The 68,428-nt window shown below is 53.4% G+C and overlaps 3 protein-coding genes across 4 annotated transcripts in view; 1 reads left to right on the forward strand and 2 right to left on the reverse strand.

Annotated features, from left to right (window-relative positions):
• Positions 1-48: 48 nt before the first annotated feature.
• On the reverse strand, positions 49-24,941 carry KPNB1 (karyopherin subunit beta 1). 2 transcript variants are annotated; one of them, XM_038163390.1, is made up of 22 exons: positions 24,776-24,940; positions 24,459-24,517; positions 20,670-20,852; positions 18,415-18,615; positions 17,136-17,288; positions 16,179-16,238; positions 15,988-16,077; positions 15,256-15,366; positions 13,994-14,095; positions 12,942-13,166; positions 12,330-12,521; positions 11,861-11,991; positions 10,508-10,655; positions 10,170-10,241; positions 7,470-7,614; positions 6,740-6,822; positions 5,786-5,893; positions 4,976-5,119; positions 4,358-4,463; positions 3,432-3,546; positions 2,501-2,662; positions 49-1,667 (listed from the first exon to the last, which is right to left on the reverse strand). In XM_038163390.1, coding segments are annotated over exons 1-22 (2,631 nt in total). In that variant the 5' UTR covers positions 24,816-24,940; the 3' UTR covers positions 49-1,666. The 2 variants fall into 2 exon arrangements, with proteins under 2 accessions (XP_038019318.1, XP_038019317.1); XM_038163389.1 differs by lacking the exon at positions 49-1,667 and having other exon boundaries at positions 2,497-2,662; positions 24,776-24,941.
• A 5,009-nt stretch (positions 24,942-29,950) lies between these two features.
• Positions 29,951-59,700, reverse strand: NPEPPS (aminopeptidase puromycin sensitive). The gene is made up of 23 exons (XM_038163391.1): positions 59,578-59,700; positions 51,782-51,866; positions 47,787-47,864; positions 46,320-46,441; positions 45,413-45,520; positions 44,452-44,652; positions 42,976-43,072; positions 42,826-42,859; positions 41,506-41,620; positions 40,911-41,075; positions 39,989-40,093; positions 39,670-39,730; positions 38,873-38,982; positions 37,891-37,954; positions 37,038-37,177; positions 35,892-36,026; positions 34,632-34,851; positions 33,868-34,010; positions 33,483-33,539; positions 33,109-33,216; positions 32,053-32,208; positions 31,903-31,950; positions 29,951-30,202 (listed from the first exon to the last, which is right to left on the reverse strand). The coding sequence occupies exons 1-23, from the start codon at positions 59,698-59,700 to the stop codon at positions 30,050-30,052; spliced, it is 2,628 nt and encodes an 875-aa protein (XP_038019319.1). The 3' UTR covers positions 29,951-30,049.
• A 5,028-nt stretch (positions 59,701-64,728) lies between these two features.
• MRPL45 (mitochondrial ribosomal protein L45) overlaps positions 64,729-68,428 on the forward strand; it is a 5,939-nt gene continuing 2,239 nt past the window's right edge. Inside the window, exons 1-5 of the mRNA XM_038163406.1 lie at positions 64,729-64,860; positions 65,045-65,240; positions 66,095-66,212; positions 67,261-67,359; positions 67,716-67,764. Of these exons, the coding sequence (XP_038019334.1) occupies positions 64,804-64,860; positions 65,045-65,240; positions 66,095-66,212; positions 67,261-67,359; positions 67,716-67,764 (519 nt within the window). The 5' untranslated portion in view covers positions 64,729-64,803. The remainder of the gene's footprint in view (positions 64,861-65,044; positions 65,241-66,094; positions 66,213-67,260; positions 67,360-67,715; positions 67,765-68,428) is intronic.

Genomic DNA, 68,428 nt, shown 5'->3' on the forward strand with positions numbered 1-68,428 from the left:
TCCCTGGGAAGAGCCAAAAGTGCCCCAACAAAACAAAAAAGGGAAATGTTGGGGAATGTTTGACACCATTTTATTCATCTTCAACTGCAGTGGAAAAATAGAAACCTTTTACAAGCGCCGGCGTTGTCAGCTCAACTCAAGTTATATATTTATATATTTCATAGAAATTTCTTTTTTTTTCCTTTTTTTTTTTCCTGTTTTTTATTTTTTCCTGGTGTTTTTCCAAGTGCAGCAAGAGACCGAAAACCACATCGAGCCTGATTCGAATCGAGCCCCGAGAAAGCAAAAAAAAATCCCAAAGAATTCCAAATGAACAGCTTTGAATCCCAGTTTTGGGGGTTTTTCTTCACATCCGATTTCCTCTCCAAACATCACCTGAATTTTAAAAAATTTTCCTTCTTTTTGTGCATATTTTTATTTATTTCATGTTTTTTTTTCACCTCTTTTTGAACTCTTTGGCACAATTTTGATTCTGCTACAGTCCGAGTCAGGAGATCTCTGTTCCCAATTTGCAGCACTTCAAAAAAAAAGAAAATCTGATTTTTGAATTCTTTTTCCTGACATGTTTGATTTTTTTTTGAATTTCTGAAGCCTGAAACTCGCTGGACAAACGGATTTTTCTATTCCCTGCAACCCAAAATTGTGTTTTTCCCCCATTTCTACATTCACAGTTGAATATTTAAGGAAGGAAAGGCGCTTTTGTTGCTGAGCAGGACAAGCCAAGAGCTCCAAACATTCAGCATTCCCTAAAAATAAAATCCCTAAAAAAAGCGACTTTCCTTAAAGTTTTTTTTTTCCCTCTTTTCTACTTTTTTCCCCATCTCTTACTGCCTGAACCTCAGTGAAATGCAACAGCTGAACCCTTAAATTTTGTAGATTTTAGATTTTTTTGTCTTTTTTTTTTTTTTCCCCCAGAAATTTATATTTTTGTGATTTTGGGAAAAAAAAAAAAAAAAGAGAAACTGCAATGAATTCTTCTTTTTTTTGTTGTTTTTTTGTCTTTTTTTTTTGGGAAGTTGAGAATGTGGAAATGACCTCACTCACACACACTCACTCCTCCTGGAACTCCTTCGCTCTCCTTTGGGATTTGCCTCATCCCAGAGATTCCCAAATCCCTGGGAGATCCCAAATCCCTGGGAGATCCCAAATCCCTTGGGAGATCCCAAATCCCTGGGAGATCCCAAATCTCTGGGAGATCTCTGGGAAATCCCAAATCCCTGGGCGATCCCAAATCCCTGGGAGATCCCTGGGCGATCCCAAATCCCTGGGCAATCCCAGTGTTCCCCCTCTCTCTCTCTCTCCCCAGCAGCGCCGCCTCAATCCCAATTTTCCCCGCTCTCCCCTCGCTCTCTCCTCCGAGCTCAGCCGCTCCTGGCCCGCCGGGAATTTTGCTTTTTTCCCCCCTTTTTTTAAATTTTCTTTTGGAATTTTTGGGGCACAGAATTCCCTCCTGGATGCCGGGGGTCACCAGAGGTTGGGATTTGTGCTCGAGCCTCACTCACTCATCCTCAGCATCCTCTCATTCCCAAACATCCGCACACGTCCTCACTCCCGGGGTTCTGGGGGGGTTTCTAGGAGATTGGAGATTTTTCCTTTTTTTTTCTTGGTGGTGTTGTTGGTTTTTTATCCAGTGGGGGTCCTCAGGTGTCGTCCCAATGGTAACAGATCTGGAAAAGGGGGAAAAAAGGAATTTAGGGGGAAAAAATGGAGATTTGGGGGGGGGGGGAATTAGGATTTGGGGAATTCGGGGGGGGAAAGGGAATTGAGGGGAAAATGGGGGGGAAAAGGAATTCAGGGGAAAAAGGGAATTCAGGGAATTCGGGGAAAAACAGGAATTCAGGGGGAAAAAAGGGAATTCAGGGGAAAAATGCAATTCAGGGGAAAAATGCAATTCAGGGAATTCAGGGGAAAAATGGGAATTCAGGGAATTTAGGAAAAAAGGGTAATTCAGGGGGAAAAAAGGGGATTAGGAGGAAAAAAGGGGATTCAAGGAATTGAGGGGGAAAAGAAGATTAAAGGGGGAAAAGGACATTAAAGGGAATCCAGGGGAGTTCAGATAATTAGGATGAAAAAAGGGAATTCGGGGGGAAGAGGGGGGAGAAGGGAATTTAAGGGGAAAAAGGGAACTGAGGGAATGAAAGCCCTGGGAGTGCTGAACCCTGGGGATGTGGCTCTGGGGCCGGGCTCCACTCTGCAGACTTTTCCAGATTTCAGAATTCCAGGATTACAACAAAAAAACCTCAAATCAGGAGGAAAAAAACATGGGGATAAAAATTGGGTTGGATTCAACCTTGGAGACTTTTCCAGCTTCAAAACTGGGGAAAAAATGACTTTGTAGGATTCAAGAGAGAAATAAAAAAACCCCAAATGGGGCTTCTTGCCCACCAAAAGCCAGGAACAGCCCCGTGGGAGACACAGCCTTGGGACTGAGACGCGTGCCAGGCTGAGCTGAGCCAGCCCCACGACTCTCCAGGGAAAACAAGACGGGGATGAGCCTCACCAAGCTTGGTTCTTGAGCTTCCTCAGCTCCTTCGTGGCCCAGGTCGCCAGGGTTTTCGTTTTGTTCGTCTTGGATCTCCTCCCTTCCGTTAGCAGTTCGTGGATCATGGGTCTGGCTTCTACTAATTTCAGGACATCCTTCCCAAAAGCTGTACACAAATCCCTGGAGGCAGAGGAGAATCGGGAAACGAACCACGTGAGTGGCACAAAGTGCTGCTCGGGGGGGCTGATTTTGGGGAAACTGGGATTAAAAATGCTCCAGTTCTTGTCCAAAGGTTGATTTCTCCAGAATTTTCCTTAAATTCAGCAGGAGAAATGAAAACATCTCAGCCTGCCTTTCTCTGCTCCCCAAGGATGAGGGGTTTTTTGGGTTCTTAACTCCTGGAAAAATCCTGAATCTGGGATTTTTGTGATGCCTTTCTCACCTGAGGAGCCGCTTCACACCTTGAGCCAAACCCCCAAAGCCCAACCCCAGAACTGACACAGAAACTTCAGACAGGCAGGAAAAAGGGGCAGATTCCAGAATTTTCACCGGGCTGCCTCTGTTCCCTAACGATGAGGGGTTTTTTTTGGCTTCCAAACTTCTGGGAAAATCCTAAATCTGGGATTTCTGCGATGCCTTTCTCACCTGTGGAGCCCCTTCACACCTTGAGCCAAACCCCCAAATTCCAACCCAGAACTGACACCAAACCTTCAGACAGGCAGGAAAAAGGGCAGATTTCAGGATTTCAACCCCTGTTCCCTAAGAATAAAGGTTTTCTGCGTTCCAAACTCCTGGAAAAACCCTGAATCCGGGACTTTCGTGATGATTCTCTCACCTGCCAAATCCCTTCATAAACTCCAACCCCAAAACTGACCCTAAAAGGCTCGGGTGGGCAGGAGCAAGGGGCAGGCCCAGGATGTCCTGCGGGAAGGGGACGGGGACGCCTCACCCTATGAGCCCGGCGGCGCAGGCCACCACCCCGTCCGTGTGATCCTCGTCCCCCGCGATGTGGTCGATGTAGGACAGGATGAATTCCACCCTGGGCTGCACCAGCATCACGTCGGCTGCGGGGAAAGGCCTGCTCAGAGCTCTGGGAAGGCTTGGGATGCTCCCAAAAAACAGCCGGGGTCCCGCCCGGAGCCCCCCTCCCGGGGGAAACGATCCCGGGGTGTTGGGATTTCTGCTGGGCCTGCTCTGAGCGCTCGCTGGGGCAGGGCAGGGATGGGAGAACTCCAAAAGGGGGCCTGGGGGAGCTCCTGGATCCCTGGGATGTCCCAGGAATGTGGGGATGTGGCACCGGGAATTCAGGAAAAAGGGGAATTCAGGGGATCAACAGGAGAAAAGGGAATTCAGGGGATTAAGGGGAAGAAAGGGAATTCAGGGGATCAACAGGAGAAAAGGGAATTCAGGGGATTAAGGGGAATTCAGGGAATCAACAGGAGAAAAGGGAATTCAGGGAAAGAACAGGGAAAAAAGGGAATTCAGGGAATCAACAGGAGAAAAGGGAATTCAGGGGAAGAATGGGGAAAAAAGGGAATTCAGGGAATCAACAGGAGAAAAGGGAATTCAGGGGATTAAGGGGAAGAAAGAGAATTCAGGGAAAGAATGGGGAAAAAAAGGGAATTCAGGGGATTAAGGGGAAAAAACGGAATTCATGGGGGAAAAGGGATTCAGGAGAGTAAGGGCAGAAAAGGAGATGTGGTTTGGGGGTGACACGGGATGACTTCACAGGAAGGGAAGGAGCAGGGACGTGACAACCCCACAGGGAGGCCTAGGGAGGCTCGTATGGGACACGTGGGAACAGCCAGGATTCCAGCTGGAGGTGGCTGACTTCCAGGATGGCTCCCGGCTCCATCCCACAGGGATCCCACTCACGGTGCACGTTCTCCTGGTCTCCCTTGAGCCCCTGGATGATGCCAGTGTAGGCCTCCAGGCAGCCCTCCCGCAGCTCGTTCAGGTAATCCACCATGTCGTAGTCGGACTGGGGACAGACACAGGGACAGACACAGGGACAGAGTGACGCCTGCAGCTTCAGCTCTCGCCTTGTCCAGACCCTGCACTGCCTCAGTGTGTGACTCTGAACTTCACAGAGAGCGTTAGCCAGCTCTCCTCACAGGTCAGTCCCAAAACAATCCCTTTCCAGCCCCAGAGTCAAGGACACCACTGCAGCTTCAGGCCCACAAAGTGTTAACAACAAAAAGGCCCAAAAAGTGCAAACAAAACAAATGGAGAGATCTGGGAGGATGGGACTGCACCCTGGAGCTGGACTGGACAATCAACCCCAATATGGAAATGGACCAAAACCCCCAAAAGTGTGAAAACTCGTGGCTCCGAGTCCCTCCGGGTGCAGCCTTGGCCAGGCTCTTGTGCTGCCCAAGCTGCATCCTTGAAGCCTTTTAATAAATCCCTACTCCACTCCTTTAACTCTGTCCAGCCTCTTCAGGCACCAAGGTGAGACCCTGGGAATGTCCCCTGGGACTGGGGAGGGCTCACCTTGTCCACCTGGGCCTGGGATGCCTGCTGGAGGGTGTTGAGCACCACGTCCAGGTACTTCTTGAACTCGCCCCCGATGGCCAGGGCGATGTCCCCGAACACCGAGAGGATCTGCGGCTTCACCGACCTGTGCACGTTCTCGTTCTGGGAAAAACATCCCAAAAAGGGCCTGGATCAGTGTGGGAAGGGGCAAAGAAAAGGAGGGAACGGCCTCAAGCTGCCCCAGGGGCCTTGCGTGGGGAGTTTCAGGATATTTCTCCAGTGGAAGGGGTGGGAAATGTTGGAGCAAGCGCAGCCAGGGGTTGGAAAATACCTGGAAATGTCCCAGGAACGTGGGAGAGGGAGGGAAAGGGAGGAAGGAATTCAGAAGGAAGAAAGGAATTTGGAAGGAAGGAACTCAGAATTCACAAGGAATTCAACAGGAAGGGAGGGAGGAATTTGGAAGGAAGGAATGAGTTCAGGAAGGAATGAGTTCAAGAACTCAGGAAGGGATTCAGAAGGAATTCAGGAAAGAATTCAGAAGGAATCAGGGAGAGAGAGTGGGAGAGAGGAAGGAATTTGGGAGGAATTCAGGAATTCAAGAAGCCATTTATTTAGGAATGCAGCGGGCTGATAAATGAGACATTCCCCCAGAACACAAAGCCCTTGCCCCCAACACCTCCTGGCCGCCGCTCAAACCGCGCGGCGCCGCCGAACACGAGACGTTCCCAGAGAATTCCTCCCACTTTTCCCAGGCTTCTCCCACCTCCCACTCCCCTGGGAAGAGTGAGCATCCAACTGTTACTCGGGAGCCGGGAATCTCCCACTCACCCCCAGGTTCTCCAGGAGCAGCTGCATCACCTCGTCGCAGAAGGGGAGGATGTTGGACTGCAGGGCTCGGCACAGGTCCCCCACCAGCCCCACCGCTGACAGGCAGACCTGCAACGGAGCAGGGATCAGCTCTGGGACTCGGGAGCATCCCCGGGGATTTGGGGTCGCCCCCCAGGGATTTGGGGTCGTCCCGGTGCTCCAGAGGGATGGGAGGTGATTAAATTCTGAGAGTAACGAGCTGGCTGACAGCACGGAGTTGGATCAGGGCTGGAAAAACATCTCCAAATTCCAGTTTCAAAGGGGAAATCCTAGCCAGGCTTTGGGCTGGAAAAACTACTCCAAAACTCCCGTGGAGGCCACCAGGATTGATATTCCAAGGGGAAATCCCAGCCAGGATTTGATATTCCAAGGGGAAATCCCAGCCAGGATTGATATTCCAAGGGGAAATCCCAGCCAGGATTGATATTCCAAGGGGAAATCCCAGCCAGGATTTGATATTCCAAGGGGAAATCCCAGCCAGGATTTGATATTCCAAGGGGAAATCCCAGCCAGGATTTGATATTCCAAGGGGAAATCCCAGCCAGGATTTGATATTCCAAGGGGAAATCCCAGCCAGGATTTGATATTCCAAGGGGAAATCCCAGCAGGGATCTGGGCTGGGGAAAAGCCTCTGAATTCCCCTGGTGGGCACCAGGATTTGACATTCCAAGGGGAACGTGCTGCCTTATCCACGCTTTTCCCTGGAAGTAACTAAGAAAACGTAAGAAACCAAAATTCCACGCTCCGAGGTGGTTTGGAGTTTAGACTCATGGGATTGTTTGGGTTGGAAGCCACCCCACTGGATGGGCAGGGACACCCTTCACTATCCCAAAACACATCCAAACCTGGCCCTGGAAAATTCCAGGTGTGGGGCAGCCACAATTTCCTTGGAAAAGGGAGAAAACTGGTCCATACCTGGTACTCAGCGTAGTTTTTCAGCCCAATCCCAAGGAAAGGTTTGAAGGCATCCATGTACTTCAGGAATTCTCCACCCAGGACTGTGCAGGGAAAACATTCCAGTGAGAAGGAAAATCCCAGCTCCTGGCATTTGCCATAAACAACAAATCAGATATCCCTCAAAAATTCCACCCGAACCCAGTGAAAACCAACTCTCCACTCGACAAGTGAGAGCAGCGAAATCATCCAGGTCCTCCTGGACTGGACAAATTCCCAAATTCTTATTGGAAGTAATAAGAAAATACACCAGACCACAACTCCATGCTCCAAGGTGGGTTGGTTTTAGGATCCCAGGATTTCTTGGGATTAAAAGAACCTTCAAGTGACATCTTCCACTACCCCAAGCTGCTCCAAGCCCTGTCCAGCCTGGCCTTGGACACTTCGGCCATGTGAGCACCCCCAGCTCTCCTTCACTGCCTTATCCTCATTTTAACTTGGGAATGTTAAGAAAACGCAAGAAACCAAAATTCCACACTCCAAGGTGGTTTGGATTTCAGAATCCCAGGGTTCCTTGGGTTGGAGGGGACCTTGAAGTGACACTTTCCACTACCCCAGGTTGCTCCAGCCTTGGACGCTTCCATGGACAGAGCACCCCCCCTTCCCTGCAGCACAAATTGCATTTTTCACCGCTTTGCCCAAAATTCCCGGATCCAACCCCACCCCTGGCTGCTCCCAGCCCGCTCCTGACCTTCCACCAGGGTGCTGACGGCCATCAGGGCGTCCTCCTGCACGCCCCCGGAGCCGGCCGTGCTCTGGAACATTCTGAGCAGCGACGCCATCACCACGTCCGAGATCTGCAGCGCGTCCTGGTGCTGCACCTTCCGCAGCACGTTCTGAGGGAAAAACCACGGAAAACGGGCAAAAATCACCACTCATCCCGCAGGTAAAGCACTCCCACAGCCCCGGACCTGCTCCTTCTGAGGGAAAAACCACGGAAAACGGGAAAAAAATCACTGCACATCTCAGCATTCCCACAGCCACGGGTGCTGCACCTTCCGCAGCACGTTCTGAGGGAAAAACCACAGAAAACGGGAAAAAAAATCACTGCACATCTCAGCATTCCCACAGCCACGGGTGCTGCACCTTCCGCAGCACGTTCTGGGGGAAAAACCATGGAAAACGGGAAAAAAAATCACTGCACATCCCAGCATTCCCACAGCCCTGGGTGCTGCACCTTCCGCAGCACGTTCTGAGGGAAAAACCACGGAAAACGGGCAAAAATCACTGCTCATCCCGCAGGTAAAGCACTCCCACAGCTGTGGGTCCGCTCCTTCTGAGGGAAAAACCATGGAAAATGGGAAAAAATCACCACTCGTCCCACAGACAGAGCATTCCCACAGCCCTGGGACCTGCACCTTCCACAGCACGTTCTGAGGGAAAAACCACGGAAAACAGGAAAAAATCACCACTCATCCTGCAGGTAAAGCACTCCCACAGCCCCGGACCTGCTCCTTCTGAGGGAAAAACCACGGAAAACAGGCAAAAATCACCGCTCATCACACAGACAGAGCATTCCCACAGCCACGGGACCTGCACCTTCCACAGCACGTTCTGAGGGAAAAACCATGGAAAACGGGGAACAAAAATCACTGCACATCTCAACGTTCCCACAGCCATGGGGGCTGCACCTTCTGAAGGAAAAATCATGGAAAATGGGAAAAAAATCACCGCTCATCCTGCAGGTAAAGCACTCCCACAGCCGTGGGTGCTGCTCCTTTTGAGGGAAAAACCACGGAAAATGGGCAAAAACCACTGCTCATCCCAGCATTCCCACACTGCTGGGAGCCGCACCTTCTGCAGCACGTTCTGAGGGAAAAACCATGGAAAACGGGCAAAAATCACCGCTCATCCCACAGATAAAGCATTCCCACAGCCCCAGGAGTTTTGATAAGGATGAAAGAGCTGCTGTTTGAACCCCTTTGCTGCCAAAAATCTGCTTTTGTGGCTGCAAAGTCCCGTTCATTTGGCTGCATTCAGATTTTCCAGCTGAATTTGCCTTTCCTGCTGCATGGGCTGTTCTCAAAGCTTTGCCATTTGTAAGCTGGAATTAAATGTGACCAGACCAAATTTAGCCTATTAAAAAACATAATAATGAAATCCTTTTTTTTTTTTCTGTAGCAGCTGAGCTTGTAAGGGTTGAACCTGAGTTTGGCTTCTGCATTCAAGTTTAGAAATGCTGGAAGTAATTAAAATACAACAGTTCCCAGGAAAAGAAAAAGAATGCCTAGTTTCCAGAAGAAAGTAATTATTTAAAGTTTAATTTTTCACTCCACAAAGATGGACTTTGGCTGTTTATATAATTAAGACTTGATTTAGGGAATTACAGGATGGTTTGGGGGGGATGGGAGCTTAAAAATCCCCAAAATCCATGGACAGGAACACATTCCACTAAATCAAGTTGTTCCTTCCAGGGATGGGATTTTCTCACTTAATTTTCAATATTAACAAATGTTTTTTCTTCTGCTGGATGTTTATAATTGCATTTCCAGCAAAACAACAAAAAAAATTGGGAAAAAACCTCATATCTTTTATTTTTTTAATACTGAAAAAGCCCTTCTGCTAAGTTTCACTCAGTGGTTTTTAAGCATTTGCCACAAGTGGGTAAAAAAATTCAGGTTCAGGTTCTTGGGATGGTAATAAAAAAACACATTTAGAAATTAAAATTGGCATCTCAATTCCACCTGGATTACACTCCCCAGGCAGAGATCAGTGCCCATCCTGTGAGATTCCAGGGTGAAAATTCCCCATTAAAACTCCTTCTAAGGACAGATTATTCCCATTTCTCATTATTTTCAAAAATCACAGTAAAATTGGAGAGTGGAAACAACCACAAAGCTTTTGAGGATGAAATGAAAGATTTCTCCAGTCATCCTGGAGACCACCTGGGTTGCTCTGAGCTGGTTTTGGGGAGAAAACCTCTTTTTTGAGCAGTGTTTGCAGCAACAAGCACTGCACTGGTGGCTCCTGCTCGTCAGCAGATGTTTAATTGGGAATTCTGAGGACACCCAGAACATTTTGATTTATTTGGATCAGGAGCACCAAGCACGAGAGGCAGATGAGGGAATCAAAGCCTTGAGGGAATTTTTTTTGTTGTTGTCTGTGAGATTGTTGAGGCTGTAGCCAACCCAAGAACCAATCTGACAGCACAGACAATCTTTTATAAAATCCCCAGCAGCTTCTTTGAGTCACATTGCCCTGAATTTTGTCACTAGAGCACAACTTAGAGACTCCTGAACCTTGCATCACCTCCCACGTGTCAGCTGGGACCCAAAATCCACTTCTTTTATTCAATTCTCAGCACCAGAAGCTGAGGGTGCAGCTCCAGGGGCACAAAACCACCTCAAAAATCACTTTATTCCCACAGCAAAGCCAGGAGAGAGGAACTTACCTGGAGAGTAGCACAGAGAAGGGACTGGAGGTCGTTGAACTGGATTCTGTCAGAGGTGCTCTGGATGTGAGACTGAAACAAGAACAAAACCCCACGTGTGAAGAGGCTGCCTGGGATCCTGGCAGCTCCAGGGAGAGCCAGGTTGTACTTTAAATATTTGTTCTTTCTGGATTTCAGAGCAGAGGGGCTGTGAAGAAGCTGAATATAGAATCCCTGAGTGGTTTGGGGCCTTAAATCCCAAATGGGCAGGGACACCTCCCACCATGCCTGGATTTGGACACTCCCAGGGACAGAGTTTTAAATTTAAATTTTAAATTTTAAACCAGGAATTTACCCACCTCCATCTGCAGCACTTGTTGGAGCCTCTCCATGATGACCAGGGTGGTTTTTTGGACAGCAGGGTAACAGTCCTTGGCACTGTTTTTCACTATTTCCATCAGGGATTCATAGGCAGAACTCCTCAAGTTATTCTGGTGTCCATCAGGTCTGCAACAGAAGGAGGAGGATTTGCAGCTCCAAGTGCTTGGAAACAGATTTTTTTTTAATTTTAGTAAACCAGCAACAGCTCCATTTGAGTGCTGTGACAAGCAGGAGCCACTTGAAAAGCCTTGAAATAAAGGGAATTTGTGAAGCCGCTCCTGGCAGTTCTGTTGCTAACAATTTTCAGTTTTTAAAATGATTTTCAGTAGCTCTCCCAGCAAGGAGAGGCACAGAAGGAGCCTCGGAGTTGGCGTCAGGTGAGCAGCACTTCAGAGCCCCTCCCCGAGGGTGTGAAATTTGGAGTTAAGGCACCTGAGATGATTGATGGGCTCCAGAGCCTTGAGCCAGACACTCCGCTCCTGGCTGGATGTAGATGAAGACAGGGAAGGAGTTTACATTTTGAACTGGGACAAGGTTTTTAAAGAGAACCAGCAGGAAAAAAAATCTCCATCAGTCCATGGAGCTGATCCAGGGATTGAACCTGCACTGTCAGATTTATGTGACCTTCCAGCCACCATAAAATTTGAGATTTAGCCTTTTTTCCCCGCATCTGAGAGCAAAATATCTATTTTCTGTTTCAGCCTGGATGGGAATGGGAGATTAAGTGGGTGCCTGGCTCTTCTGGGAGCATCTGGAGCTGATGGAAGGGATGGAAGCACACAAAAACCACCAGGAAAGGAGCACACGGGGACCCCTGACTACGACCTGCTGCAATTCCTGATCATCCAGAGCCCTGCAGCCAACGGGGCCGAGTCTTGGGACTGCACAAAAAGGGCAGAGTCTTAAAAGAGTGGAGGTAAACTTGGAGATTTGAGGGGAAAATGGGGGAAACGTGAGGGGAAAATGGGGGGAACCTGAGGAGGAAATGGGGGGAACCTGAGGAGGAAACGTGAGGGGAAAATGGGGGAAATGTGAGGGGAAAACGTGAGGGGAGAATGGGGGAGATGTGAGGGGAAAATGGGAGCAATGTGAAGGAAGAGGGGGAAGGGACACTCCTGGACTTCCTAAAACCAGATATGGACAAAATGATGAGAAATTATTTAGTGGGAAGAGCTGTTTTCCTGGTATTTGCATCCTCTATTCCTCTGGGGTTTTTTTATACCAAATAAAGCCACGTTTTAGTCCAACACCAGATCTCAGCTGCCAAGAAGAGCCTGTGAGCGTGGAGTGGGAAATTAATGAGCAAAGGCTTTTTGGAGAGGCTGTTTTACCTGTCTGCAGTCTCCAGCAGTTTCTGCACTATCAGCTCAAAGGAGGAGGACAAGCAGTAGGTTGCTGGCTCTTCCTGATCATCAGCCACATCTGCAGCTTCATAGGCAGCTTCAGCAAGGCTGGAGAAGGCCTGGAACACAAAATATCAAAATATCCATTGGTTTTCCACCCTCACAGCTCCAGACATTGAGATTCCATCGGCTTTTGTTCCAAAATCCAAAAAGTATGTTACAAAACCCCCAAAACCAAACACAATCACAAAACACCCAAAAACCTCACGGAAAAAGTCCCAGGCACGTGGAGAAGGTGCCTGGAGCAGGGCTGAGCTCCCAGTCCCTGGAGCTGCCCACCGAATTCAGGGAGGAGCAGAACGCTCGGCCCCGGTGACACCAAACCCCTTCCAGAGGCCGCCGGGAGCTGCTTTTCCCAGGGGGTGTGAATTGCTGCGGGGTTCGGGGGGCTCCTCACCCAGCAGACGTTGGTGGCCACCCTGGGCTCGGCGCTCAGCCCCTCCATCAGGCACTGCAGCAGCGGGGCCAGGTAGATGTCGTTGATGGCGGCCTCGGGCAGCATCTCGCAGATCCTGCCCACGGTCCAGGCTGTCGTGTCCCTGACCACCACGCTGGGATCCTTCATCAGCTCTATCAACGTTGGCATGGCCTGGAAGGAGCCACGAGAAACCAGGTGAGGGGAAAAAAAAATTCGCCTCCAAATAACCATGCAATTTTAAACTCTAAAAACCCCTAAACAAGAGATTTCTACCTCCAAAACCAGATTACACCCTCCTGATTTTGCTCAAATGAAACCCTCCAAAACCCCACAAAACTCAGGCTCCAGAAATGTCCAGAACAGGTGACAGACATCCTTCTGATTTTTTCTAAAATAAGAGCATGCAGAAATCAGACGTTCTCCTCCAAATAACCACAAGACTTTTAGCTCTAGCAGCTCCTAAACAAGGGACTTTTACCTCCAAAACCAGATTGCACCTCCTGATTTTCCTGAAACGAACCCCTCAGGCAAACTGAACACCCTCCCTGGAAGAAGCCCAAGGCTGTGAGCTGCACCCTGCCCGGAGCTGACCTGTATCACCAAGGGTTTGAGCTGGTTGGGCTCGGGCCCCTCCAGGATGCAGCCGAAGGCCATGACGGCGGCGTCGCGGTACCGCCAGTCGGGGTTCTTGATGTGCTCCTTGATGAAGGGCAGCACGTGGGGGACGATGTCGTCCTCGCAGCACGTGGCCAGCAGCATCAGGCACACCCCCGCCGCCTTGCAGGGGTTCCAGTCGTCGTCGTCGTCGTTCTCGTCCTGCAGGGACAAACAGCACGGGATGATGCCGGCAGTTTCAGCTTTGATGTTTTTTTTTCCCTGGATTTTGTGCTGCTTTAGTGTGTGGGGCTGAGAGTCACACTGAGGGTTGGTGAGCTCTCTTCAGAGTAAGGAGACAGAAGAATTCCTTTTACAGCTTGGGACCAAGGACAATCACACGAGTTACAGGCCCAAGAGCAAACTCTGTCAGGAATAGAGGGAATCACCAAACCTCTCTGGAAACCACAAACCCTGCAAGCACAGCTCCAATAAATCCCTGAAGTGTTCAACAGGGAGTAAACAAACCCAGGCCTCAAAAATCCCAGGGATTGGGAGCTCACAGAAGGCTGTGGACTATTTGAATATCCCAAATATTCCAAAGAGGAACAGAGGGCATCACCAAACCTCTCTGGAAACCACACATCTTGGAAGCAAAGCTCCAATAAATCCCTGGAAGTGTTTAACAGGGCCTAAGGCCTCAAAACTCCCAGGAACTGGAGCCCACGTGAGGCAGCTGTGGAATACTTGGTTTAAATCCCAAATATTCCAAATAAGAACACAGGGAATCACCAAAGCCCTCCGGAAACCACAAATGGTGGGATGTGATCAGGGAAAAAGGAGGCAAGTCCCAGTCTCAGCCCAAAAACTGCTGCATCACTGGCTCAGAGTGGTGCATGAAAGCTCATCACAGACCAGGGACCGCCACCCCCTGAGGCGTTTCTGGGGTCCAAAAGGGATCAGAGGAATCCAGAAGCCCATTCCCAAAGGAGCCAGGGGGGCAGGAGGAGCTCCTGAGCTGCAATTCCCTCAGGGAGCCTGGAACTCACCTGTTTTGTTAAGGTCTGGGTTAGAATAGGGACCAAATATTGCAGTGCCCCCTTGGCGTAGAACTTGCTGGTGTGCTCTGGGGGCCGTCCTTGTTCTGCTGCCTGCAGAGAAGAAAAAGAGGTGAAAAGTTTATTCTCATCAATGTTTTTATCTGGTTCTATGTTAATTTTTTTTTTCAGCATTAAAAGGTTGAATGATCAACTGCAGGAGGCACAAATTCCCTTTTTTCCCCTCCCTCCTCCCCAGCACAAATTCTGAGCCGCCTCAAGGGCACTTTGCACAGAGTTAAATATTCCAAAATCCGCTTTAATTCCTCGTCCCTCCTCACAGGGCACAATTATCCCCATTTTCACTTGGCTGTCAGGTGTAATTACCAAGTGACCCCGAGGTGAAGGAGCAAAAGGTTTGGAGCAAATAAAGCCCACCCCACTGCTGCTGCCTGTCCTTTTATCCTTGTTTTTTTAGTTTTTGGGAATGCAAGCACAAATACAGATTTAGCTGCTTTTAAAAAATGGATGTGATTCATGCAGAGCCCTTCAAAGTTCCAGCTGTTATTGATCTCCACAGATAATTTCTGCAAGCAGCATCTGCATGCAGAACAGATTCCCCAAATTCCTCTCCAGCCCCAGCCATTCCACAGGATAATCACTTTTGTTCCATCCAGAATTCCAGGTTTGACTCATAAATCATGGATTTTAGGAAATGTGAACCATCTTTGGGGAAAAAACCCTCATGGCTGTGACAGACCCCAAAATTCAAGGGTGCCCCCAAACCAGCAGGGAATTAAAAGATTTGCTCTTAATTCCATGGGATAATTACTTTTGTTCTATCCAGAATTCCAGGTCTGACTCATAAATCAGGGATTTTAGGGAATGTGAACCATCTTTTGGGAGAAAAACCCCATCGTGGCCGTGGCAGACCCAAAAATTTTAGGCATTATTTCATTATAATGATTATTATATATATGAATATATTATTATTTCATTATAACGCCAGGGGATTGAGGAGGGGGATCCCAGGGGATCCCAAGGGATTGAGGAGAGGATTCCCAGGGGATCCTAGGGGATTGCGGAGAGGATTCCCAGGGGATTGAGGAGGGGGCTCCCAGGGGATTGAGGAGGGGGCTCCCAGGGGATCCCAGGGGATTGAGGAGAGGATTCCCAGGGGATCCCAGGGACTGAGGAGGGGGCTCCAGGGGATCCCAGGGACTGAGGAGGGGGCTCCAGGGGGCCCCGGCAGCCCCCAGCCCCGGCGGCCCCACCTCGGAGGCCTCGATGGCCAGGTCCATCTCCTCGTCGCACACGTTGGACCAGAACTCGATGCCCTGCAGAGCCACCTCGTCGATGTCGCTCTTCATGGCCTCGATGGTGATCTGCCGCGGCACGCAAAGCACAATAACCACGCCATTTTAAACTCTAAAACCCCTAAACACTTCAGGGGCTGCACCCCTGGAACTCATCCTGCCGTGCGCGAGGCCACGACGAGACCGTGGAGCGGGGAAACTCCAGTTACTGAGGCTCAAACTTAGCAATAATCTGATTTTTCCCTTATTTTATCACCTCAAACTGAGGTTTTTGTCCCATTTGGGATCTCAAGGATGGGTTTTCAGGGATTTTTTACAGACTGGGATTCCCAGGGATACAAAGGAAAATCAGGAATGGAAGGTCTTAAAGAGATGGCCTTCAGAGAAATAAAAATGGAAAATATAAACAGAAATTGAGGGAGATTTAGGAAATAAATGTGAGAATTAGAAATAAAATGGATCTATTTCTTATGAATAAATAATTGAATAAATATTAAATTATTTAATATATTTGTTGAATATTATTAACATACATTAGTATATCAGTGTATAAATATTATTATATTAAGATCTCACATTAACATACACTTATTCATTATATATGAAATTATTGTACACTAATTGTAAATAAATAAATAACATTATAAATAATTATAAAATTATTTCATAACCAAACCACAAACCACTCACAGCAAAGAGGGCAGGCCCCATGTAGGTCTCCATGTATTGATAATAAAGGGACATTATCTTCACCAGGTTCTGTAAGGCAGCCACTCGTACCTGGGGCAGAAAAAAATGCCCAATTTCACACAGATTTCTTATTTTTAACGTATTTTTGGCAGGCAGAGATTCCCCAGGAAGAGAATTCTGAATTTACTCACCCTTGTGTCTGGACACTGTGTGGCTTCACAGACTACTTGCATAATAAAGTGCCTTTCAGACTGAAATAGACAGAAACAAAAGGATTTTAAAAGCAGTTTAAAGAAGGATTTCAGCTTTTAAAGGCTTCCCAGGGAGGGTGAATTTAGGTCTGGACCAGCACAGGCCCAGGGCACCACTCCCTGCTCTATTTTAAACCATTTTTCCCCAAAAATTGGAGTATTTTCCCCCCAAAATGGGAGGACTTTTTTTCTTCCAAATGGAAATACTTCCCCCGCAAAATGGGAATATTTTTTCCCAAATTTGAAGGGGTTTTTTTCCCCCAAAATTGAAGGGGATTTTCCCCATAAAACTGAAGGGGTTTTTTCCCCCAAAATGGGAATATTTTTCCCCCAAAATTGAAGGGGATTTCTCCCCAAAACTGAAGGGGTTTTCCCCCCAAAATTGAAGGGTTATTTTGCCCACAAATGGGAATATTTTCTCCCCAAAACTGAAGGGGTTTTTTTCCCCAACATGGGAATATTTCCTCCCCAAAATTGAAAGGTTTTTTTTTCCCCAATGGGCATATTTTCTCCCCAAAACTGAAGGGGTTTTTTCCCATAAAATTGAAGGGGTTTTTCCCCCCAAAATCGAAGGGTTTTTTCCCCCAAATGGGAATATTTCCTCCCCAAAACTGAAGGGTTTTTTCCCCCAAATGGGAATATTTCCTCCCCAAAAATGAAGGGTTTTTTCCCCAAATTGGAATATTTCCTCCCCAAAACTGAAGGGTTTTTCCCCCAAATTGGAATATTTCCTCCCCAAAATGGTAAAAAACCCCCGGCTGCCCCCGCAAGAGCTGCTGCAGGTCTCAGCTTGCACGGAGTGTCCATCAGAGCTCAGCGTGGTGCATGGAGCCTCCTCACCGACCTGGAGCAGCAGCTCTGCCTCCCAGCCTTGGGCCTTTTTGGGCTTTTTCTCACCTCTTTGTCGAAGTTTGCTTTGGTGAATTCCAAAGAGTTCAGGAGTGCGTTGGTAGCTGCAAGCTTCACATTGTTGCTGGGCTCCTCCTTTCTCATTCCCTGGATTATGGCAGTCAGGATTTCATTGGATTTGTCCTGGAGCTGCTCTGGATCCTGAAAAAAAAATTTTAAAAATCTGGATAAAGTTATTTGTGATTTAAATAGATTTAAAAATTTTTATTTAGTTATTTTTGATTTAAATAGATTTTTTTATTTAGTTATTTATGATTTAAATAGATTTTTCCGTGTTTTCAAGTGGGGGTATCTACAGATAAATGGGAGTTTTTTGGCCAGAATCTACAAATTAATGTTTCAGGAAAATTTTAGGATAGACCAGGAAATCATGGGAAATCCAAGGAATTCCTGCAGCACCTGGGATGGGAAGGAGAAACCTGAACTGAGCACAGATTCTCCAGAAATCCCAGTGAAAAATGCCAAATAAATCCCACTGGATCAAACATGAACCAACAAACTCCAGCATTTTATTTCATTCATAAAAAGATAAAAAAATGTTGATTTCCAAATAATTTATAGATTGGGCAGAGCCTTTTAATGATAAATTTCCCCTTTTTTTCAGACACAGAACAAAAGATTGCAGCGCCTGGAGCTGCAGCAAGGCCAGGAAATGGCCAGGATTTAAACAATTAAATTTTAAAATATTAAGTAATTGTGAAACCCCCAAGGTTTGAAGAATAAAGTTGAGAACAAGCACTAAAAACTCAATTTTAATTCATGGTAAATTTGAGACACAAATAATGGGATGAATTTTCCTCAGGATTTATCCAGCTGAGGGATCTGAGATTCCCAAACTCTGTCACAATTGTTAAAGGAGAATATTCCCTCAAAAAGTGAAATATTCCCTCAAAAAGTGAAATATTCCCTCAAAAAAAAAAGAAATATTCCCTCAAAAAAATGAATGAAATATTCCCTCAACCAACCCACCCAACCAACTCAACCCAACCAATCCCAACCAAACCCAACCAACCCAAAGAACCCAACCAACCCAAAGAACCCAACCAACCCAAAGAACCCAACCAACCCAACTCAACCCAACCCAACTCAACCCAAAGAACCCAACCAACCCAACCAACCCAATCAACCCAACTCAACCCAACCAACCAACTCAACTCAACCCAACCAACTCAACCCAACCCAACCCAACCCAGCAAACCCAACCCAACCCACCCCAGCCCCGGCACGGCCTGCGAGCCACGCCACGCCGGGCGCTCCCCGCACTCACGATGTCCTGGCAGATGTAGCCGATGGCCTCGAGCGTGGACTCCTTCATGTGCTCGGTGCTGTGCTGGTTGGTGACGTTGGTCACCAGCTGCGGGATCAGCTCGGGCCACTGGTTCATGGGGATCTCGGCGCAGGCGATGCCGGCCACGCACTGCGACGCCGAGCTGGGCCGGTACGTCTCCGTGCCCAGCGTCTGCAGCACCTGCGCGGCGCGGGGAGGGTCAGGACGCCCCAGAGACCCCAGAGCCACCCGCGGCTCCCAGGCAGCCCTCGGGCTCCTCTGGAAAAGCCTGCTGGGCGTGGGACGAGCCCGGCTGGGATTGCTTCGTCCCCCACGGCCAGGGAGAACGGCACAGGTTGAACAATTCGGGGTTGAAATCACCCCAGAAAGGAATTTTTTAATGCCAAAGTTATCTGGGAATTTTGTTGGACAGTGGGATTGATCGGGAGGACTTTTGGTGGTGGAATTTGGGAACTTTTCCTTTAAAAAAAGTGGCAGGAGGGGGATGGGTTGTTTTAGCTTCTCCTGTTATACGCCAATCACTTTTTTTTTGAAAAAGAAAGAGTGAAATGCTTTTTTTTGATCATTTCCACTTGAATACCAATAATATTCTCTATAAAAACAGAGGAAGGGATTTGCATTTTTCCAGCATTTTTGGTTATAGACAAAAAAAACTTTCTTTAAAAACCAGAGATGAGGATTGATTTTTTCAGCATTTCCAGTCAGACATCAACAACATTTCCTTTCAAAACTGGAGGGAGTGGGATGCATTTTATCAGCATTTCCAGCTCCACACCTTCATTTTCCGAGTTTCCACCCAAATGTTCAATTTTTGATGTTGAAAACAGCAAGAAATTGTTGAATTCCAGGGCACAAGGACAGCTCCTGATGCCAGTGACACTCCATGGAAATGAAGGATCAAAGGGGCTCCATCCCCTCACCCAAATTCACCCCTGATCCCTGCCACGCCCAGGCCAGGCTGGGAGCACCTGGGAGCAGGCGAGGTGGGAACGGATGGAATTTCAGGTTCCCCCAACCCAAAGAGTTCTGGGATTATTGAGGGAGATTCTATTAACACACAAAAAATAACTGTAGAGCTCAGGGCCGGGCGGGATCAGGCGCAGAGCTCTGCACAAATCCCAGCACCGTTTCCTGCTCCCATCAGCCAAAAGAAAACAACAACAAAGCCCTGAGCCACCCCTTCTGTCCCTGCAGGCTCTGAACTCACACCGGCACGGGGCAAACAGCATCCTCGGGAAATCGCACTAATTTTAATGGATTTTCTATCTGCAACTTGGAACTTCCCCCCATTTTTCACTTTTAAAACTTCCTGGGCCTCACGTGGACGCTGCTCGGACTCATTTCAAAGGTGCTGATGGGGACTGGAGAGCACCTGGGGAAGCTCCTCCTCAGAAAGGGAAGAAAAATCTTCCTCAAAAAGCATTTCCTGCAGAAAAACCAATGCCCAGCCCAGCTGCAGGGGAAACCAGGGAATCCTGGAATGGTTTGGGTGGGAAGGGACCTCAACTCCCAGCCAGGGCCACGGGCAGGAACATTTCCCACCGGCCCAGCTGCTCCAGGCCCCGTCCAGCCTGGCCCAGGGCCCTGCAGGACACCCCAAAATCCACCCGCGCGCCCCTGGCAGCGCTGCCCGAGCGCTCCGGGAGCTCTGCAGGGTCTGGGGTCACGGGCATTCCATGGGCAGCTGGCCCAGTGCTCCAACCCCCTCTGGGGAACCCCCAAAACCCAACCCAAAACATCCATCCCAAACCCTTGGAGCTCTGCAGGGTCTGGGGTCACGGACATTCCATGGGCAGCTGCTCCAGTCCCTGACCACCCTGTGGGGAACGCCCCAAAATCCAACCCAGAATCCATCCCAAACTCCTGGATCTCTGGAGGGTTTGGGATCACAGACCCTCCTTAGGGAGCTGCTCCAGGGCCCAAAAACCCTCTGGAGTAAATCCCAACATCCAACCCAACAAATCCAACCCAAACTCCCGGAGCTCTGGCAGCTTTGGGATCACAACCATCCCTTGGAGAGCTGTCCCAGCACTCAACCAACCTCTGGGGGAGGATCTTTGTCCAAATTCCACCCCGAAACCCCCCCAGATGAAACCACCTGCCCGAACCGAGCGGCTGCTGCTGCCACAGAGACCAGGAGAAGACTCTTTAGGCGGAAAACCACGGGCGCCGACCCTCACCGAGCCCTCCCAGGGCGGCGCCGAGGGGCAAGGAGGAGAAAGGCCGGGACTTACGAAGTTCTTGACCTCCCTGCGGGCGTTGGCGTCGATGGCGAGCCATCTCTGCTGGTACTGCGCCTTGATGTCGGGGTCCTTGGAGGTCAGCGAGTTCTTGATCTGCAGCCCGGCGGCCACGCGCGCGACCTGGCTGTTGCCGGGGTTGGCCAGCACTTTGGACAGTTCCACCAGGAAGGTCGGCTGCGGAGAGAGCGGGGTGAGCCCCAGGCACCCCCAGAGCCCCCCCGGGCCCCCGCGGCCGGATCCGTGCCCAGATTAGGGCTAAGCTCCTCGCCAAGGGCCGGAAGCTGCGCCGGCTCTGCCGGCGCTGGGATTTTCCTAGAGCCGACACCGGAGCCCAGTTACCTCCCCTGCTCCTGCCCGTCCCGAGAGCTCCTCCAGAGAAATGGATTTGTGGGTCAAAAAAGGGATTTCCTGGGGGGGAAGCATGGAGGAATTCCCTGCTCGTTGTTTCGGTGACTCCACGCCCAAATTGGGATTGGTAAAACGTGGAATCTCTGATTTGGGGTTCCAAACTCTGCTGATCACAATGATGAGGGACCCCTCAAAGTGACCACTAACCCCTCAAAGGGACAATTAACCCCTCAAAATGATGATTAAACCCCCAAAATTATGATTAAACCCCCAAAATTATGATTAAACCCCCAAAATGAGGATTAACCCCTCAAAAAACCACCCGAGTGCACACAAAACCCCCTGGCATTCGCGCCACTTCCTTTGCTAAAACCTCTAAATTTCAGACCTTTTCTTCTTTCAAAGCTTTTTAAAATTTCTTCCCATTTCAGAGTTGCCCTGGAGTCAAGTGTCAGCAGAGCAGTTTTATTTTTTCCTGAGTATTTTTCCTCAAAAGCTTTTTGGCTGCTCAAAAGAGCCTTCCTAGGAAGTACTGGGAGATGCATTGCTTTCCAAACCTTTCTACACCAACTAAAAATGTGATTTTCCTAAAAATCTTCTACTTTTTTACAATAAACCCATTTCTAAAATCTCTTAAGAAATTTTAAAAAACATCTTAAAAAAAACCAAGCAAACAATCCTAAGCTACAAAGATTTTGGGGCACCAAAACCCCATTTTTAAAGCTAACCCAACATTCAAAAGTGGAACAAACAACTCCAGTGCCTTGGACTCCGGGTTTGCGATGCCCCAGCCCAGCTCTTGGGGTAAAATTGATTTGAGTTGTTCCATCCCAAACTCTTCAAAGCTCAAACTGAAGAATTTGGGGTCCAAAAATGGGGGAAAACTTGAAAGGATGGGTGTAAGGCATTAGAAATATTCTGAATTTAATACAACAGAATAAACCCTACAAACAGACCCCACTACACCACTTCACACCCAATTTTAAACTGATTTTATTACAGGGGAGGAACCAGCCAGAGTTGGTTCACAGGACAACCCAGAAGTGTTGCTGCACAAAAAACTCCTGAAATTCACAGGTGGAGAAGCATCCTTGGGGCTCTCACCCACAAATCAGCAGGAAAATTCGTCTTTTCATGAGGTTCTGGGGTAAATTTGGCTAAAAAATGAGCAGCACGACAAGAAACCTCCCAGATCTGAGAGACAAAGTGAAGGCAGAGAGCCCGACCCGGCTCCCGGCCGCAGAGGGGTCAGGGAACAGCCCAGGAAAAAGGATAAACCAGCTACAAGGGATGAACTAGCTAAAAAGGATGAATTAAATTAGCTAGAAGGGGATAAATCAGCAAAAAGGGGAGGAATTAGGGGTGGAGAGGAGGAGGAAAGGGGTGAGGAAGAGCAGGAGGCTGCAGCAGGGAGCTGGGAGATGCTCCCAAACCCCCGGGGCTCTGCTGGGAAAGGCTCTGCCCACCCAGAGCCTGCATGCTGTGCTGGGGACAGGCCTGAGCCCCACATCCCCACCCTCCTGCTTCATCCTCATCCTCATCCTCCTGCTTCATCCCCACCCTCATCCTCATCTTCCTGCTTCATCCCCACCCTCATCCTCACCCTCCTGCTTCATCCCCATCCTCATCCTCCTGCTTCATCCCCACCCTCATCCTCATCCTCCTGCTTCATCCCCACCCTCATCCTCCTGCTTCATCCCCACCCTCATCCTCATCCTCCTGCTTCATCCCCATCCCCATCCTCATCCTCCTGCTTCATCCCCACCCTCATCCTCCTGCTTCATCCCCATCCCCATCCTCCTGTTTCATCCCCATCCTCACCCTCCTGCTTCCTCCCCATCCGCATCCTCCTGCTTCATCCCCATCCGCATCCTCCCCCTCCTGCTTCATCCTCACCCTCCTGCTTCATCCCCATCCTCATCCTGCTGCTTCCTCCCCACGCTCATCCTCCCCCAGGACTCAGCCCCCTCCCAGCCTGGAGGGTCCCAGTTCCCCCAGCCCTGGGTGCCAGCCCAAGCTCTGCTCTCACCCAGCCCTGCCTCTCCCGAGCAGGAGGAATGCCGGCCTGGAGCCACCCCACAGGGCAGGGAGGACAAGGAAAGCCCGGGAAAGACACACAGCCCAGCTCTTCCCAGCCCCTGGAGATCAGGACCACGAGCAGCTCCTGCCCCTCACCCCAAAACCCCTCAGAGCACAGAGCCCCGCAGCTGCGGGCTCAGCCGGGGCTCCTGAGACCCCCCGGCACCAGCGCAGAGGATTCTCCCTCAGAACCCCAGAGGATTCTCCCTCAGAACCCCAGAGGATTCTCCCTCAGAACCGACCCAGCGCCCCGGGGAGCTCACCCTGCTCCCGACAGTGCAGACACAGAGCCTCTGCGGCTCGCCCAGCTCACGGGCCAGGGCAGGAGGGGCCGCGGGGTGACAGGTGCCAGTTTTGGGGCTGATGACGGGGCTGGGACAAGGACAGCACCGAGACACCGGCACCCAGCACCCCCAGTGCTCCCCATGCCCGCAGGGAGCAGCCAGAGCTGCAGCCCCACACCTTGACTAAGCAAAAACCCTTCTCGACCAGCAGCAGCCCCAAATCCCCCGCCCCGCACCGCGGCTGCACCGGGGCTTTGGGCTTTCTGTTCCCCCTTGCTTCTCTTTTTTCAGGCTTCTTTTCTTCCTCAAATCTCAGGTCACCGGGGGTGCAACCCCCTCTGCCCAGCCGAACCTCCCTCCCCAACCAGCGGCCCCTGAGCCCCTCCCCAGACTCCCGAAGCTCCGATCCCGCCCGGGCCGGGAGCTCCAGGGGATCGGCGGTCCCGGTGCGCCGGGCGGCAGGACCGGACAGGGGTCCCGAGGGCACCGGAACGGGGCAGCAGGGCTGGGCGGGGGTCCCGCAGGCAGCGGGACCGGACACCAGCAGCGGGCAGCAGGGCTGGGCGGGGATCCGGCGGAACGCAAGGTCGGGAGAGGGTCCCGCAGGAACGGGCGCTAAACCGGCCGGGGGTCCCGCGGCCGCTAGGGCCGGGCGGCAGGAGCGGGCGGTCGGACTGGGCGGGGGCGCGGCGGGCACGGGGACCGAGCAGGGGTGCCGCGGGCGCCGGGAGCGGGCGGCGGGGCCGGGCGGGGGTCGCGGCGGGCGGCCGGGCTTTAGGACCGGGCGGCGCCCGGGGCCGCGATGGCCGCGGCGGCCGCACATGGCCCGCGGCCGCTCCCGCACCGGCCCCGCCCCCGGCCCGGCGCCGCGCGCCCATTGGCCGCCGGGCGCGCAGGGCGCGCTGCCATTGGCCCGCGCGGCCGCCGGGCGCGGGCAGGGGCGGCAGCGGCCATGGCGGCCGGGCCGGGCCGGGCCGAGCCGGGCGGGGCGGGGGGGCCGCGCAGCGCTCGGGGCAGCGCCGGCCCCGCCGCCGGTCCCGCCGCCCCCGGGGCCGCCCCCAGCGCTCACCAGGTTCTCGATGGCCGCCTGCTCCAGGAACTTCTGCGCCGCCTCGAGCTCCGAGCAGTCTGCGGAGGGGAAACCGGCGTCAGCCGCGGCCCGAGCGCCCGGGCCCCTCGGGCTCCGAGCGCGCTCCTCGCCGTGCCCGGGAGCCTCCCCGCCGCCGCCGCGGTTCCCGCCCGCCCCGCGGCCTCCCCCACCGCCCACGCCCTCCCCGGGGCTGCGGGCGCCGCCTCGGCCGCCCCGCGGGTTGCGCGGCCCCCGCCCCGCCCGGCCCCGCCGGGCCTGCCCGCCCCGCCGCCCTCAGCCCTCAGCCCGCGCCCTACCCGGCGAGACCGTCTTCTCTAGGATGGTGATGAGCTCCATGGCGGCGGCGTGGCGGCTCCGGCGCCGGCGGGAGGAGGAGGAGGAGGGGAAGGGGAGGGGGGGGGGGAAGCGGGGCGGGCCGGAGGAGGGGAGGGAGGGGAAGGGCGGAAAGCCGGGGCCTGCCCCGCGGAGGCGGCGGGCGGAGGCCGCAGCGGGGCGGGGGCGGTGGCGGTTCCCGGTGAGGCTGCGGGGCGGTGGCGGGAGATTATTTAAAAAAAAAAAAAAAAAAAAAAAAAAAAAAAGGAAGTGAAGAAAGAAAAAAAAAAAAAAGGGAAAAAAAAAAAAAAAAAGAAGGGGCCGCGCGAGCGGGGAGGCGGCGGCGCGCGCGCGCACCGGGCGGCGGAGGGATACGCCAGGAGGCCCCGCGCGCGCGCCCCGCGCCCGCCGCGCTGATTGGCCGGCGGGGCCCCCCCGGGCCGGCGCGCGCGCCCTCCCATTGGCTGAGCCGGCGGCGCGAGGCCATTGGCGAAGGGCGGGGGGGGGGCGCGAAGGGGGGGAGCGGGGGAGGAAAGTGAAGGGGCGGGGCTTCCGGCGGCGCGCGCGGGGATTGGGCGGGGCCGGGCCGGGACCATTGCCGGGGGGGGGGGGAGGGGGCGCGACCACCTTGGGCCGCGGGGGGGGGGCCCGGCACCGGGACCACCGGGACCACCGGCACGGAGACTCGGGTCACCGGCACCGCCGCCGGGCCCGGCCGTGCCCCGCGCAGCTCCGCCCGCGGCGGGCGCGGAAAGCGGCGGCGGCGGCACCGGAACCGGCTCGGGAGGAGGCACGTGCTCGGCGCGCAGCGGGAAAAGCGGAGCCGGAGCCGGTCTCCCGGGGCCGGGGGTGTGTCCGGCCGTGTCCGTGTGTCCCGCCCGGCCCTGCACAGTCGCTCCGGGACGCGATCCCGCAGGAACCGGGATGTGCTTCGGGCCGGTGGCGGGGCATGGAGGCGCTCCCCGGGGAGGCGGCCCCGCCCTGCACCGGCTCCGGTGGGGACAGCGGGGTCCCTCTGCTCCCGGCGTGTCCCCAAACCGCGGTGACACCGGGCACAGCCCAGGGATGCGGGAACGGGAAGGAGGAGAGGGAAAACGGGACAGGCGGAGAAGGCGCGGGTGGCAATTAACGGGCCGTACCGGCGAGCGGCAATTAGCGGCACAGAGAGCGCGGGGACGAGCGACAATTACCGGGACACAGCCCCGGCCCCTCCCGCGGCCGGGAGAGCCGAGCACCGCCCCGGGCGGGGGAGCGCCGGGCTCGGCCCTGGCAGCATCCCCCGCTCCCGCGGGATCCCGGGAAGGGAATTCCTCCTCGGGAGGGAGGGGTCGGGCTCTGGGACCGCTCCCGGGGGATGTCCGTGATCCCGGAGCTGACGGAGCTCCCGGGGTTTGGGATGGGTTTTGGGTTGGGTTTTGGGGTGTTCCCCACAGGGTGGTCAGGGACTGGAGCAGCTGCCCATGGAATGTCCGTGACCCCAGACCCTGCAGAGCTCCAAGGGTTTGGGATGGATGTTTTGGGTTGGGTTTTGGGGGTTCCCCAGAGGGGGTTGGAGCACTGGGCCAGCTGCCCATGGAATGCCCGTGATCCCAGACCCTGCAGAGCTCCCGGAGCGCTCGGGCAGCGCTGCCAGGGGCGCGCGGGTGGATTTTGGGGTGTCCTGCAGGGCCCTGGCACAGGCTGGACGGGGCCTGGAGCAGCTGGGCCGGTGGGAAATGTTCCTGCCCGTGGCCCTGGCTGGGAGTTGAGGTCCCTTCCCACCCAAACCACTCCAGGATCCCAAGGATGATCCAGGATCCTTGGAGTGAGAAACCCCAGGAGCAGCTGGCGCCAGCGTTCCCCTTCCAGCTGCAAACAGCTGCCTCCATCCAGGGGCCCTGGGGAGGTCCCGGCCTCCAGGCGCTTCCCGAGCCCGGGGCACGCAGAGGAGGAGGAGGAGCAGCTCCAGAGCTTCCTCCCGCGGGCCCAGTCCAGAATTCCCTGCCCAAAGCTGCCCGACAGGCCCGTGCTGCCCGCGGGCTCCCATCCCAGCCCCAGAGATTCCCACAAAGTGCAGCCGTTCCCCGGGGGAGCTCGGGGAGCAGAGCTCCTGCTGGCCCCGGGAGGAGTTTATTCATTGCTGGGGAAATGGGTGTGCCCAGGGCTCCGGGGAATATCCGCCATTCCCTAAAAAAGTGAGGGTACAGGGAACGTCCATCGTTACCCCAAAGACATCCAGGTTACAGGAAATACCCAGCATTCCCTCAAAGTTCCAGGGAATATCTGGCATTCCCTAAAAATTCCGGGTTCCAGGGAGCACAGGAACTGCCAGGGAGGAGAGCAGGGACAGGGCAGGGGATCCCCCGGCCTGGGTGGATCCCTGGGGGGACCCCCAGCCCCAGGGAACGCGCCCAAATCCCGTGGGCAAAATCACGGAATGGTTTGGGTGGGGAGGAGATCAAAACTCATCCAGGGCCACCGTGCCACGGGTGGGGACAGGTGCCACTGCCCCCAGGGGTGCAGGGACACTCTAGGGGTGCAGGGACAGGTGCCACTGCCCCAGGGGTGCAGGGACAGGTGCCACTGCCCCCAGGGGTGCAGGGACACTCCAGGGGTGCGGCAGCCACAGCTCCCTCGTTAATCACCACAATTCCCTCATTAATCACCACAATTCCCTCATTAATCAGCCCCCGAGCCCCATCTCTGCCCTTTCCTCACCCCCAAAACCCCTCTGTCCTGGTCCTGCCCCTCTCCCCAGCACCCCTTTGCCCCCGGTGATAGAAAGGAAGATTTCCTCGGGAGCAGACAGATCCCGGAGCTCCTCTCTGGGGCTCAGCCGCTCCCGGCCCAGCCTGGCTGTGTTTGTGCTGGGGTTGTTGTTTCTGTGCCTCTCCCGGCCCCCTCGGGGTTATTTTCATTCTGTGTGTGCAGGGAGCAGAAGGGAAAGCGGCTTAGGCTGGGGCAGGGCTGGTGCTGAGCAGGGAAATTCCCAAAGCAGGCTCGGGAGCGCAGCCGGCGAGAGCTCCGAGCCTCAGGGTTCCCGTCTGGGGGTTCCCCGCCCTGGAGGTGCCTCCAGGCTGTTACTGCACCGACTCTGCGCTGTTTAACACAAACTCTTTTATTCACCATCATTTCTTTCCTTTCTCTAAACTCAGTCCTGGGCAGTTCTGGAGTGCCCGAGGGTGGTTTTTGCTCAGGTTGCAGAGGCTCCGATCGGGGCTGGCAGCAAACCCCAGCCCTGGTGGCACAGGAGGGGTCCTGGGAGTGACACCTGGCCTCTGCTGTCCCCTCACAGCTCTGGGTCCTTTCAGCCTCCAAATACACCCAGCTCTGGGTCCTTTCAGGTTCTAAATAAACCCAGCTCTGGGTCCTTTCAGGTTCTAAATAAACCCAGCTCTGGGTCCTTTCAGCCTTCAAACAACACAAGGTGAGGACGTGAATTTCACATTGACATTTTTATTAACGCCAACTGTTTTATATCTTTTTTTTGTTTATTTTGTACTTTTTTTGGTTGTTTTTATTTTTGTGGGTTTTTTTGTAATTTTTTTTTTAAACAATAGCACAAAAATGTCTCGAGGGGAAGCAGTCTGACAAGTTAAGTCTGATGACCTTCTGAAAAAATTAACAGTTAAACCACACCAAGTACGAATTCCTGTTAAAGAAAATCAGGAAAAAGGGAGGAAAAACCAAAAATAAAAAGCTGGAACTCCAACCTTTGTGTATTAGAGGGCGGCTGGTTAGTAGGACCACACTGCTTTGGGAGGGGATGATGGCACAGCTTCATCTTCATCATCATCATCATCATCACTGATATAAGGCTTCAGAATCCAATTTCCACGGCACGGTGGGGAGGAAGGAGCAGGAGGACCGGGAGCAGCTGGATCCTCACGGGAGAGGGGCCGGGAACGGGAGATCGATCGGAGTGCAGCGACCTGGCTGCACCGACCTGGCTGAGCCTCCTGGACCCTGCTGACCCTCCTGGACCTTCCTGAGCCTCGATGACCCTCCTGAGCCTCCTGGACCCTGCTGAGCCTCCTGAGCCTCGCTGACCCTCCTGGACCTCGCTGACCTTCCTGAGCCTCGCTGACCCTCCTGGACCTCGCTGACCTTCCTGAGCCTCGATGACCCTCCTGGACCCTGCTGACCCTCCTGAGCCTCGCTGACCCTCCTGAGCCTCGCTGACCCTCCTGAGCCTCCTGGACCCCACTGACCCTCCTGGACCCTCCTGAGCCTCGCTGACCTTTCTGCTCGTGTGGCTCGGAGAGGAGGTTCCTTTGCAGGGACATCAGCAGGGCTGGGGAGCCCGGGACAAACAGAACAGGGGCTGGGGGACAAACAGAACAGGGGCTGGGGGACAAACAGAACAGGGCTGGGGACAAACAGAACAGGGCTGGGGACAAACAGAACAGGGCTGGGGAGCCCAGGATGAACAGAACAGGACTGGGGGACAAACAGAACAGGGGGTTGGGGAAGCCCAGGACAAACAGAACAGGGGATTGGGGGCTTTGGGGTTTTTTTGTGGGTTTTTTTGCTGAGAGGTAACACAAAAGGAAGGGGAACCCTGCGATCGTGGTGGGGAGGGGTTCAGGGGCATCTCCCCAGAGCCTGGCACAGGTTCTGCCCAGCACCGGCCCGGCCCTGCCAGCTGCTCCAGGCGGGGCTGAGGCCCCGCTCCTGCCTCGCCCTCTGCCCTGACCTGAACCCCCTGGGCTGCTCCTTCTGGGGAGGGAGGGTGAAAAACCAGAGCACTGCCAATGAGTGTGTCAGGAAAGGGGACAGGGAGTTAAATATTGTAACCACTGACAAGGCTGGAGGAAGTTTCACAGTTTTGTTATGCTCTATTTTATTACTATCATATTTACAGATTTTTCTCTCTCTTTTTTTTTTTTTGTGTTTTTGTGTTTTTTCTCTCTCTCTCTCTTTCTGCAGAATCGCTGATAGGTTTTGTTGTTGTTGTTGCTGCTGTTTTCTGAACAGAATTTTCCCAAATTCTTGGAGTGTGTGAGCAGGAACCGATTAAACTCTACATTCACGGTCCAATCCCCACGGGCTTGAGGAGGAGGAGGAGAAGGAGGAAGAGGAAATAAACAAAACAAAAAACAAAAAAAAAAAAAAAAAGGAAAAAAAACAGGAAAAAAAAAAAACCAAGGAAAAAAAAAAAAAAACAAAAAGAAGGGGAAACAAACCAAAACCAAAACTCCCAAATTGTCGGCACGTGGGGCGGCGGCGGGGGCTCCTCCCGGTGCCCGGGGCTGCGGGGGCCGCGGCGGGCGGGGGGCTCACACCGGGGCGGGCGGGGCGCGGCGCTGCTGCAGGAAGTGCTGGATGCTGTCGGCGTCGCGCCGCAGCCACGCCGCGTTCAGCAGGATGTTCTCGCAGCACTGCTGCACCGTGCGCTCGGCCGACGGCGCCGGGTGGCTCTCGAAGAACGCCTGCGGGGGACAGCGACAGCCGCGGGTGGCGGGGGGACAGCGCCGGGGGGCGGGAGCGATGCCGAGAGCGCGGCCCGGGGCGAGCGGGGCGGGGGAGATGGAAAATCAGCCCCTGGTGGCAGCCCCAAAACTCGGGCACAGGCACGGGCAGCACGGCCCCGGCACCTGCGGGGATGGGGGAACACCTGCGGGGACGGGGAAACACCTGCGGGGATATGGGAACACCTGCGGGGACGGGGAAACACCTGCGGGGATATGGGAACACCTGCGGGGATGGGGAAACACCTGCGGGGACGGGGAAACACCTGCGGGGATATGGGAACACCTGCGGGGATATGGGAACACCTGCGGGGACGGGGAAACACCTGCGGGGACGGGGGGAACACCTGCGGGGACGGGGAAACACCTGCGGGGATATGGGAACACCTGCGGGGACGGGGGAACATTCCAAAGGAAGGGGTGCCCCGTCCAGCTCTGCCCTGCCCAGGACGATGATCCCGCAGTCCCAGCCTGGCCCTGAGGGCGCTGCCCTCACACCCTGCAGCTCTGGGGCTCGCAGGGATCATCAGCTGAACCCCAGGCCCTGCTCAGACACCCCAAAACCCCACCCCGGCCCCGAGCCGCACACCCCAACAGCTCCAGATCAGCCGAAACTGCCCCGAGGGGAAACCGCTCTGAAACCCTTCCAGGGCATTCCCCAGCTTCCCGTTCCGCCAGGCAGCGACCCCTGGACAGAGCCCCAGGGGCTGGACAGGGACCCCAGGGGCTGCACAGGGACCCCCAGGGGCTGCACAGAGACCCCCAGGGGCTGCACAGGGACCCCAGCCCCAGGGCAGAGCCCCCAGCCCCAGGGCAGAGCCCCCAGCCCCGTTTTGGCCGGGCACTCTCCCGTTTCCCCTGGAGGAGCTCCCCGGGGCTGCTGTGACTCTGCATTTTGCAGGGCCTGGAGCTGTCCCTGCCGCCCTCCAAGCAGCTTTTCCCAGGATTTGGCAGATCACCTCGCACCCTGCAAGGTGACACTGAGGCTCAGACGTGGGAAATTCCCCTCTCAAAGGTCAGGAATTCTCTTGGAAATGAGCTAGGAGTTAATTAGGGGCAGTTTTCCCCCTCAGTGTTTTGCAAAAAAAAAAACAAAAAAAAAAAAAAAAAAAAAAAAAAAACAACCAAATTCTAATGCAGAATTTCTCTGTAAAGTCACTTCTGCTATGAAATCTTTGCTAAGAAAAGTCATTAAATGATAAAAAGGACAGAGCCAGCTCAGGGCTCAGCTGATCTTTGGCATAACAATTCCTCCCGAGTGCTTTCCTAGCAGGAACGTGCTAATTAACCAATTAACAGCCCTGTTCTACAGTTTCTTCTTCCAGGATGTTCTTGGGAAAACGTGGGGAAAGAATAAATAAGGAAATCCCACCCACTGTGAGAGCTCTAGCAGTGGTGGGGTTGGGATGGCTCTGAACGTTTCAAAGCTGCTGCCAAGCCCTGCTGGATTCTGTCAAAGCTGAAATCAAGAATAAATCGGTGGAAACTCCAGATCACCTCCAAAATGCTGCTTCCAGGCATTTCAGTCACATTTCATCCAGCCTAAAGAGGGGCAGTTTGGGCACACAACAACAAAACCCGCCAGGGTTTGACTCTTCCAGCCAGAGCACCCCAAGTTCATCAGTGACTAATTAGTAAATTCTTTAATTAAAGCTTCTTACCTTCACTTCTGCAGCCATTTTATCATTTGCAAATCCATCCACTGTGAGCTGAAGGGGGGAAAAAACCCAAGATTAACTTATGAATGAATGAGTTATTCCATTAAAGGTGAAATTCCCCACTTCCAGGCCTTTTCCTCAGGCCCCACGTACCTTTATTAATCTGGATATTAGGAATCCACCTTGGTATCGATTATAGAGCTCCTCCCAATTGTCCCTTACGAATTTCCAAGCAGCTTTCCTGCCCTGCTTGCTGCCTCCAGCCACTCCTCCAATCACTGACACCGTGTCCTGGGGACGTACCTCTTCCTGGGAGGGAAATCTTATCAGTATTCCACATTTCCCCAACGATTCCAGCACCTTCCGTTGAGGTTTTAGGTATTTCTACAGCCAGTCTGCCAATCAAGGCGATTTTTTACCCCAAAATTTAATGTACAACTCAAATATTGAAGGAGAAGCAAATCCCTGAGTTACCCTCAGGTTACACCCACCAGAAAATCTTATTTTAACTAAAGAAGGAAAGACTTGGAGAGATTATTTTGGCTCTGTGGTAAATTGAGAGGTCAAACTGCACTCAGGCTTCCTGGGAATTGGTGCTGGAAGCAGAGCAGCGCCAGGAAAATTGGGATTAATTTCCACAGCCCCAGGAAAAACTGCTCTGAGCACAGAAAATCCCCACAGCAGCTGCCTCCAACCAGAGAAATCACAATTTGCTTCATTTGGAACCAGCTCATCCAGAGGTTTTTTAATTTGGAACCATCTTACTCAGACTTTCTGTTAATTTGGAACCAAGTCTCTCAGATTTTTGTTCATCTAGAAGAAATTCCCTCAAATTTTTGTTGATCTGGAACCAACTCTCTCAGATTTTTCCCAATTTGAAACCAGCTCACTCGAATTCTGGTTAATTTGGAACCAAGGCTCTCAGATTTGAGTTACTCTGAACCAACTCTCAGATTTTTCTGAATTTGGATCCAATTCAGCCAAATTTTTCTAAATTTGGACCCAAGTCAGCCAAATTTTTGTTAATTTGGACCCAGCTCACCAAATTCTTCTCAATTTGGACCCATTTCAGTCAAATTTCTCCCAATTTGGACCCAGCTCAGCCACATTTGGAGTTTCCCCAGAACTCTGAAGGCAGAGCCCCCAGCTTGACCAGGAGGAGAATCCCTGCAGGGCAGCCCGGGGTGCTCCCCAGGGAAGGGAACTCACCGAAAGTGCAAAGGTGAGAACTTTCTGGATCAGCTCGGGCTGGGAGATGGCCCCGAGGACGCGCTCGATCCGGTTCTTCTCCTCCTGCATGTCGGCCTGCTTGTGCAGCTGCAGGGCAAGCACGTCCCAGGTTAGCTCTCATTCATTCCACGCCTAACGAGCCCTCTGTGGCTGCCAGAGCTGCTAATTACTCAGCAAACCTCATCAGGGACAAATTGGCCTGGCCGGTGGCGCCGTTAACCCACGGAATGAAGTGATTTTCACCGGTTTGTGCAGGGCAGCACAGGGAGAATTCCCAAGGGAATTTCACAGCCCAGCCCAGCCCAGAGGGATTTCTGGGGGGAAATGTGGGGTTCTGGGGAGCCAGCACCCACCTTCAGCATGGTGTCCAGGGTGGAGCTGTCCCCGTGCTTCAGCACGGTCACGTAGACCTGGGAGAAAAGCAGGAAATAAAACCATGGCACTTCTGGGAATAAATGCAGCAATTTGTCTGGAACTGGGCTGCAATCCCCACATCTGGAAGCGCCAGCCCTGCTCCCTCCTGGGCTTTCACTCTGCTTCGGGGAGATGCTTCAACTCCTGGATGTTTTCCTCCATTTCAGGAGAATTTTGGCAATTCCAAGAGCGGAAAAACCACCAGGACGACAAAAAGCAGGATCCCATCTCCCACGCTGCTTCCCTCTCATTGCCACCCTTTGGAATACACCTGCCAAGGGGAGGGGACAGATTGAGGGGACCCCAAAGCCCCCCAGGACCTACAGGACTCCTCAGGTCAGCAGACAGGATGTGCTTCCCTTCCACGTGCTCCTTGAAGCGGCGCCGGGCCTCTTCCAGCGTCGCCTTGTGCCCGGCTTTTCCCAGCTTGCCCAAAACCAGCCCCCTCAGCAGGGCGTCCAGGTGGCCTAGGAGAGAGGAAGAACAGAAAAATGGGATTATCTGGGAGCTTTTCCCAGTTTTCCTAAGGTCAGCCCCCTCAGCAGGGTCTAGGAGTGAGGAAAAATGGATAAATGGGATTATTTAGGAGCGTTTCCCAATTTGCCCAAAACCAAACCCCTCAGGAGGGTCTAGGAGTAAGAAAGAACAGAAATATGGGACTATTTGGGAGACAAACCTGATTTACACCCACCCCAGGCTGGATTTCTCAGCAGTTCCCCCCAAACCCCTTATGATTCTTACCCACCCCCAGCTGGATTTCCCAGCAGTTCCCCCAAACCCGTTAAGGTTTTTTCTCAACCCCAAGCTGCATTTCCCAGCAGTTCCCCAGACCCTGATGATTTTATCCACCCCAAGCTGGATCTCCCAGCAGTTCCCCAGACCCTGATGATTTTATCCACCCCAAGCTGGATCTCCCAGCAGTTCCCCAGACCCTGATGATTCTCACCCACCCCCAGCTGGATTTCCCAGCAGTTCCCCAAACCCCTGATGATTTTTTCCACCCCCAGCTGGATCTCCCAGCAGCTCCCCAGCCCCTGCTGATTCCCAGCCACCCCAGCAGGCTGCCAGCCCCAGCAGAACTCTCCTACCCTCTCCAGGTTTGGGGTCCCAGCCCAGCCTCTCCCCGATGGGGGAGAAGACGTCTCTGACGAACACCTGGATGTCCTCGTAGAAGTCTGTGTGGGACAGGAGCGTGCCCAGGATGCCCAGGTTGCAGCTCAGGTCGCTCCACACGGTGTAGTTGGGCTCGTTCACAAAAGCTTCCATCACTTTCAGCACCTCCACGGTGCTGATGATTCCAGCTCGGGCCTGGGGGGGAGGAAGAAAAAGGAAAAGAAGAGATTAATCCCCATTTTTAATAGCTCATCATTTATTTTATTGATTATTAGGAAAATACAGGGATTAATCCCATTTTTAATGGGATTGCCCCAATCCCAGAGGCTCTCCCCCGTTGCCAGAGGCTCTCCCCCGTTCCCAGATGATTTTCCCCCATTCCCAGATGATTTTCCCCCGTTCCCAGAGGCTCTCCCCCTGTTCCCAGATGATTTTCCCCCGTTCCCAGAGGCTCTCCCCCGTTCCCAGAGGCTGTCCCCCGTTCCCAGATGATTTTCCCCCGTTCCCAGAGGCTGTCCCCTGTTCCCAGATGATTTTCCCCCGTTCCCAGATGATTTTCCCCCGTTCCCAGAGGCTCTCCCCCGTTCCCAGAGGCTGTCCCCCGTTCCCAGATGATTTTCCCCCATTCCCAGAGGCTGTCCCCTGTTCCCAGATGATTTTCCCCCGTTCCCAGATGATTTTCCCCCCGTTCCCAGATGATTTTTCCCCGTTCCCAGAGGCTCTCCCCCGTTGCCAGAGGCTGTCCCCCGTTCCCAGATGATTTTCCCCCGTTCCCAGAGGCTGTCCCCCGTTCCCAGAGGCTCTCCCCCGTTCCCAGATGATTTTCCCCCGTTCCCAGATGATTTTCCCCCATTCCCAGATGATTTTCCCCCGTTCCCAGAGGCTCTCCCCCGTTCCCAGATGATTTTCCCCCGTTCCCAGATGATTTTCCCCCGTTCCCAGAGGCTGTCCCCCGTTCCCAGAGGCTGTCCCCCGTTCCCAGATGATTTTCCCCCGTTCCCAGAGGCTCTCCCCCGTTCCCAGAGGCTCTCCCCCGTTCCCAGAGGCTGTCCCCCGTTCCCAGATGATTTTCCCCCGTTCCCAGATGATTTTCCCCCGTTCCCAGAGGCTCTCCCCCGTTCCCAGATGATTTTCCCCCGTTCCCAGATGATTTTCCCCCGTTCCCAGAGGCTCTCCCCCGTTCCCAGAGGCTCTCCCCCGTTCCCAGAGGCTGTCCCCCGTTCCCGGGGGCTCACCAGGGAGAAGAGGTCGTTCTGCAGCCCCAGCCTGTCCACGGGGGGCAGGGACAGGTCCCTGATGGCCGGGATCAGGCTCTCCAGCATGGCCGGGCTGTACTGCGTGCGGTAGAAGCCCACGGTGCCCAGGTTCAGCTGCAGCACAAACACAGCAGGGCCTCAGCAGCCATCCCACAGCTCGTGCTGCTCTGGGATATGCTCCGGGGTCGTGTGCATTTGAACAGTTTGGTTTATGGAGGTATATTTACATTAATGCCATTTATTGTTATATGTCGTTACAGAAAATGTGATTTATATTAATATATAGTTGCATATATGTATCTAAAATATGTCTTTGTAACTATTAATATGTACCTAAAATACGTATTTGTATTTATACTCATCTATCTAAACTTTATATTTATAGGCATTTATCTAAAATATCTTTGTATCTATTTATATTCATCAAAAATATATATCTTTATATTGTTACATATTTAAAATAGGCCTTTATATCTATGCATATTTATCTCAAATAAATCTTCATATTTATCTAAAATATACATCTCTATATATGTGTTTTATATATGAAAAGCATATGAAGGAAAACTATATATGGAATAACAATAATTAATTATGTATTAATATATATTATATACATATACAAAATATAATTGAAAAATAGAAATATATTGTATATCATTATATCCATTAAAATAATAAAATGTACAGACCTACAATATATATACAGTTAAGAATTTAAATATAAATATATTATAGTAAGAGACTATATGTAATACATGGCATAAAGTATATAATGATTGTAATAAGTATAATTTATAATTATAAAGTATATCATGATTGTAAATAATTATAATAATTGCAATGGTAATGAGACAATAATGCAATAACCATAGTAACAATAATAATGATCACAATGACTAAAAAACCACCACATCTCAACTCCAATCCTGCTTTTAATTTCACTTTTTTTTCCAGGCTTGAATTCCCAAAAAACTCCAGTTGACAGGAAAGAAAGGGGAGGAACGGGAACCAAAACTCCACAGCAGCACGGGGCAGAAAAGAAGGTTTTGCAGAGGAAAACCAGAATTCCAAGGGGAAAGGGAAGTAAAAGAGGGAGGAGGGAAAGGGAAGTTGAGGCCTCACCTTGACCCAGTGCTCCGGCTTGGTGTCCTTCAAGACCACGGTGAGCTCGGGCTTGTCCATCAAAACCTGCAGTTTGGCACAGCTGGGGTCCTCGCTCGTGCAGATGCTGATGGGCACCATCCACATGGGGAAATCCTCCCCTGGGCAGAGGGAAAACCAGGGGAAAGCGGCTGAATCGCTGGGAAACAGCTCAGAGCAGCCCAGCTCCAGCAGCGAAAATGGAATCGGGAAAAAAAAAAGCCCAAATCCGAAACGTCGGTTTTTAGAGGTAAAAATCGGAGGGAAAACGTCAGTTTTAATCAGAAGTAAAATGTCGGTTTTAGAGGTGAAAATCTGAGGGGAAATGTCCATCTTAGAGGTAGAAAATCTGAGGGAAAACATGAGTTTCAGAGTTAAAAATCTGAAGGAAAATGACAGTTATAGAGCAAAAAAGCCCTAAAATCTTTGAATCAACTTTCAAGCCAAACATTTCATTTAGATAGGCACGGAAGGTGAGTGGAATCAGTGGTTGTGCCCACCTGAAGTGGTTTTATTTCATTTATTTCAGCACCACCACAAACCAGCTGCTCCCCAGCCCCTCAGAGGGCCCAGGCCCTAAAATTGATATTTCTGGAAGAATTTTGAGATGAGGAATGCTGCTCTCCATGCCAGGATATGGAAACCACAGGCGGGAAAGGCCCAAACTTGGATTTCCTCAGATTTTCCCACCTGGATCCAGGCAGAGCACAGGCCTGGGGCTGCTTCAGCTCCCAAAATTGCTGCTTTCGGATGAAAAACAACAGAAAACCAACAATATCCCTTCAAAATTGGGATGTTTTGTGGTTTTGTGCCCACCCATTCCTGCTCCTCTTACCAGTATATGGTCCACTGGCACAGAATTTCTTCTGGACCAATTTCAACACTCTGTCATCTTCTTGCTGAGGGGAAAAAAAAATTTAAGAAAGAAAAAAAGGCAAGAAAATGAGAAAAGGGGATGATTAGCACGTTTAATTTCAATTCCTACCCTGTTTCATGGAATGATTTGGGTTTTTCCCCTCAGAAAAAGACAAATCCCTGCTGGAGCGGCCACGGCCTGGCTGCAGCTCCCGGCCCTGATCCTCCCTCGTCCCACAACTCGTGGAATAAGCACAACAGGAGTGGAATTATTCCCTCCCCCACTAACATTCCCCAAAGTCAGCAAACTCCAGGGATCCAGGGAGTTTTGGGATGAATCCGCAGGGATCTGGCACCTCCCGCCCGTCAGGAGCAGAGCTGTGCCCACACGGAGCCTGCCCGGAGCCCAGGGAGCGCTCAAAACCAGGGAATATTGACCCATTTGACCCAAAATCTAGGCACAACTCCACTTTTATAGCCCCTGATCCAAGGGAATGCTCAAAACCAGGGAATATTGACCCATTTGACCCAAAATCTAGGCACAACTCCATTTGTATAGCCCCTGATCCAAGGGAATGCTCAAAATCAGAGAATATTGTTCCATTTGACCCAAAATCTAGGCACAACTCCATTTTTATAGCCCCTGATCTAAGAGAATGCTCAAAACCAGAGAATATTGATCCATTTGACCCAAAATCTAGGCACAATTCCACTTTTATTACCCCTGATCCAAGGGAATGCTCAAAACCAGAGAATATTGTTCCATTTGACCCAAAATTTAGGCACAATTCCATTTTTATAACCCCTGATCCAAGGGAATGCTCCAAATCAGGGAATATTGTTCCATTTAATCCAAAATTAAGCCACAATTCCATTGTTACCATCCCTGATCCAAGGGAATACTCAAAATCAGAGAATATTGTTCCATTTGACCCAAAATCTAGGCACAATTCCATTTTCACCTGTTCAGCCTCGACGTAAATGAGTGGAAATCCCATTTGTTTGGTCCACGTGTTCATCACAGCAGCAATGGGTTTGCCACTGGCTTTTTCCAGGCTTTCCCAGAGATCCTCTGCAGGAGAAAAGGATTTGAATCAGGTTTTATTAGGGACAGCACAGGAAAGTGGGGTTCTTACTTCACCTTTTCCACTTTTGAGTTTTGTTGAACTTTAACAGGTGACAGGCAAAAAAAAAAAAAGGGAATTGTTTAAACCTCCTCAGGAAGGAGAGAAGGGAATAGCAGCTTCTTTACTGCTAAAAACCCCAATCAATACACGTGGTGATACAAAAATTAACATTAAATATTAAAAGAGAACAACGTTTCCCTGTAGGTTTTTTATGCATTTTGTCAAAAATCGCTGAGCAAACGCCACAGACTGGATTTGGCTGATTGAGCTTTGATGTCCCCACTTGCACATTTGTGCCTGATCCACAAAAATAGAAGGTTTAAAAGCAAAAATATCTGACTTTGACCTGTTTAATCACAGGATCAATACTGCAGAAGGCTCTCTTGGCAAACCAAAGAATATTTGTGACGTGTTTTTCAGTGGTAACTGAAAAATATCTTACAAATACTGGAGATCACCTCAGCCACACACTCCAGGGGCAGAAAATCCCCAGGCAGGCTGAATCCTGCCTGTGCAGGGCATGAAACGGGGAACAAGCCAGGAATTTCCTGGAATTTCAATTATTTCAGGTGCAAAACCAGCAGTTTTGAGTCCAAAAATAACTTTTGTGCCCATCCCAGTGACCCAGTTACCTGTGGCAGCATTCCTCTGCTGGAACTTGGTCAGGTACAGGTTCATTCCTTTCCGGAAATCCTGGGAACACACAAGTGGAGATGTCACAGGGATTTCCCATCCTCCTCCTACTCTGCATTTACCCCAGGAATCAGGCAAGGAATCTTCAAAATCACTAATTCCTTCTGTATTTCCCATTATTATTTCTTCCAGATTACTTCAAACAGAGCTTGAAGTGGAGAAATTTTCAAAACACAGAACAAATTCTTTTTTTTTATAAACCCCAGTAATTTTAGCTGTTAAAAACGCCCTGAAAATCTCCATTTCTCATCCCTTTACCTCATCCCCAATGTAGTCGTGCAGCATCCGGATCACAGAGGCTCCCTTGCTGTAGGAAATGGCATCAAATATTTCATCCACCTCGGAGGGATGGCCCACGCTGACCTGTGGGAAGCACCACATCCCCAGTGAGAAGGATTTGGGCTGTCAAAAAATTGCATTTTGCTTGTGGCAGCGTTTTAGAGTTGAAAATCTGAAGTAAAATCATTTTTGGAGGTGAAATCTGAGGGAAAATGTCAGTTTTAGAGGTAAAAAATCTGAGGGAAAATCAATTTTTAGAGGTGAAAATGTCAGTTTTAGCGATGAAAATGTGAGGGAAAATCAGTTTTAGATGTGAAAATCTGAGGGATTCTTTCTCTCCTCTCCCACTGCTGGATTGTTTGAGGGGAATCTCTGCCCCCAGACAAGGAAAATCCCCCAGATATGGCTGGGTCAGGGCTGGTTTGGAAGTTAAACATGGTTTCAGTTATGTTTTGGTGCTGGATCAGATAAATGTGGGGATCTTCCTTCAATCTTTGGCTTCCCAAAAGCAGCAAAGCTTTTGTTAAATTAAGATTAAGATTGTTAAAATTGTTTAATCCAGGGATAGTGGACAAGGCACACTCAGGGCACACTCAATCACTAAAGTGAGCTGCTGGACAAGGTCATTTCCCAAAATCTGTATCACCAAAGATTTCTTAGAACCCTAGAATCCCTAGGAACTGGAATCCCCTGGCACTGCAATCCCCTGGCACTGGATCTCTAGGATTTAGAATTCCCAGGAGTTCCACGGGAGCCTTTTGGGGCACAGGGAGAGCAGAACCCACCGAGCGCGGCCGCAGCTCCGGATTCCGCTTCGCTCGGCGGCCACCACAGAACGACAGAATTCCCTTTGTGATTCCAGGGAAAAGGGGAAAAAAAAGGCTGGAGAAGCAGGACTGACCTCGATGGGGTGGCTGTTGTCTAAGGCATCGAGCTCCTGGGCCCGTGTGTAGTCAGCAGACACGAACTGGGTCCAGATGTCGTACTCGGGGAAGCAGTGATCCACGCACAGGTACTCGATCCACGAGGCAAAGCCCTCGTTCAGCCACAGGTGGGTCCACCACTCCTGCAGGACACAAAACACAGGGATGGAGGACAAAACCCACAGGGAATGCTAGAGTGGTTATTTTGACAGCGTGCTGCTGTTTAGGGGCACCCAAACACACATTTTGGGCAGGATAGGAAGCAGCTTTAAATCAAAAATGGGATTTTGGAGGGTTTAGGTACCACAAACTACCATTTAAATATTAAATGAATTATGTTATCACAGCAGGTTGCTGTTTAGCAGCATCCCAACACACATTTTGGGCAGGATAGGAAGCTGATTTAAATCAAAAATGACATTTTGAAGGGTCAGCTACCATATAGCACCATTGAAATATGAAATTAATCATGTTAGCACAATGTGCTGCTGCTTAGGGGCACGCAGGCCCAGATTTTGGGCAGGACAGGAGGCAGACTGAAATGAAAGCTGGGATTTTGGAGGGCTGAGGTACCATGGTGACGAGGTTCCCAAACCACTGGTGAGCCAGTTCGTGTCCCACCACCAGAGCCACCCACTGGCGGGACGAGGAGCAGGAATTCTTGGGGTCGATGAGCAAAGCAGTCTCCCTGTGGTGGAGAGAAAACCAGAACTCAGCAGGGTGGGGACAGCCCCAGGGCGAGAAAAAACCACAACCCAAAGGAGGTGACATTACCTAAGAGAGGAAAAAACCCCCAAAAACCAACCCAAAATCTCTCTCAGTGTAGCCATGGAATTCTCGGGGTGGGTGAGTTCCACAGCTGCTGGAGTGCTTTGGAGCAGGAATTATTTCATGGCATGCAAGAAGTGGAAGGAAAAAAATAAACCCAAGGAGAAGGAGGAAAATTTTGATTTTATTTATCAAAATGCTCCCCTGGGTAATTTTTGGAAGCTCAGCTCCCTCTGTGCTCCAGGGTGGGGCAGATCCTGCCCCCCTCAGCGTTCCCACAGGAATTCTGCCTCTCCCAAGAGGTGCCAACAGCAATTTGTGCTCTGTGGCACCTCCCAGCCCCGCTCAGGGGCCTCTGGAATGCTGCAATTCCAGGGAAATCCTCCCCAGGGACGGTGCTGCAGCGCCCCGAATGGGGCAGAGCAAACTCAGCACAAAGGGGCAAAAATTCACAGCTCCAGCCCAAAAATTCTCCTCATCCTGGAGAAATAGATTTATATTTTTTTCCCCACAAGGAATAAAATACCAGATTTCATCAGAATTGCAATGGACAGGGGAAAAAAATAAAACCTGGGCTCGAGTTTGTTTTGGTTTTTATAAGGCCAAATTCAAAGCTGAGCAGAAGAAATCCCAAATTATTTCAGGATTTAAAGTCCAAAGTTTACAAGTTGTTCAAAATTCGGGGAAATCCTCCTGACCACCAGCACAGAAAACAAATTAATATCAAGCCAAAGTGCAAAAGCTTGATCAGAAGAAGGAAAAAAATCAAACTGCAAAGGAAGGCGAGTTAATACTTTTGATTTTCCCACCTCCACACCTTCACTCTGTGGCTGCCAAATTTACCTACGAGGTAACAGAAACTCTCCCAGCTGTGTCAGGAGATTTTAAGGGGGAAAAAAGGGGCCAAGAAGGTTTTTCCAATTTAAAACCCTCAGCCAGTGGCTGATTTTTGCCTTCCTGAGCTGCAACAACAGCACCAAAATGATCCAAACCAAACTACAAATGGAAAGATTGGCTCTGTCTGATTTGGGATGACACCCAGCAATTAGAGCTGCTCAAACGAATCCAATTAACTCCAAGAATTAATGAACAGAGAGGGGGAAAGACAGGATTTTAACACCATACCTATAAGTAACAAGGCCCCAGTTCTCCATGGCACCTTTATAAAATAAATACAAAGGTTTATTGATATTGATCCACACCTCTTCCTGAGAGTTTTTATATTAAAAGAATGCTAATAAAATACAATTTCAGCAATGAAGTGAGTTACTTTACCAGCAGCAAAGTCTGCAATAGCTATGAGATCAATTTTAGGAAGAGGGTAAGGAACATTGAAGTAGTCCTTATAAAAAGGCAGAGTTTTAGCAGCAACCTGTAAGAAAGGAGAGGAGAAACGTTCTGTTAACCTGGAACGGGGCAACACGGGGGAAAGTGGGACTGAAACTGAGGAATTGGGATTGGAACTAAGAAACTGAGGTTGAAATTAGGAAATTACAAATGAAACTTAGAATTTATGACTGAAACTAGGAAAAAACCCCAGACTCCCAGATTTCAGTGAATGACCACACCCCAACCCCCCCAAGCCTGACTCAGATTTACCTCCAGGGTGAACTGGCCCTGCTTGGAAAAAAAACCCAAAAAAACAGGAATAAAACAACAAAATCCATCAAAAAAACAAAAAAAACAGGAATACAACAACAAAATCCATCCAAAAAAACCATTGCCCTGCTCAGCCTTGCCCATGGGCACACAGATGCGCACCAGGACACCGTGTGCATCTACACCCCACCAAAAACCCCAAAAAAACACAAAAAGCCCCCAAAACTCAGATTTATGTGAGTGCCCAGACCCCAAACCTGTCTCAGATTTACCTCCAGGGCGAGCTTGCCCTGCTCAGCCTTGCCCATGGGCACATAGACGCGCACCAGGAGTCTCTGTACGTCTATAACCCACCAAAAACCCACAAAAAACCACAAAAAACCCACAAAAAAAATCAAAACCCCCAAAAACCCCAGAAACACCCCAAAACTCAGAGACTGACTGGATCCCAAATTCCCCCAGGTTTACCTCCAGGGCAAACTTGCCCTGCTCAGCCTTGCCCACGGGTGTGTAGACGCGCACCAGGACTCTGCAGATGTCTATAACCCACCAAGAACCCCAAAAAACCCCAAAACTCAGAGACTGACTGGCTCCCAAGCCCCCCAAACCTGTCTCAGATTTACCTCCAGGGCGAACTTGCCCTGCTCGGCCTTGCCCACGGGCGTGTAGATGCACACCAGGACTCTGCAGATGTCTATAACCCACCAAGAACCCCAAAAAACCCCAAAAAACCACCAAAAAACCCCCAAAAACCAGAGAAACACCCCAAAACTCAGAGTCTGACTGGCTCCCAAAGCCCCCCAGATTTACCTCCAGGGCGAACTTGCCCTGCTCGGCCTTGCCCACGGGCGTGTAGACGCGCACCAGGACTCTGCAGATGTCTATAACCCACCAAGAACCCCAAAAAACCCCAAAAAATCCCAAAACTCAGAGACTGACTGGCTCCCAAGCCCCCCAAACCTGTCTCAGATTTACCTCCAGGGCGAACTTGCCCTGCTCGGCCTTGCCCACGGGCGTGTAGACGCGCACCAGGACTCTGCAGATGTCTATAACCCACCAAGAACCCCAAAAAACCACCAAAAAAACCCCAAAATCCAGAGAAACACCCCAAAACTCAGAGTCTGACTGGCTCCCAAAGCCCCCCAGATTTACCTCCAGGGCGAACTTGCCCTGCTCGGCCTTGCCCACGGGCGTGTAGACGCGCACCAGGACGCCGTCCTGCGACCGCGCCTCCACGAAGTCGTACTCGCCCACCACGAAGGCCACCAGGTACGTGGACATCACCGGCGAGCGCGCGAACTTCACCTCCACCAGGCTCTCGTCGTCGGGGTACGGCCGCCGCTCCACCACGTTCTGGGCAGACAGGGTTTGGGGAGGGAACCCGCGGTTTGGCACGCGCGCCATTGGGCTTCGGGGCTCCAAAAGGTGAATTTTTTTTTACCCGAGGGTTGGGTTTTTTAAGACACGGAGCTCCAGAATGAGAGGCGTGAAAATGAGAGGGAAAAGCCCAAAATGGAATTTCTAACTGGGGTTTCTTTATGCTGCCTCACACGTGTGAGCTTTCGCTTCAAATCTCAGCACTCCAGGGGAAGTTTGAGGCTCAGTCTGAAGAACTGAGAAAGTCTCGCAACCCCAAACCCAGGCCAGCGCAGCTTTGGGGCTCCAAAACATGAGTTTTTTACCCAAATACTGTTTTTTACAATGCAAGAAACTCCAGAAGCTGTGGGACACTTGGATTCGAGCAGCTCTTTGCTTTAGGACAAGGAAGGTCGGGTCTAATTAGCAGAGAGAGGCTTGGTCACCTCAAACCACGTGCAGGCAGCAAATGAAAAATGCTCATTTTGTTCATTTGTGTTTATTCTGCTTCCACATTTTATCCCAGCTCGGGACAAAACCCAGAGAGGAAAACTCACAAAGGATTTTTTCCCAGTCTCTCTTCGTCAAGCAGCACATAAAATTAATTTTAATTTTATTTTTTTAAAACCACCAGGTTTGTCCTGACATCAAATTTCGTGTTTCTCTCCCCGTTTATTGCAGATTTTGTTCCCAGCTGTCATCAAGGCAAAACTTTAATTATTAACAGCATATTTAATTACAATATTTTAAAACTTACCATATTTGACAAAGCTACTCTGTCCTTGGGAACCACCAGAGAAATATCAAACGTTGCTTTAATTGCAGGCTCATCCCAGCAAGGGAAAGCTCTGCGAGCGTCAGTGGCCTGCAGGAGGAGAATGGAACAGAGAAACCACAGAAATTCCATTTATTCCCAGCAAAACAGGGACAATCGTGCCTGGGTCTGCACTCCTGACCTCTGCAGCAGCTTTCTCTTTTCTCTCACTCCTGATTTTAAATAAAAACCCGTCCCAGTTCAGCAGAGGCACGGCAGGGGGGAAGCACTGAGGGCACCCGGGGGTGCACAAACCCCCCCAGATTTGTCCAAAAGAACCCCAAAAACGCTCTGCTGGTGCTGGGGGAGCCCCGGGGAGCACCAGCCCAGCCCTGAGCTCATGCGAGGAGGGACAAGGAGTCAAAAATAATGTGAATTTTGATATTCATCCAGAGGCAATGGATGAAGGTGAGAAATGTGTCTTTGCCTGTTGCATAAATCCTGGTTAGAAATGAAAATGAAAATGAAATAAAAATAAAAATTAAATGAAAATATAAATTAATTTAAACTAATTTAAAATAAAACAAAAATTTAAATAAAAAATAAATAAAAATTAAAATTAAAATTAAAAGAAAATTAAAAGAAAATTAAAAGAAAAAGGAAAATATAAATTAATTTAAACTAATTTAAAATAAAACACAAATTTAAAATAAAAATTAAATTAAAATTAAAATTAAAATAAACTATAATTAAAATTTAAAAATAAATAAAAATAAAAATAAAATTCAACTAAAAATGAACGTAAAAAATGAAATAAAAATTTAAAATAAAATTAATGAAAATTAACAATTAAAAAGATTCAAATAACAAATACAGATCCACGAGAATGAGCGCGGCAGCAGAGGCTCACCTCGAACTGGGTGACGGCGGCGTAGCGCGTGTCCCCGCTGGCCGTGCTGTACTTACTCCGGTAAAAGCCTTTCATCTTGTCGTTCAGCTCCCCCACAAAGTCAATCTTCAGCGTCCCTGTCCCTGCGGCGCGAGCACAGAGCCCGGTGACACGGTGACACGGTGACACCGAGCCGCCTGGCCCGGGCTGCTCCCGGCACAGCAACCCCGGGGGCTGGGGAAACACAGCAGGGACCCGAGAACCCCACCGAGAAAGCCGGGAGCAGAACCCCGGGATCCGAGCAGCTCCGGGAGCAGAACCCCGGGATCTGAACCCCGGGATCCGAGCAGCTCCGGGAGCAGAACCCCGGGATCCGAGCAGCTCCGGGAACAGAACCCCGGGATCCGAGCAGCTCCGGGAGCAGAACCCCAGGATCTGAACCTCGGGACCCGAGGAGCTCCGGGAGCAGAACCCCGGGATCCGAGGAGCTCTGGGAGCAGAACCCTGCGATCTGAACCCCGGGATCCGAGGAGCTCCGGGAGCAGAACCCCGGGATCCGAGAAGCTCTGGGAGCAGAACCCCGGGATCTGAACCCCGGGATCCGAGGAGCTCCGGGAGCAGAACCCCGGGATCTGAACCTCGGGATCCGAGGAGCTCCGGGATCTGAACCCCGGGATCCGAGGAGCTGGGGGGAATTAAACACGGAATGCTCCAAGCCAGGAGGGAGCTGCAGCCCTGCTCAGAGCTGAAATCAGGCTCAGGAGGAATTCTGGGCAAAAAGGGAACTGAGCTGACTAAGATCCCACAGGATCAAACACTCCAGCTTCATCATCATCATCATCATCACCTGACAGCCTCTAACTGCTGTTTATCCCGATGAAATATTTAAAGAGTCCATTCCCAGATGAATAAAGCTTTATCCAAAGTGAGGAGCTGGGTTGTGAGGGGGTTCCTCAGAGCTGGAGCACCTTCAGACAGAGCCCAGGCTGGGCGGGGAAGAGCTCCCCGTGCAACCCCAAGGTCTCCCGAGCCCAGAGGAGGGGCAGGAGCTGCTGCTCAGGCCTGGAGGCGAATCCAGCACCAATCCCCAAACTGCAGCTCCCTGCTCAGGCCTGGAGGCGATTCCAGCACCAATCCCCAAACTGCAGCTCCCTGCTCAGGCCTGGAGGCGATTCCAGCACCAATCCCCAAACTGCAGCTCCCTGCTCAGGCCTGGAGGCGATTCCAGCACCAATCCCCAAACTGCAGCTCCCTGCTCAGGCCTGGAGGCGAATCCAGCACCAATCCCCAAACTGCAGCTCCCTGCTCAGGCCTGGAGGTGATTCCAGCACCAATCCCCAAACTGCAGCTCCCTGCTCAGGCCTGGAGGTGATTCCAGCACCAATCCCCAAACTGCAGCTCCAGAGCAGGGGGACACATCCCGGGGCCCAGGGCAATCCCAGGGCAGCGATTCCGTGCGGGGCAGACCCCAGCACGGAGGGCTCTTACCTTTCTGCAGGGTGCTGGGGAAGGACAGAGTGACCTTTTCATCCTCGTTTTGGTAGTTGAACCCTGTGGCGTGAACCTCTGGCAAGGGAAAAACAGCACCGGGGTCAGAACCCTCCTGGAAAGGGGCTTGGGCTCAAAAGTCTGCACGTTCAGAATCAATGCTGAGTGATTCCGTGGGAGGAACTACAGGAACAGCCTCGGGTGGGAATTCCAGGAGTGAAAGCTGGCCTGAAAAACCCCAAATCTGCAGGGAAATTGGGGTTTGTGTCCCAGGAATGTCATAGTGGGAATTCCAAGGCAGGGAAAGCTCTCAGGAGAGAAACTGTGCTGAAAACCCTGCAGGAGAAATGGGATTTGTGTCCCAGGAATGGTGAAATACAGCCCCAGACTTCCCCCTTGCTGTTAACCGCTCCCATCAGTGCAGCAGGATTCCTATTAATTATCCCAAACAGGATGCTTAGGATTTATTTACCTCATTTGTGGCTCTCACTTTGAAAATCCCTTTAATCTCCACAGCAATGGGAGGTGTGGGGGGGTTTGCTTGGATTTAACCACAAAATAAATGTTGATTTTATTTCAGAAATGCCTTCAGAAGCAGGGCCCGACTTTGGGGTTCCCGCCCTGCTCAGGCAGAGGATCCCAGAGGCACCCAAAAATGAGGCAGTTTGGTATTTACACAGCACAGGAAAAGGAAAATAAAGGGAGGAGGCACCTAGGAGTAAGATTTGTGGATGCAAAAATCCAAACTATGAGGCCAGGCTGGGGATCCGCACAGGGATGAAACTGTCCTGGAGCACCTGGCGCTGCTCCTCCCTTCCTCACTCATCACATCCTCCAAGGGGATGTGGATCTGCTCTCCTTCAGCCAAAAACCATCAGAACAACCCCACAGAGCCTCACTCTGCAGGGTCTGCTGCCTCCATGCTCAGCCACTGCTGCAAGAAATCATCATCCAAGAGCTTCAAATCTGCTCCAAAAGCATCTTCAGTGGCCAAAGTCGGCAAGCCCGGACACAGCGAGGCACTTTCCATCCCAAAACAAAACCCTGCCACTCAACCCAGGCCTATGACAATTTGAGTACAAAAGGGCTCGTTTTCCTGCTCAGGTGTCGCTCCAGGGGTTGGGTTTCAGCCCCGGCACCCTGCAGGATGCTGGCAAAGGGGAGGGAGCGCGGGCTGCTGATGGAGTGAAACTCCCAGCGCTGTTTACTCTGGAGCAGCGTGAGCTCAGCCTCAAGCCCGGGTTAATTCCAGCCTCTGCCCGACGCACCAGCTGCAGAGTGAGTGAGGTTTAAGTACAGGTCTCACAGAGCTCTGCTCAGGGTTTGATCTGAGCTCCCGCCGGGCCGGGTGCAGAACACTGAAAGGCTCCAACAACGCAGCAAAAAACACAAGGCAGGAGTAAATCACAAAAAAAACCTCCACAGGATCAACTTTAGGCTCAATTGTAGGCTCCCCTGATCCGTGCTGAGGAGTTCAACGATTTTAAAAACCAGCAGAGTTGAGCACTGAAGAAGAATCCACCCAAGGACATCCAGGTGCCAGCAAACAACGGGCAGCCAAAAGAAAAAGCTTGAGTTTTCTTCTTAAAATTGGGGATGCCGAGGCAGAAAACGAGGCAGGAGAGGGGAAAACGAGGCAGGAGAGGAAGACTGGAAGGAGAACAATCCTGAGGGATGGGGACTGGCTCCAGCAGAGAGGAGATGGTGCTGATTTTGATCCGGATTATTTCCAGAGTCCATCAGAGCAATGAGGGCCACCCTGGCCAGAGAGGGGCTGGGCAGCTGCTGGGCCCTGACTGATTTACCAGTGAACAATTCAACAGGAATGGCTCCAGCCGTGCTGCTGCAGCTGAGCTCAGAGGGTCCCTGAGCAGCCCGGAACCTGCACGCCGGGGGCATTTCAGGGATTTTCAAACACCGCCACGGCAAAGCTACAAGATAAAAACTTGTTTGGTTTTCTTCCAGCTTGGAAAGGCAGCGGTGTGATCCTGCAGCCTCCTGGAACTCGGGACACACAGCAGCTTCTGCCAAAGGCTGGCAATGGACAGCGAGCTCCCCCTCCTCCTCCTCCTCCTCTCTCAGCTGGAGTTCTCTGCTTGGGGTTGAATCTGTGGAATTTCTGCTGCTTTGGAAGTTTTAAGTTGTCCCAAAAAAACCCAGAGGTGGACACCACCAGGCTGGAAGAGGAAACCCCGAAACCTTCAGGGTTTTACACTTTCTTTTTTTTGTTTTGTTTTGTTTTGGGGTTTTTTTGGTTGTTTTTTGTTTGTTTGTTTTGTTCGGGGTTGGGTTTTTTTTGTTTGGTTGGGTTTTTTTTGTTTGTTAGGGTTTTTTTGGGAGGGGGATATTTGCTTTTTTTTTTGTTTCAGCTCCTTATTCAATGGCAATAATTCAATCCAGAGCAGCAGAGGCACGGAAAGCGCTGGACAGTCCTGGCTGTGGAGGGAAGGGAGAGCTCCCAGCCCAGCAGAGAGCAGCACGGGCTGGCTGAGCTCCTGGGGAGAGCTGGCACTGCAAGGGTGCCAGTTAATCACTTGCACATTTAGAAAGAAAAAGCTGCTGCTGGCTCTGTGCAGTTGGAGGGGAAAAAAAAGGATTTTTAAAAAATTATTTTTTGTCGTGGAGAAAAAGAAAATAAGGTGTTTATGATGCAGCAGCTGGTGAGGGCCAGAGTGCTGCCAATATTCCTGTGAGTCCAGAGTGCCCCATCCACGGAAATCCCCAAAACCCTGTGTGTCTATACAGTTATCCATAAAATCAGGGGGGATTTCAGCCCCAGAACTCACTCTCACTGTATCGGGTTTAAATCCCCACTAAGCTCTGCTTTAGTACCTCAAGCCACAGCAGCTCCTCTCTGCTTTCTATGGTTTTTTCTGATTTGACTGGTTTGAGATTTCACTCCTGGCTGCTTTTCCCCTTTATTTCCATTTTCTCCATGACAAACCCAGGAATTCCTGGCTGCTTTTCCCTTTCATTTCCATGTTTCCCATGCCACATTCTGGAATTCCTGGCTGCTTTTCCCCTTCATTTCCATGTTTCCCATGCCACATTCTGGAATTCCTGTCCCTCTGCTCTCACCACCACTCGTCATCTCCTCGTTACTCAGGAGGAGATATGACTCTTCCTAAGTTATTGCTCTTAATAAGAGAACTAACTCTTAATTAGTAAGCGCTTAGCAACCACCACAGGAGGCAGGGACAGCCCCGAGGTGCCAGGGGACAGCCCCGAGCACCTGGGGACGTTTTTCCACCCTCGGTCATTCCAGGCTCCTCTGCTCTTCCACACACGCCCTCCCACAGCAGCTCCCTCACACCCAAAGCGTCCCTCAGAGCCCACAAGGAACCAAACCCGTCCAAAGGCAAAGCTGGGGGTGCTCTGCTGGATCCTGGATCGCAGAGCCCTTGGGGTGGAGGGACCTCAAACCCCTGCAGTGCCACCCTGCCAGGCAGGGACACTTCCTCTGTGCCAGGAGCTCCAGAGAGGGGGAGGACACGGAAGGGATTTTTCACCATAACAAAGGTAAAAAATGGTAACAGTTTTTTACCATAACAAAAATGAAGGGACTTCTTTCCCATAACACAAATGAAGGAATTCCATTCCTATAACACAACTGAAGGAACTCCATTCCTATGACACAAATGAAGGAATTTTTTGCCATAACACAAATGAAGGAACTCCATTCCTATGACACAAATGAAGGAATTCCCTTCCCATAACACAAATGAAGGAATTCCCTTCCCATAACACAAATGAAGGAATTCCTTTCCCATATCACAAATGAAGGAATTCCTTTCCCATAACACAACTGAAGGAATTCCCTCACCATAACCCCCCTGGCAGCCACGGGAGCCAGCATGGAAGCAAGACCAGGAATCCCGTGCTGCCAGGGGCGGGGCTGAGCTTATCAAACCAGGCTGAGATCATTTTGTTATCAGAGCTGCTGGCAGCAGCTGCGGGGCAGAAACGAAAGCGAGCAGGGCGAGCAGGGCTCCCACCTTCGTCTCCTTCCGGGGCGTAGGACGCGGTGATGATGTCGATGTCGGCGCAGTTCATCACGATTTGGTTGGTTGCATTTTTCACCTGCAAGAGAAACTCCATCAGCACCAGGAAGAAGTGGGGATCCTCACCTCTCATGCCTGCAACAAGCAGCTCCAGCTGTTTGAGGGAGAGCTGGCGCTCGGGATGCTGGAGGAGGAGGAGGCGCTGCAGAGCGCGGGCTGCGCTCAGCCGCTCCTCTCCATGGGAATTATTTAATGCCGGGTAAAAACCAGGGCTGAAAACTTCACAACGGGGCCCTTGTGCGGGCTGGGAGTCCAAACCCAACAAAAACAGACCCTGAGCCCATCAGCCTCCTTTGGGGATGGCCCGAGGGAGACCAGAGAGAAAATCTCTCCTGGAGAAATCACCAGCACATCCCTGTGCGTGCTCCAGGCTGTCAGGACTGCTCAGCTCCAAAACATCTGCCAGGAGACTCTGCTTCCCCCTTCCTGGGAGCTCCCCTCTGCCAGCTCTTGGCTCCACGCTCTCTGCTTTATTTACCAAGTGCCAGCTCCCAGCCCAGGAATAAACCGCGGGGCTGTGCCAGTTCTCTGTGTGAATGTGAGAGCCTCAATACAGAGGAATTCAAATTAAATAAAAATTAATTACAAAGGGCTAAAATATTTGGGAGTTAAACCAGGGATTATTCAGAAATTGGTGGCTGGAATGATCAGGCTGGATCAGGCTGGGAGTCCTGCTCGCCCAGGACAGGATTTCTAGCAGCAGGCACAGCAGTTTCTGAAATAAAGGAGTAAAACTTCCTGCAACAACCAACCAGATTGAACACAGGCACGAAGAAACTGCTTCCCAGCCCAGAACCAGCTCACTACAGCCTAAGAAACTCCATCCCTTTTCTGTTTTCCCTCATCAGTAACCTCAAAATGCCCCATGAACACCTGGAGCCTTCATTCCAGGTACCCACACCTGACCTGGGCAACCCCACCCAGCCCAGCCCGGCCCGGCCCGGCCAGGAGCTGCCCCCGACCTCTCTGACCCGGGCTCATCCCGTTACAGAACTGATTCACTAACACCATGAGCAGCACTGCTCTGTGTTTACACTTCCAGAGCAGCGCTGGTGCCCGCTCCCTGCAGAGCTCTCACACCGACGGGGCAGCACGGCTGCTCCCACCTCTGATGGAATTAAAATCCAATTAATTTCAGTTAATAAACCCAACCTGACTGCGAAAACAATGTTTCTGCAAAGCACCGAGAGCAAGTGCGACAGCTGAGGTGACACGGGGGAGATCTGATTTTCCCAGGAAAGATTTACAGCCCGAAATCCACTTTGGAAAAAAATCCTGAGTGCGTGAAACCCAAAAATTTACAAAGCTCCCCCAAAGCCAAACTCGACAGTTCCTACCCCAGTACTGGAGCTTGGGAGGTTTTTCAAGGTTTTTCTAAAACGCAGCAAAATCAGGATGAGGGAAGTTTTTTATAAGTGTCTGGAGACTTTTAATCCATCTATAAATCCAAATCTCTGTGGATTCGGAGCTGTCCAAAGCGCAGACAATGTGAGTTTAACAATGGGCTTGATCTTTAAAAAACAACTTTTTCCAGGACACAACTGTCAGTGAAGCACTGAGCCTGCAAAATGAGAAATTCAGGTTTAGGCAGAGAAAATCCAGAGGCTCCTTAAACAGGCAATTATCTGTTTCTAGACATCTTTCCCTCCCTTCCTACCAATATCAAGCCAATTTTATGAGAGGGCAGCAGAGAAGAAAACACCTAAAATGAGCCAGGAGGGTAAAAAAGTTCATTTTTCTAACTATGCCACAAAAAGGGTGAAATTCACCGAGCAGGCAAGAATTCTGCCTGGAGATGTCCCCTCGAAAAAAAGATGAAATTCACTGTACAGGCAGCAGTTCTGAAATTCTGGCTGGAGATTTCTCCTGAAAAAGGTGAAATTCACTGTACAGGCAGCTTGTAGATCTCCAAAAAAAGGGTGAAATTCACCTCACAAGCAGAAATTCTGCCTGTAGAGCTCAGCACCTTCTGAGACTCCTGAGAATTTAATTCCGAGGGGAAAATGAATTTTTCCTGCTGGCAGCCAGGCTCCAGCAGGAGCCTCCTCCCTGCTCCACTGAGGCGCAGCCACAGCTGTGAGAACGAAAACAAACCAGGAGCAGAACCTGCCCCAGCACGGGGCACTTACGACCAGAACAGCTCCAAAATGAATTCATTCTAAAAATGAATTTTCCTCTCTCCAAAATGCCGCGTTCTGGAAGGAAGACGTTCTGTCAATGCTGTGATTTCTATGTGTTAAAGGCCAGAAAAAGCAAATTTCTGCGTGAGGTGGAAGCAGAAACAGAAACCCTGCTTCACCTTGCTCTGGAATAGAAGAGATATATCAGGGATCCACTTTTCAGCAAGGAAAATGAATGAATTGATGGATTGAGAGAGGAGCAGCTCTGCACAGCTCAGAATCAGGTGGGCCAAGAGGAGTCTCTGCAGGAAGGAATGGCCAGGACTGTGAACTCCAGGCTGTCGATGAATTCAGCTGGATACTCAATCAACCACGGTTCAAACACTATTCTGAGGTCACACTCAGGGAAGGGAAAATTCATCCAGCAGGAAAAAACAGCTGAAATCCCCCTGAAAAGTTTAACACTTGATGGAAGAGTTAAAAATGTTTAAAATGTTTTTAGCTCTACCAAACAAGACCTAAAGGTGCTGCAAAGCTTTCGGAGGTCAAAGCAGGAAAGGGTTTGATGGAAAACATTTTTTCTATTTTTTAGGATATCAGGAACAGGGATTTGAACTGCAGCCTACCTGAAACACAAGCTGAGGTGCATCCAAAGGGATTCCTGCAGCCAAAATTAATTCCAGATAATTCCAGTCTTGTCACAGGGCTCCAGAGCTCTCTTCTAAAAGCAGCACTACAACAACTGCGTGTGCTTTTAGCAACTTTCTCTCTAAAAATAGGCACCTAAATTTACTCTGGATTTGTGCTCCAGGGCGTGTCTTTGGTAAGAATTCAAACCTTCAACGAGGAGAGCAATAAAGAGATTTATTAACCCGCATCTCCAGCAAATTCCGGTGGCCAAGGAGTCAAATGAACAAGGCCGGGACTAACTGGTGCCGAAGCACACCCAGCTGCAGGGGCGTGGGGCTCCCAGCGTGAGGAAATCCCTCCCGCATGGCTGCAAACCCAGCCAGGCTGGGGTGATGGGCTCCAGGAGCCCTGCTGGGGCAGAAGGGTAAAAAACCCCCAGGATTTGAGCTGCTGGCAGGAGGAGAGCCCTGAGGTGCTGCCTCCACTCCAGGTTTCACCTCGGGTGCTGGGAGTGCAAGTTCCAAGGCTGGACAGCAGAGGATTTATCCCGGAGCAGTTCTCCACTGCCCAGGAGCTGTGCTTCCCCGGGGCTGCACAGCATGGCAGCATTAATCTTTAACCAGCCCCACACGCCCCCCAGGCCAGCAGGCATTGCACAACGAGCCCGGCAGCAGCACACAAGCAGTTAAACATTGCTACACCTGCCAGAGGTGCATCAAATGCGCTGCTGCAGCGGGGATCTGAGAGAAGCCAGGTTGTAAATTCCTCCCAGATAAGTTGTTCTGCAATCAAGGAACACCCCGGCGGAGTTCCCAGGCAGGGGAGTGAATCAGCTCCAAGGAAGGGAATTCATGGGCAGGGAAGCAGCAGGAAGCTGGGAGGCAGCCCTGCCCTCACAGGTGATCCTCTGCAGCATCACAAGTTGCCTTTCAAAGCCTGCAAGCTGCAGGCAGCTTTGTTTCTGCTGCTGGGCAACACCCGGGCCACACATCCCTTCTTTGTTCCAGCCCTCCCAAGAGCCAAAAAAGTGAGAAAAAAAAGAAAAAACTAAAGTTTGACCCAGACACTGAGTAATGCAAGCGCCTGTGCTGATAACCGGGCCCTGAGAGGCAGGGCTGGCGTAATTAAAGCTGCAGGAATCATGAAAATGAACCATTTCCACCCCACAATCTCAATTGTGCTCGTGGAGAGGCATCCCCACGCCCTCAACAAATCACGCTGAAATGCTGGGAGATGACACAAGCGGCGGAACAATCACAGGAGTGTGAGCAGGAGCCTCTGTTCCAGCTCTGCCTCTCCCACAGCCACACTCTGTCCCAGCCGGAGCAGGCTTCCTTGGGAAACAGTTCATTTAAGGATTTTTTGGGGTTTTCAGCTGTGATAAATGGGAATTATGTACTGTCAGTTTATGTAATTGTTACACAACTGCACGGACTTCAAAAGTATTCATGTGGCCACAAATTTTATTATTTAAAAATCTGGAATAACCGGTCAACATTGTAATAGCTGGGTTAGCAGAGCCTTCGGAAGCACAGCTCCAAAAAAGGGCTGTGAAACTCAACTTGCCCAGATTTCAGGATCCTTCCTTTACCCGGGGGGACAATTCCCGGAGCTGAGCAAGGGAACGAGCCCCAGGCAGGTCCCTGCTCCTCTTCCCAGGCTTTGAAATCTGCTGCCACCTCTTATCTTTTGCATCACCAGAGCTTTTATCCCCCGAAGATTATCTGGAGTTGCCATGCAAGTGGCAACATTTATTATTGTGGCACCAAGTGTTTCAGGTTATTTATAGGTCCTAAAGCCAACACAAGTGTCCTGCCCCAAAGCCAAGGCTGGGACTTTTTTTTTTAGGGTTTGAAAGCCCCAAATTCTCCACAGAGGGCTGCAAATCCTATTACTGCAGCGAGTAAGAACGATCAAGTGTTTACTTGTAATACCTTGACTAAACACCACAGCCTGCACTAATTCCACGCTGCTCTTAAAGATGCCAAACAGCAAAGCAAACAGAGCACTCTGGAGGCCCTGGAAACTTTTTCCTGGTTTTTGGGGGTTTTTATTCTTGGTGTCAGAGCCTCAGAAGTCACCAGTAGCCCAGAAAGCATCACTGGTGTGGATTATTGCCATTATCCAGCCGGGATGGAGCAGAGGAGCTGGCGATTGTTGCTGGCTGGGATTAAAGGAACAACTGGATCTTCAGGAGGAGGCAGCACGCGCATTATCCCCACCCAAAAAGAAAAAATGTCGTGTTTTAACATAAACCCACTTTCGCCTCGATGAGTTTACAAAGCTCTCAGGTGGTGCTGGAAACAGAACATCTCTGCTGAGCTCAGGCTCAGGTGGGAAAGGTCCTTAACTGAAGCGATTTGACCCCAAAAGCACCCAAAGGCCTCATGTTCCAGACCAGCACAACAGAAACACGCTGGTATTATTAATTCGTGTTCAACAAGCCCTGTGCAGAAAGCATCCTGTGGATGAGCGGGCTGCTCCTCTCCCCACCAAGGTGCAGAGCAGTTCTGTCACTTTGGGATCTCCCTGTGCTGTGGGCACCTGGCAGCCCCAGGAAAGCTCAGCAGGGTCCCAGCCCTGCTGGGGCAGGTGAGCTCAGCCCCGATCCGCTTCCCTCCCTCCCCGGCAGCTGGGAGGCGCCTCCTCCTGGGTTCAGGGTGTTAAAAGTTACCCAAAATAAAGATACATTCTTTAGATCTGTTTCAAAAACCTTCGCCCTCTGGGGTTTGTTGGTGTTTTCCCCCTCCTCTCTCCGTGGGAACACCCGAGCAGCTCTCAGGGTGTGAGGAGGGTTCTTTGCAGCCTGGAACCTGCGGGGGCTCTGCCTTTCCCTCAGCACATGCCCTCGGTGCTGGGGAAGCGCAGGATTCCACACCTCCAGCCGGCCTCCTCTGCTCCAGGAACGCACCTGGACACAGCAGGACACTCAAACCGCTCCCCAGGAGTGAAACCTGCAATCCAACCAGCCCCGCCAGGAGGAACCCCGGGCAATCCAACCAGCCCCGCCAGGAGGAATGAAACCTGCAATCCAACCAGCCCCGCCAGGAGGAATGAAACCTGCAATCCAACCAGCCCCACCAGGAGGAACCCCCTGCAATCCAACCAGCCTGGCCAGGAGGAACCCCGGGCAATCCAACCAGCCTGGCCAGGAGGAATGAAACCTGCAATCCAACCAGCCTGGCCAGGAGGAACCCCGGGCAATCCAACCAGCCCCACCAGGAGGAATGAAACCTGCAATCCAACCAGCCTGGCCAGGAGGAACCCCGGGCAATCCAACCAGCCTGGCCAGGAGGAATGAAACCTGCAATCCAACCAGCCCCGCCAGGAGGAACCCCGGGCAATCCAACCAGCCTGGCCAGGAGGAATGAAACCTGCAATCCAACCAGCCCCGCCAGGAGGAACCCCCTGCAATCCAACCAGCCCCGCCAGGAGGAACCCCCGGGCAATTCCCCCCGGGCAATTCCCGCATCCCAGCGCAGTTCCCAGGGCTGCTGCTCCCGCTCCTCTCCTCAGCAGCGGCTTAAAAAGCCACTGCTCCCCTCCCCCCGAGTGTTATTTTTAACCTGGATGATTTCAGTGATCCCATTTACAGCCCCACAGCTGGAACAGGGCCGGGGGTGAGGACAGGAATAGGTGGCTGGGATTAGAGCGGAAGAAAATGGGAATTTCTCAAACCGGCCCTTTTCAAAGTGAAACACCCCAAAGGCAGCAGCAGCTCCAAGGCTGGAACCAAACCCCTGAGCCAGGATCAAACCCACGAGGAGATTTAGGTTTTCAATATTTCTGTCACATGACACAAAGTTACTCATGCCTGCTTGGGTTCCTGCAGGTCCCCAAAGTCACAAGATTCCCCATCATCCCCGGCCTTGGGCCTTCCCCAGGGAAGAACTCGCCTTCCTCTCTACCTGTGCTTCACATCCTGCAGCTTTTATTGCCTCCCTGTGTTTATTACCTATTTCAAACCAGGTTTCACCACAGCACAGCAAGGCTTAGATCTGCTCACATCTCAACACTTAAAACCTCCCTCAAATATTTTTTAAGCTCTCTGTGCGACCATCTAAATTTCAGGGGGAAAAAAATACAGTTATGCCATTATAATTCTGTACCTCTCACAAATCGCAAAGGAAAAAAAAAAAAAAAAAGAAAAGAAAGAGAAAAAAAAAAAAAAAGACGTGAAAGCAAATTCGGGAAATCTTGGCAGAGCAGCCAATGAGAATGACTGGGAGAGACTCGGAGGATTTCACAGAACTGGTTCCGGCTCTGAAGCACGAGCACGGCGAGGAGGATTTCTCTGGCCTGGCAGACAAACGCGGCGTTTCGGGTCCGCAAGCCTTTCCCCGGCTCTCATCCGCAGCCGCTCTCCACGGCACCGAGGCCTACCGTCCCCGAGAGCCGCACCGCACCGGGGGGACTTCTCCTTTCACGGCTCACTCGGCTTTCCCAGCCAAGCCCCAGCCATCCCCCGCCCGGAGCGCGGCAGGGGGCCCCGGGGATCCCGGGCGGGCACACCGCGGGGCTCCCCCGCATCCCTGCCCGGCCCCGGGAGGAGCCGCCCGGGGGGACCGCGGGGCCGCAGCGGGGCGGGGCGGGGCTGCCCCCGAGCCGGGCCGGCTTTAGGGGGTCCCGGAGGGCTTTCGGGGGGGGTTGGAAGGGGTCTGTCCGTCCCTCGGGAATGGAAACGCGGGGGGAGCCCCGAGGGGCCTCCCTGCACCTGCCCGGCCGGGCCCCGCGGGGAGCGGGGGGCTCGGGGGTCCCTCAGGGCGGGCCGGGGAGGGGGCTCGGGGCCCGAGGGGGGAGCGGGGTCCCTGAGGGCGGGGGAGAGGCACCCCCGGGGGGCGAGGAGGGGACCGAGGGGTGCCCTGGGGGCAGCGAGGGGTCCCCTCGGGGGGCGCGGGCTGGCGGGACCCCTCAGGGGCGGGGCGGGAGGAGGAGGATGAGGAAGGGGAGGATGAGGAGGAAGAAGGGGGGGGGCCCCACCTGCACGGCGGCCTCCAGCTTGCCCTCGAAGGTGAAGTCGATGAGGTCCGGCTTGAGGCAGAGCCCATAGTTGAGGGGGGACACGTCGGCGGGCAGCCGCTCGAACGGCCGCTTCTCCGGCATGGCGGGAGCGCGGGGGGTGCGGGGCTGCGCCCCCCCCGGCGGGGCGGCGGCGGCGGCGGGGGGGGGGCGGCGGGGGGGGCGCGGGAAGGGCGACGAGGCGGCTCCGCACGGACGCACCGAGAGGGAGCGGCGGCGGGAGCGGAGGAGGAGGAGGAGGATGAGGAAGATGAGGAGGAGGAGGAGGAGGGAGGGGCGGGGGCGCGCGCGCGCTCCCGGCTCGAGGCGGCCCCGGTGGGGGAGAGCGGAGCGGGAGGGGGGGGAGGGAGAGAGGGAGGCAGGCACGCGGACGGCGCGTGCGCGTGCGCGCGGCGGCGCCACGCGGCCGCGCACGTAGCGCGCGCGGGGGGCGGGGTGGGAGGGGGGGGGGGAGAGGCGGGGGGGGGGGGAAAGGCGACGGGAGGAGTTGCGTAAGCGCTGGCCGGGAGTGCGCCTGCGCAAAGCCACGCCCCGCGAGGATACGCCCCCTTCGCTGGGGCACGCCCCTTCCCCGGCGCGCCTGGCCACGCCCCTTCCCCGTGCTGCTGCACGGGGCAGCCCCGGTAACGGGGAGCCCGGTAATGGGGAGCCCGGGGAGCCCCGGTAACGGGGAGCCCGGTAACGGGGATCCCGGTGAGCCCCCGGTAACGGGGAGCCCGGTAACGGGGAGCCCGGGGAGCCCCGGTAACGGGGAGCCCGGTAACGGGGAGCCGGGTGAGCCCCGGTAACGGGGAGCCCGGTAACGGGGATCCCGGTGAGCCCCCGGTAACGGGGAGCCCGGTAACGGGGAGCCCGGTGAGCCCCTGGTAAGGGGGAGCCCCGTAACGGGGAGCCGGGTAACGGGGAGCCCGGTAACGGGGAGCCCGGGGAGCCCCCTGTAAAGGGGAGCCCGGTAACGGGGAGCCCCCGGTAACGGGGATCCCGGTGGGCCCCGGTAATGGGGATCCCGCTAATGGGGAGCCCGGTAATAGGGATCCCGGTGAACCCCCTGTAACAGGGATCCCGGTAATGGGGATTCCAGTGAGCCCTGGTAACGGGGAGCCCGGTAACGGGGAGCCTGGGGAGCCCCGGTAACGGGGAGCCCCAGTAATGGGGATCCCGGTGAACCCGCGGTAACGGGGATCCCGGTAACGGGGATCCCAGCGTGCTCTGTAAAGGGGATCCCGGTGTGTCCGGTCCCAGTGGGCCTGGCACAGTGCCCCCCATTAACCGAGGCTCCCGGCGCTCCCGGTTTGGACGGATGCTGGCGCCCCATTAACCGGGGGCTCTCGGGTCGCCTGGCCCGGGTGGCGGTTGGCACAGTGCACCCAGGGGCTCCTGGTTTTGGGGTGACACTGGCACGGGCACCCCGTTGCTGGGGCCCCCAGTACCCCCAGCCCAGGCGGTGACGGCTCCTGGGCTCCCGGCGCGCTCGGAGGGGCAGGGCTGGGATGGTGCCCCCATGTTGGGACACCCCGCTTCCCCTCCCTGCATTTCATGGGTTATTTCTCACTGTTCCTTCCCAAAGCCATTTATTTTTGTTCAAAGTGATACTTCGCTGTTTAAAAAGCATAACTTCGTGCTGAGCCGGGGAGGGAGCGAGGGGATTTGGGAAGAGAAAGGGGTTTGAAGAGGGAAAGGGGATTTGGGGAGGGGAGTAGAGATTCCAGGCAGGGGGAGCAGGGTTTTGAGGGAAGGAGCAGGAATTCAGGAGAGGTTGGTGGGATTTGAGGAGGAGAATGGGATTGAAGGTAGAGAGAAGGGGTTCGAGGGAGGGAGCAGGGATTTCAGGCGGGGAGCGGGGATTCACTGAGAGCTGGAGGAGCCGGCGGCACGAACTGGGGCAGGGAGAAAGTACAGACAGCTCTCAGCACATGGTGACAGAAAGCCAGCGCTGCCGAGCCCGGGTTCATCCGGGGCTGCCGCGGGGCCGCATTGTGCTGCAGAGCCCCGGGGAGCGAGAGGGAGACAAGGGAACAGCTGGAAACAGCTGGAGCCGCGCGGGGGGTTCAGGCAGCTGCCGCCCTGCCCCGTGCTGCCAGCTCGCAGCGGGGAGCGCAGCCCCGCGGGACACGGGGACACGGGGGGGACATCGGCGCTGGGAGCCGGTCCAGGGCATGGTTTAGGATTCTGCGGAATCCTGGCGGGGTTCTGGGCGGAAAGTCCCGCCTGCCCCGCGGCGAGGGAAGGGCTGGACCCCACGGTTTGGCCGGGACGCTCCGTGCGGGGTTTGCGGCCGGGATGGACGGGGTCGGACTCGGCCCGGCCGTGCCACGCTGGGGACACCCCGAGGCCACCGCGGCGGGACGGCAGGAGGAGCCCAGCTGTGCCCGGCCGTGCCGGGGGACTTTGCCAGGGCAAAGATCCCGTCCCCTCCCGCCTCGCCTCGGTGCTGGCAGCGCGCGTGGCCGCGGGTGACTGTCCCCGTCCCTGGCAGAGCCGCGGGAAGGTCAGGGGCAGGATAAAACTATTCCTGGAGCAGAGCTGCTCGGCTCCGCGGGAGGGAAGCGGAGGGGATTGTCTCCTCTGAGCTTTAATTCCCATCCCGGATGGCCGCGGGGTCACCGGGTGCCCTCCCGGCCCGCCAGGGGGGTCGCGGGGCTTGTGCCCGGCAAAGGGCTCCGGGCAAAGGGCTCCGGGCGCTTTCCCCGGGCGCTGCCCCGCACGGGAGATGCTGGGAGGTGACAGATGCTGCCGTCAGCAGGAACCCAGGGAAAAAAAAAAAAAAAAAAAAAAAAAAGGAAGAGAGAAAAAGAGCTCCACGGAGAAAGCCGGGGGCAAGGCAAGCCGCCTCCGCCGCCGTGTCCCGACCAAACCGGGTTCTCCTGCCCTGCCAGACTGCGGAGGGCCCGGGGACAAACGGACGGGGTGGAAGCCAGGAGCTGTAATTAGCCCAGAGCCTCTGCAGCCACCAACCGCTGTCAGTGCTCCTTTCTAATTAGGAAAAACAAGGGGAAAAATTTTTTAAAAGGGAAAGAAAGGGAAAAAAAAAAGAAATTCCCAAGAGAGTATCTTTTCTTTTCTTTTCTTTTCTTTTCTTTTCTTTTCTTTTCTTTTCTTTTCTTTTCTTTTCTTTTCTTTTCTTTTCTTTTCTTTTCTTTTTTCTTTTCTTTTCTTTTCCTCTCTCTTTCGCAGGAGTTGTCGCCGTTGCTGCCGGGAGCGGGAGCAGCCGGAGGGCACCGGCTAATCCTGCCTCGCAGGTCCGGGCCGCGGCTTAGGGCTGGAATCTCTGGTATTCGGGAGCTCGGGGACAGCGGCGCTCCAGGCTCGGGGCCTCTTGCTCCGCGGGTCATTCCCGGGGGGTTGGGAGGCGTTTTTCCCTGGATTTTCCCCTCTCCGCGTGTGCGTGCGGCTCGGCCCGTCCCCTCCCGCCTCACCGCCGGGCACCTGGGGCGAGTTGCACAAGGATGGAGGCAAACGCGGCCCGGCCCCTGCCTGGAGCTGGCGGGGACAGCGTGGGGCGGGTGTCGAGCCCCGATCCCAGCCCCGATCCCGCTCTCCCGCGGGACAAATCCCCGCGTGGTGGTTCTGCAAGGAGAAGAGCGCAGGCGGGAGTGGGACATCATCCAGCGCCATCTCCACGCCCCCACCCCAAATTTCCTCAGGGATGCTCCCAGGCCGAGCCCCCCAGGAGCCCCCCACGGGCAAGGCCGTGGCTCCAGAGGGGTTCCAGAGCGCCCCAGCGCTGCCCACGGAGGCGAAACCGGCCGGGATGGCATCTGGGAGAGCCAGCCGGGCTGGGAAGATCCGGCCCCACGAGTCGGGAGCCGTGGGAAAGCGCCGGGGCCGCGGGGCTCTGGGGCCGTGACTCGGCCCCCGCCGCTCCGGGAGCCCCGGGGCTCCATCCCGCTTCTCCCGAGGGCTCCGCTTTTCCCCCCGGGGGCTGCGGGAAGCGCTCTCCGCCGGTTTCGCCCCCCCGCACACCCCAGTGAGCATCACGCCGGATTTTGGGAGGTGCTGGCGGGCTGCAGACGCGATCCCCCCGGCCTGGGGGGTCCGGCTCCCCCCGCGCCCCCCGGCCCGGTCCCGCACGGCCCCGCACGGCTCGTCCCGGCTCAGATAAGAGCGCGGGCCGGGATCAACGGTCTCGGGCACAGCGGAGCCGTCACTACACATTAACCAGCCGTCCGATGGAGCAACGCGTCCTCGGAGCCAAGATCAACAGTCCCCAAAGCAAACTGGGAGCGGGGCCAGGCGCAGCGAGCGCGGCCGGAGCCTCCCGGCGAGCCCCCCGCCCCCGAGGGCCCCCCCGGGCTTCGCACCCCCGGGCCGGGCTCGCCGGCGGCTCCGCGGGCCGGGCCTCGCCCTGCGGGCGTGGGCGGGTGATGAGCATCGCCAGGGCGTCCCGGCGGCTGCCGGGGATGGGGCTCCGAGGGAAGAGGGTTTGGGATGAGCCGGCTCGTGCTTCAGGGCGGCGGTGCCGCATCTTGGAGTGTCCCCGGGATATTCGGAGGGACCCCTGCCCCCGAGCGCCAGGGGCTGCTGCGATGGGGAACCCCAAAAGCATCGCACAAACCCCACGGGGCTGCTGGGGCTGCAGGAACCCGGGGGGGTCCTGCGGGTCCGGGGGGGCTCTGGAAATCCGGGGAGGGGGTCCTGCGTGCCCGGGGCGGGGGGACTGTGCAGATCTGAGGGGGGCTCTGCGTGGCCGGAGGAGCCCGGCAGGTCTGGGGGGACAAATCTGGAGGTCCGGGGGGGGCTGTGCGTGTCCAGGGGGGCTCTGCAGGTCCGGGGGGGGTCACTACAGATCCGGGGGGCCCCTCTGCAGGTCTGGGGGGGCTCCGACACCCGCAGCATCCCCCTTGGGGCAGGGTAGGGGGGGGTCCCCGCGTGTGGCACGTGACCCGTGTGGGGGATGGGGGTGGGGTCCGTGGCATCCCCCCCCCCCCCGCCCCCCGCACTGCACCACGCTCGGGGGTCTCCCCCCCTCCGCGCGCTCGGGGGGTGGGCGGAGCCTCCCGCGCTGGCCCCGCCCCCCGGCCTCCGCAGCCGATGGAATTTTCCACTCGCGAGCGCGGCGCGGGCTCCCGCCGGCCACGCCCCTTCCCGCGCGCGCGCCCCGCGCGGCCCCGCCCACCCCTCCCTGCCCCTCCGCGCGCTCCCGGCCCCGCCTGCGCCGCTCCCGCCGTCCCCCGCGGCGGGGCAAAGATGGCGGCCGCCATGGCGGCGGGGCTGGGCCGCGGGGCCCGGCGGCTCTGCTGGCAGGTGGGGCCGGGAGGGCGGCGTGAGGGGCGCCGGGGAGCGGCCGCGGGGCCGCGGGATGAGCGCTGTGGGCGCTGAGGGTGAGGGAGGGCGCGGGGGGCCGCGGCGCGTGCGAGGCGTGAGGGGGAATAAGTGAAGGCCCGGCGGCGCCGCGCTCACTCCGGGCCCCGCTGTCGCCTCCCCTCAGGCTGCCGAGTCCCTGCTGCGTCCCGGGGCGCTGCCGCCCTGCGTGGTTGTGCCGGTGAGGAGCAGGAGGAAGGGCCCGCGGCTGCCCGAGTGGGCCCGGGAGCTGAGCCCTGAGGAGAGGGAGAGGCGGCTCCGCTCCGCGGCGCCCGTCTTCCCGGACGAGCGCATCGAGCGCACCTTCTTCCTGGCGTGCACGGGTACGGCAGCGCGGCGCGGCCAGCCTGGCCCGGCTGATGCGAGACACAACCGGGCTGAATTCCTTCCCCGCTGTTCCTTCCCTGCCTGCTCTCCAAAGCTGTTGGTGCCTTTCTCTTGAATCCTGGAATCCCAGACGGGTTCGGGTCGGGAGAGCCCCCCCAGTGCCATGGCAGGGACACCTCCCTCTGTCCCACATTGCTCCCAGCCCTGTTCAGCCTGGCCTTGGGCACTGCCAGGGATCCAGGGGCAGCCCCAGCTGCTCTGGGCATCTGTGCCGGGGGCTGACCAACCTCACAGGCAGGAATTTCTTCCCCAAATCCCCTCCCAAGTCCATTTCTCCACCTGTCAAAGTGGAGCAATGCTACAAGGGCCTGGGAAGTGGCATCACGGAATGGTTTGGGTGGGAAGGGACCTCAAATCCCACCCAGGGCCACCCCTGCCGTGGCTGGAGAGGAGGGAAAGGAAAGGCCATTCTCCCAAAAAAGCCACATTCAACCCCAAAACCCCTTTTCATTCCGAGACAGGGCTGGGGAGCCCCACAGAACCCCGAGTTTGGAGGGAAGGGGCCTCAAATCCCACCCAGGGATGCCTCCCAGTGTCCCAGGCTGCTCCAGCCTCATCTTGGACACTTCCGGGGATCCCAGAAACCACAGCTTCCCTGGGAATTCCTTCCCCAAATCCCCTCTGAACTTCATTTTGAAGCCGTTTCCCCCTCTGCCCCGGGCTGTGAGGGAAGAGCAGAGAGCAGCACCTGTGGGCGAGCTCATCCCAGGAGCTCCCCTCAGGAATCCTCCCGTTTCCCCGCTCATTCCCGGGCTCTGGGCCTGCTCCTGAGCTGCTTTTCCCTCCCCAGCTGAGATCATGGATCCCTACGTGCCTCCCGAGGGCGACGCCCGCCTGACCTCGCTGTCCCGGGACGGGGTGAAGCAGCAGGTGCACAAGCTGAGGCAAACGGCGGCCTCCCAGCTGGCGTACGTACCCCTGGGTAGCTAACGAGCTTCATTAACCTGCGCCTTGGCCTGTCCTGCCTCTGCCCGGGGGAGATATTCCTCCCCAGTCCCCCACCCAGGTCACCTCCAGGACCCCCCAAATCCCCTCAAAACTCCCACAAACCTCCCTGTGACCTCTGCTCCAGGCCACCCGGGACCCCCCAAATCCCCTCAAAACTCCCCCAAACCCACCCAGGACCCCCCTTGTGTTCCCTCCAGTCACCTCCAGGCCACCCAGGACCCCCCAAATCTGCTCCAGGCCATCCAGGACCCCCCAAATACCCTCAAAACTCCCCCAAACCCACCCGGGACCCCCCTTGTGTTCCCTCCAGTCACCTCCAGGACACCAAGGACCCCCAGATCTGCTCCAGGCCACCCAGGACCCCCCAGATCCCCTCAAAACTCCCCCAAACCCACCCAGGACCCCCCTGTGACCCACTTTGTGTTCCCTCCAGTCACCTCCAGGACACCCCAAATCCCCTCCAGGACCCCCCCCCGCGTCCCTCCAGGCCACCCAGGACCCCCCAAGTCCCCTCAAAACTCCCCAGGATCCCCCCAGAACCTCCCCAGACCCCCCTTGTGTTCCCTCCAGTCACCTCCAGGACACCTGGGACCCCCAACATCCCCCAAATCCCCCCAGGACCCCCCTGTGTCTCCCCAGGTCACCTGCAGGCCACCCAGGACCCCCCAAAGCCCCCCGCGTCCTCTCAACCCTCACCGAACCCCCTCTGTGAGGGGGCTGGGGGGTCTCTGGATGATTTTTAGGATTAAGGAGTTGTTTGCTCCCTGCTTTTCCCATTTTTGGTGTTGTTCCCCTGGAGTTCCCACCTCTCCTGCTGGGAGCAGCCACGCTGTGCACTCCCATTTATTTAGGAATCTTTGGATTTGGCTGTTTTGTGACCACCTGACAGTTTTGTCTTAGTGGGAGATCTGCAGTTCTCAGCTGTTAAAGGTTGGGATTGAATCCTGTTGGATCCAAACATCCAGGACAGCTCCAATTTTGGTCTTTCCTTAATTTTTTCTCTCCCAGCCTGCGGAAAATCAAGGATCACGACCCGGATTTCAGCACCAAAACCTTCCCTGAGAAAGCCCAGGAGATATTTATTGAGGCCCACAACTCCCTGGCAAAGTAAGGCCCTTCCCTGACCCTTGGGGAGCCGGAATTTGTGTGGGGCAAAAGTGGAATTTGTGTGGGGCAAAAGTGGAATTTTTGTGGGGGAAAAAGGTGGAATTTTTGTGGGGGAAAAAGGTGGAATTTTTGTGGGGGGGAAATGCAGGAATTTGTGTGGGGGAAAAGATGGAATTTGTGAGGGGGGAAAAGTGGAATTTTTGTGGGGGAAAAAGGTGGAATTTGTGGGGGCGAAAGTGGAATTTGTGGGGAGAATTGCAGGAGTTTGCGTGGGGGGAGCTGGGGATCTGTGGGGAAGCAGGGACTGTGGGGAGCCTCCTTCCCTGCGCTGGGGTGACGGCGCGTTCCCTCTGCAGCTTCAACAAGCAGAAGCTTCACTCCCTGGTGACCGAGCGCTGCTACCCCGTAAGTGCCCGGAATTCTGGGGTCTCTGGGCTGGCAGGGACCCCCGGGATCAGCCCTGCCACCCCTGGCCCTGCACAGCACGGTCCCTGGCACGGCTCCAGCCGCTCCCTGTGTTCCCCGAGCAGGGATTGGTGCCTGGATCACTTCCATGGCATTTCAAACTCTCTACATTTCATCCTCTGCCTCATCTTTAATGGAGTTTTTCCATGTTTTATTTTTTAAGGCTTTCTAAACCTGACAATGCTTTTTTTTTTTTTTTTTTTTTTTTTTTTTTTTTTTTTTTTCTGGATTCAGCAAAGATCTGGGAGGGAAAACCCAAAATTCATCACCAGCCAATGGAATGTTTGTGGTGTTTTCTCCCTCTTCCCATTAACATCCAGACTGAGTGGTGTTAGAACCCTAGATGCTGAAAATTCTAAACTTCTGTGCTGAAGAGCACAGACCCACAAGCAAACGCTGTGTTTGACCTAGGACCATAAAAAACCTTCCAAAATCGATTAACAATGCTGAGATTACAAGTGGGTAGTTTGATTAGAAGTGTGTAATATTGCTAAGTTAAAAGCTTAAAATTTAAAATATAACAATGTATATAAGGCAAAATAGAAGTTTTAGAACAGTAATTAATTGTTCTTTTTCATAAGTTTAAGTAGTATTTTATAATTAG

The sequence above is a fragment of the Motacilla alba genome, chromosome 27 (genome assembly GCF_015832195.1).
Source record: "Motacilla alba alba isolate MOTALB_02 chromosome 27, Motacilla_alba_V1.0_pri, whole genome shotgun sequence".
Taxonomy (NCBI): domain Eukaryota; kingdom Metazoa; phylum Chordata; class Aves; order Passeriformes; family Motacillidae; genus Motacilla; species Motacilla alba.

Excerpts from the sequence above, each read along its gene's own strand:
- NPEPPS (XM_038163391.1), bottom strand. The coding sequence starts at position 59,700 with ATGCCGGAGAAGCGGCCGTTCGAGCGGCTGCCCGCCGACGTGTCCCCC. Across the intron at positions 45,521-46,319 it reads CCGCCGTCACCCAGTTCGAG|GCCACTGACGCTCGCAGAGC; the intron begins GTGAGCCTCTGC and ends CTCCTCCTGCAG. Across the intron at positions 32,209-33,108 it reads TTCTCACCTTTGCACTTTCG|GAAGAGGTACGTCCCCAGGA; the intron begins GTGAGTTCCCTT and ends TTTCCCTCCCAG.
- KPNB1 (XM_038163389.1), bottom strand. The coding sequence starts at position 24,815 with ATGGAGCTCATCACCATCCTAGAGAAGACGGTCTCGCCGG. Across the intron at positions 7,615-10,169 it reads TTCTCTGTGCTACTCTCCAG|AACGTGCTGCGGAAGGTGCA; the intron begins GTAAGTTCCTCT and ends TTTTTCCCTCAG. Across the intron at positions 4,464-4,975 it reads CCCAGGCCCAGGTGGACAAG|TCCGACTACGACATGGTGGA; the intron begins GTGAGCCCTCCC and ends GTCTGTCCCCAG.